Below are 72,089 nucleotides of genomic sequence, written 5' to 3'. Positions count from 1 at the left end.
TTAGCTTGTTTGCAGATGACGCTGTCATTTACCGTCTTGTAAAGTCATCAGATGATCAAAACAACTTGCAAAATGATTTAGATAAGATACCTGTATCGTGTGAAAAGTGGCAATTGACCATGAATAAAGAAAACTGTGAAGTTATTCACAGGAGTACTAAAAGAAATCCACTAAATTTCCATTACGCGATAGGTTACACGAATCTTAAGGCTGTAAATTCAACTAAATTCTTATGAATTACAATTACAAATAACCTAAATTGGAACGATAACATAGGGTTGTGTGTAGAGCAAACCAAAGACTGCGATTCATTGGTAGAACACTTACAAGGTGCAATAAGTCTACTAAAGAGACTGGTTACACCACACTTGTCCGCCCTATTCTGGAGTATTGCTGTGCGGTGTGGGATCCACATCAGGTGGGACTGACGGATGACATCGAAAAAGTTCAAAGAAGACCGGGTCATTTTGTACTATCACGAAATAGTGGAGATTGTGCCACAGACACGATACATGAATTGGAGTGGCAATCATTAAAACAAAGGCGTTTTTCGTTGCGACTAGAACTTCTTACGAAATTTCAATCACCAGTTTTCTCCTCCGATTGCGAAAACAATCCGTTGGAACCCACCTAAATAGAGAGAAATGATCATCACGATAAAATAAGAGAAATCAGTGCTCGCACAGAAAAATTTAAGTGCTCGTTTTTCCTGCGTGCCGTTAGAGAATGGAACGGTAGAGAGACAGCTTGAAGGTGGTTCATTGAACCCTCTGCCAGACAAGCTATTGTGAATAGCAGAGTAATCATGTAGATGTAGATGTAGATGAAAGCCATTGCTCTAGCTGGACTGGTGGTAACACTTCGGAGCCCACTTGTGATTCGTTCTGTTGATTTCAATGTTCGACGGTCCCTGTCCATCAGAACAAGATATCTGCCTTCTCTTAGTTTAGCAGTGGTTTATCTGTCGCGTTTCCACTTCACCATCACATCACCAACAATCGAATGGGGCAGCTTTAGAAGAGCTGAACTGTATGTGATGGATTTGTTACTTACGTGACGTCCAGTGAGTAGTCCGCATTCGTGACGGGCACATTCTGCTGTTACCGCTATCTCAGCTCACAACACAATTCTCCCGTTTCCTTTTACACTACCTGGTCTGCGTGTCCAGAAATCTAATGGTGAAGTCCGCATTACAAGGAGTGTTCGGATACTTTTGATCAGATAATGTATCGTTAAAGTATAAATTCATACGAAGGAGATGGTGTTACAGAAGGACGTTGAAAATTAGGTGGACTGATAAGGTGGTAAGGTGCCTCTAAAATATTAACCTCAATTGTCCTAAAACGCATAGAACAAAAAAATCGAAGCTACACTCTCCGAAGACCAGTTTGGATTCCGGAAAGATAGAGGAAGCAGAGAAGCAATATTTGCTCTAAAACTAATAATAGAGAAACGACTAGATAAGAACCTGACAACATACATAGCTTTCGTAGATGTATAGAAAGACTTTGATAATGTTAAATGGGATAAGATGTTTGAGGTACTCAAAAAAGTAGGAATAGACCATAAAGATAGATAAATGATATGGAACCTGTACAAAAACTAGACAGCAGTTATCCGTGGACGGACAGAACAAGAAGAGGTGCAGATACGGAAATGTGTCCGACAAGGTTGCGCACTATCCCCTGTTATCTTTAACGTATACATTGAAGAGGCGCTGAAAAAAGTAAGGGAAAATTCACAGACATGTGCAGTAATTCATGGCCAACGAATAGATATGATAAGATATGCCGATGATATAGCTCTTCTGGCTGAAAGTGAAGAAGATCTTGTAGTCCTACTGAATAGAATGGATAAAGTTATGGGGGAAAAATATAATATGAGAATTAATAAAGCAAGAACATAAGTAATGTCATGCGACAAAAAAGATCAAGTGAAAGTCCAAGTTCATGTAGGCAATGAACTGCTTGAACAAGTTGATAAATTTACTTATCCGGGCAGTAATATTACCAGGGATGGAAGGAGCAAGGCAGAAGTGAGAAGTAGAATTGCTCAAGCAAAGGCTGCTTTTAACAAGAAGAAAAACATCTTAACATCTAAGAGCATCAGTCTTGAAATCAGGAAAAGATTTTTGAAATCATATGTGTGGAGTGTGGCATGCTGTGGGGGTGAAGCATGGACTCTCGGGACAGAGGAAGACCAGAAGCTAAATTCTTTTGAAATGTGGTGCTATAGACGCATGCTCAAAATAAAATGTATCGACAAGGTCACAAACGAAGTGGTTCTGGAAAGAGCAGGTGAGAAGAGAAGCTTCTGGAGTTTCATTGTTAAAAGAAGAGTGCAATGTACAGGCCATCTATTAAGACATAAAGGACTCCGGAACACAATCATAGAGGGATATGTCGAGGGAAAAAGACCAAGAGGAAGACCACAACTGAGATACATGGATCAAATCGTGAAAGATGTGGGATGTAACACCTATACAGAAATGAAGAGAAAAGCTGAAAGACGCACAGAATGGAGGCAAGCTGCCACTGTAGCTGTTGCAAACCAATCCTTGGATTGACCACTACAGAAGAAGAAGATAAGGTGAGGAATGAGCAGGTTCTCTGCAGAAGCGGTGACGAAAGGCATATAAAGGAAACACTGGCAATAACAAGGGACAATGGTAGGACATGTGCGAAGGTACCAGGAAAAACTTTCCGTAGTATAAGAGGTAGCTGTAGAGAGCAGAAACTGTAGGGGAAGGCAGAGACTGAAGTACGTCGAGTAAATAATTGAGGAAGTAGGTTTCAAGCGCTACTTTGAGTTGGAAAGGTTGGCAAAGGAGAGGAATCTGTAGCGGACTGCATCAAGCCAGTCAGAAGACTGTCGTCTGTCTTCTACTTGGTTAAGATTATGTCGAGATTCCACCTTAAATCATTCCGGACTGGTACTGCAAGAAACGTGAAGGCTTCGGCTGATTCCAGTGATTTATTCACGAAAGATTAGTCAAACGATATCGGAAAATTTTGTCGTTTAGTCTATTTAAGCGCATTACATTACTTTTCTTTCTATCAGCTTCGAAGTTCTTCAACAGATAGTGACCATCTGCATGTCTCTCTGCTTCACACAAAATGTGTGTAACGATTTCTTCTCCCTCTACACCTTTGTGTCTCGTGCAGATTGCAGCTTGTCCAGTTATATGCCTCGTGAACTGAAGCGGTTCTAGCATATGATATGAAACGTCCATGAAGTATGCTGGAGGTTGCCTTCGCATCTGACGATGCCTCCTCATTAAGAACGACCGATTGACTTCTTGGTGTTGGGTAATCTTCCATCAAATCACGTATCTGTTCCAATGCTCCATATGAAAATATTATATATTAACAACAGAAAAACACAACTTGCTGTCTCATATGAATACACCCCTCTGTTTAATAATATAGATTAACAACGAGGGTAGTAATAAAGTCTCTTGTCACGAAGGCAAGCCCCCGAGTAAACGCTATAAAAGCGAGATAAGAGAAAAAAACACATTGCAGTTACTGACTCCACAAGACGTACCTCAAATCGTTAGAGAATTTATTTTTCACATCATTGCATTGGCTGGAATGCACTTTACCCACCATCGAAGGCGCAATCGATACAGGCTCCTCGCATCACCAAGATGACACAGGAAGCGGTGCCGAACGTTGGATGGGAGTCGTGAGAAGGCAGAAGGGCGAAGGGGACTGCAGGATGCTCTACGGTCCTTCAGGAGCAGCCTTTGTAAGGTGATAACGCTGGAGAAGCGTCTAGCTCGTGTAAATCTCTCTGTACCGCATTCCAAGTGTGCTTGCAGAATTCCGGTCAGATGCCGTCGGATCGCTGAGAGTTGGTGGACAGTGCGGCGCTGTTAGTGAACACGGCAGGTCAGCCAGAAGGGCCCTGCACAACTCAGCCTGCAGGGGTACCAGCGTTTCAGGTTGATCACTACTACGCGCCAGAACGCCGGTCTCATACCATCGGATCGTATCAAAGTGTCCTTATGTTCGCTGAGAGTTGGTCGCTTTGACAGCATTTCAGGTTAATCACGTTTACATGCGAGAACGCCGCGGCAAGCGTGAGTTGAAATACATACCTGTAAGGGTTAGGTACCAGACCGGTACGCACTTGTAATGCCACTCTGAAATCGTAAATCAGTACAGACATTGTTCTTGTTGTGGGCTGTAGCTCAGAGACTAATCTGATGCTATTCTCTATGCTAGTCTGTCCAGTGCTAGCCTCTTCATCTGTGCATAGCTACTGCAACCGATATCCACTTTAACCTGCTTACCATAGTCCTGTCCTGGCCTGCGTCGAGAAGTTTTATCCCTCCCCACCAACCCCGCCTCCCTCCTTAATCAAATTTACTATTCCTCTATAGAATGTACCTTTTCAAGCTATACCTTCTTAGTCAACTTACGCCATAAGTTTCCTTCTCTCTAGTTCGGCTCAGTACCACTTCATTAGTTATCCGAACCACACGACTTAGGCTTTACATGTGACGACACTGGTAGGCTACAACTGGAATAGCCACCGACGAGATCAGACAATTACTAAGTTCATGTGTGATGATAAACTTTACACACACACACACACACACACACACACACACACACAACTGGGCTAACTTGTTGTTGTGGTCTTCAGTCTAAAGACTAGTTTGATGTAGCTCTCCACCTACCATGTCCTGTGCAAAACTCTTAATCTCCGAGCAACTATTGGAACCTACATCCTTTTGAATCTGCTTACTGTATTCATCTCTTCGCCTCCCTCTCCTTTTGTTATCCCCCACGTTTCCCTGAAGTACTAAATTGGTGATCCCTTGATGACTTACAATGTGTCCTACAATTCTTCTAATCAGGTTTTGCCAAAAATTCCCCATTTCTATTTAATACCCCCTCATTAGTTACCTGATTTACCCATCTAATCTTAGGCATTATTCTGTAGCACCACATTTCGAAAGCTTCTATTCTGTTCTTGTCGCAAGTATTTTTCGTCCATGTTTCGCCTCCATACATGGCTACACGCCATACAAACAGCGGCGCCGACTTATAAAAAATATTGGGAGGCGGGGGGGGGGGGGGGGGGCATACTTGGGGTCTTGCCCCGGGAAATTTTCTAAATTTTGGATGAAAAACAGTGAGTTTTAAAGATTTCTAAAGCATTTTAGAGTCATGTGATCAACATTAGAACCTCGAAAACTGGACACTCTATAACTCGACACTCCGGGAAACTCGACAAGACTGACAATTTTTGGCTTTGAAAAAGGAAGCAAAACAAACACGCACGGTGTATTCTTAAAAAGCTATTTTTTATTTGCAGTAATAATCATGGTTATAGACTATTACGGAGCAGTGAATATATAGCTCTGAAAAGACTGAAATTATATTTAAATAAATCCTAAACTATCACTAAAAGATTAAAACATAAAATATTGCTGTCGCACAGTAATTGCACTTTGATTAATAAGTGAAATAGCTAATTTAAGCTTATTTTGAATAAGGCTCAGGGTTGATTAAATAAAAACAATATCTCAAAGATAATGCTTTAAAACAGTTAATGAAATTAATACAGTATTCCTAATACTTTCAGTCAAAAAGTATGTAAATAGCGGGTTTTAATTGGGTCTTACACCCTAAAAATATTGAAGTATTTGAAAATAGCTAATACAGTGCTATGGTAACGTAGTAATACAGTATTAAACCAGAATTAATATTTCGAAACTGAAAATTTAACATTATGTATGTATTTAATTCTCTATTTTATAAATATTTTTAATATTGCTCTAAATGCCATTATTAGGGCTAGAGTGTCGACCGTCTGACTCGATTACTGAATATGAAGTTGTTGATGACTGGTCGGATATCCAATTCATCCGAAAGATAAAGAAAAGCCAAGTAGTTCAATCGCTTCTGTCCCGTTGTTGATCAGAGATATGATTTCAGACGTCTAAGGGCGCAAAATGACCGTTCTGCTGTTGCTGTCGTGATTGGAACTACTTGAAGAAGCTTAATGCACTTCACTACTTCACATAGCATTTCTCCAACTGCAAGCTCTTGTGTAATGTACTTTCTTACATCACGCATGCTTCATAAGACCAGATGTTTTTTATTATCGATATCGGCTTACCTATTCAAGTGTAAGCGCAGTCTCTCAATGTCTAGGTCATTTTTGAAAAACTCATTTGATTTTTCCAAATTTTTTCCACCTCTGTTTACCAAAATCAAGCACTTCTGTTCAAATGAAATGACCTGTGTTAGTCCAGTTGAAAGAAATTGTTCAGGAATGCAAGATTGCACCGTTTCACAAACTTAAATGTAAACAGCTTTGTAGTATTCCTTTGTGGTTTTGGAAGTGTGCGGTGAGCTGGCTTCGTTGTTTTCATACTTCTTTGGTACACTTCGATTCCGAGGAAGCGAAGGATCATCATCAGGTTTTTCTCTTAAACGCAATTCCCAAAAGTGTTCAAACTATTACGCCTTCCATTCAATATACAAATCAAGCCCTCATATATTTTTTCCTGATCAGCAACGCTTAGACGGCGGCATTGAATTGTTTCATTGACATCCTCTACTGGGTTCATGGCAATAAAGACGTAAAACGAAATAAGTCTTGAATTGTAACATTGACTCAAGTTAGCTTGCACATTTGAAACCTGCGTCTGTGTTGTCCTCTGCAGAAAATGTTTCAAAAAACTCTAGAAGTTCTTCAAAGTTTTTCAATATTCTCAAGATACTAGAAGCTCGCATAATCCATCGAGTCGGGCAAATGGATCGTAGACCAGCTTGGTCGTAGACGCTCTCAACGCGTTGTTGTTTCCATGATTCAAGGTCAGTATGAAGTACCCTATAGGTTTCGATGAGTGAGTTTGCGAGTATCAAAATATGTAACAAAAAAGACTGTTTATTTTGGTTGTGACTTTGAAGCTTCACTATTTCACACCACAGATCTTAATATGTGACATAAATTTCAACTCGATACGTCTACCCGTTCCTGAGAAAACGGTTCTGAAAAGTCGGAAAGACCGACAGACACAGTCAAACGAACAGACCGACAACAAAGCGATCTTATAAAGAATCCGTTTTTACAGACTAAGGTAGGAACGCTAAAAACCTCTAAAGAGGCGTAGATTGGACACACAACACCAGAGGAGTTTTTTACTTGGTAAGTGGTTTAAGCAGTTTGTCATTATTATATATTATAAACGGATGGTTCATATTAAACAGATAAAACTGACACTGGTGAACATATGTCGTACCAGAAGGAAAAACGTTCTCTTAACAGAGATTCGCAAACTAGTTATTTACAAGACAGTTGTGAAATTGTGGTTAGGAGCCGCCATTGTCTTCAGTATCTATCCTCGTCTTACTTAGTGCAAAAATATTTGAAATGATAACTTTTCGATGAAGTCGCTTTCTAACTGATCTCAAATTTGACCTACGATCCGTGCTTGGAGAAAGCTGTAGATACATATTTGAGCCACGCAGAATTTTACCGTTGATGTAAAGGGTACACGTAATGCTGCTTATTTTAAGTCGAGAAGGGCCTTTCTTTTTCTTTGGTCTCCAAGATCAACTGTCATCTAGATTTTTCTGTGTGGTAATCACCTCAAAAGTGGAAGAGTGGGAGATGACAGCGCTCCTGTCGATACAGCTGAAGAATTTCTGTAGCGAACAGTACGGTTCTGCCAAGATTTACGTGGTGGCCTGCCGTTTTTTGAAACTAACTGGAGAGCTGTGTTGCATTTAAATGAGAGGGCGACTCGGTGAATAATTTCTTTAACAGGCACAAGTATGTAGTACGTATAACAAGCTGGAGTACACTGCATGTCTTGTTACGACAGGACGTGGGTGAAATTTGAGACCAGTTAGTTTGGGGAATTAATCGATAAGTTGACAATTGAATTATGTCTGCGCTAACTAGGGCTGAATTACGTCTGCACTAACTAGGGCTGAAGATAGTGACGCCTCATAGCCACACATTCGCAGCTATCTCGCAAATGGCTCTACTATCGAGTACTTTCATGGTTCAAATGGTTCTGAGCGCTATGGGACTCAAAATCTATGGTGATAAGTCCCCTAGAACTTAGAACTACTTAAACCTAACTAACGTAAGGACATCACACAACACCCAGTCATCACGAGGCAGAGAAAATCCCTGACTCCGCCGGGAAACGAATCCGGGAACCCGGACGGGGGAAGCGAGAACGCTACCGCACGACCACGAACTGCGGACGAGTACTTTCATCCGTATTACTTTTCTGTAATAATTATTATACACCGTGTGTTTAATGAACGAGTAAATGAGAGCCGTTAGTCATGATTAATAATGAATTAGCCATTTATTACGACGCTCTTGCCGTTCACAAAATAATGGTAATCGAAGAGGAAAATTAAGTTTTATATATTTTATTTCAGAGATTGAAGCAATATCAGAATTCCATGCTGGGATATTTATTGTTGTAGCTTCCATAGCAGCTAGTATCCGTGGTCTACGGGTCGAGTCTCTGATTAATAATCTAAACCTCCTCAGTTCCGGGTTCGAACCCCACCACCGTTTAACTTTCGAATAAAGATCATCAGCGATGGCTGCCGAAGACTTCCGGCGTAACAAGTTACTCTCGTTCTGCCAATGGCCTTGTAAAAGAGGGCGGAGGAGCGGACACGGGTTCAGGGAACTCTCTTGCCCTTGGGGTGGGAAACTGCCCCAAGAGGTGGAAGAACCAGCAATGATCAACGGCATGAGGACGCAGATGGCAATGGAAAGCGCTGCTTTAAAAACATATAATGTCAAAAGTTTGAAGATGACAGGAAGTTAGAAAATCTGAAAATGGCAATGGTAAGGTTCAGTCGAATGCTGCAGACGAATGTTGAAAATAAGGTGGACTGATAAGGTAAGGAATGAGGAGGTTCTACGCAGAATCGGCGAGGAAAGGAATATGTGGAAAACACTGATAAGGAGAAGGGACAGGATGTTAGGACATCTGGTAAGAAATGAGGGAATGACTTCCATGGTAATAGAGGGAGCTGCAGAGGGCCAAAAGTGCAGAGGAAGACAGAGATTGGAATACACTAAGCAAGTATTTGAGGGTGTGGGCTGCAAGTGCTACTCTGAGATGAAGAGGTTGGCGCAAGAGAGGAATTCATAGCGGGGCGCATCAAACCAGTCAGACTGACGACAAAAAAAAGGCTCAGTCTAGATATAGTGGGTTTAGTGAAGTGAAACGAAAAGAAGAAAAGAATTTATGGTCAGATGAGTACAGGCTAACATAAACAACAGCAGAAAATGGTATAACGGGAGTATCACTCTTTATAAATAGGAAGGTAAGGCGGAGAAAGAGTTACTGTGAACAGTTCAGTAATATGGTTGTTCTCATCCGATTCGACAGCAAACCAACACCGACATTTATATTTCAGGTGTACAAGCCAACGTCACACAGAAAGTATATGAGGACTGTGGTGTGCGTACTGTAAGACCTTCGGTACACACACCATCAGATTATTTGACTTGTCTCTCTAACGAAGTAGGCGAGTGTCAGCAATATGTCTCGTGGTCTTATCGTGGCGTGTTTATCTTCTGCCATTAGGTCAGACGATAGAAATGCCACTTGCATGCTTAGAGTAGCCGATTGACGGTGACCAACTTTAAACAGAACTTGATTAATTTTCACACACATTTATTAAAATAATAAAAAGCATAGACATTATGTAACTTGATTCTGGATGCTGTTTACAATTGACAATCTGAAGTTCCTTTGGTCTTGGTACGTTAATCTTCTTCTCACATATCTCTGATACTCGACAAAGTGTCTATACATTTCTCTTGGCTATGTGCAGGAATATGATAATATTATTAGGCGCAGACAGAAACTTGATAAACAGACTAATGCAGACTGACTAATCGGAGGTCTGTACACTCGTTATAATACCTCGAGCGTTCAGGTATCACTGCGCGAGTGTGATCCGCGAGGAGAAAAGGTTCTACGTTAGCAGCAATCTCATTGGCTGCGTGACATATTAATACGCGGATCGGCGGAAGCAGAATTTGGTCTGTCTCTAAGACAGCGCCATCTCGTAGTGCGGAGATGGACGAGCGCTGCGCCTGCGCTGTTGTGCTTAGCAGGGCGCTCTCTAGTGGGAAAGTTGTGTACGCGCTGACTACGCGGAACTATGTACACAACAAGGATATAGAACGGTAATTCATTACCTAAAAGGAGATGAAAATGTAATAGTGATGAGGGATTGGAATGAGGTTGTAGGGGAAGGAGCAGAAGAAATGGTTACGGCAGACTATGGGCTTGGTACTAGGAATGGGAGAGGAGAAAGACTAACTGAGTTCTGCAATCAATTTCAGCCAGTAATTGCGAATACTCTGCTCAAGAATTGCAAGAGGAGGAGGTGTACATCATAATGAGACAGAGATTCGAAATCAGATACTATACTGTAAGGCGCACCCAGGAGCAGGCATAGATCCAGATGACAGTTTAGTACTAATGAAGAGTAGAGTGAAGATTAAGAGACTTATCAGGAAGAAACAGTGCGCAAAGAAGTGCGATACGGAAGTACCAAGTAATGAGAAAGGGCAATCACAGAGCTTGGAAGGAAAGATAATCATAGGTACACACAAGGTAACTGCGAAGAAACCATGACACTAGGCCGTTCATCACCGGTCCATGCTTCCCAGTCACGACACGAGTCCGAACCCAGCGGTTTGCGCTTTGGTGGCAGCCTACCAAAGGGACGATGATTCCATACGCCGGCAGTTGTTGGTCTGCGACCAGTGATACAGGATAAAACAGAATGTAGCAGGGAGTCCACTAGTTGTCCTCGGACGACATTAGCAAATGTGAAGAGATAACGATAGTCTTGTTGCACAGTACGACGTTGCTCTCTTGTAGTGATCTGATGTGGTGCACCAGAACTTAAGGTACTGCCTTCACGTTTCCAAGCGGTCCAACATCGGGCCACTGTCACATCTGAATGCACCACAAACGGAAACACATGATGAGGCGTATTCCAAACTGACAATGCTGTCTCCTGCGAGTACGCAAAATCTCCGTGGCATTCACAGCAATCACTGAATAATTCACACTGTTCACGCTCGTTATACACCCTACCAGGCCTGGTAATAGCACTAAATATGAAGCACAGCAATGTAGTCTGTCACATAGAATTGTAACACTAATCATTTACATACCCTCCATAGACGTTTACGTGTACCAAGTTACATTGACATTCGACCATGTCCTCTGGGAGTTCAGTTTCTTTTTGTCAGACAGTGTATTTTAGATGGCTTACTGTGGGTCGAATAACTTCCTCCTGCTTCAACTCATTTTAGAACTATACTGTGCAAAGGGACGTGCGGTGCGGAATAACCTGGCACGTAACATGTTAGTTAAATATAGGAACTCACCTTCAATTACAATTTAGTCCGCAAAAATTGTTGTAAAATGTAAGTCAAGTATCACTGCTGTCAATTTGACATACAATAGTCATCCACACTTAACCTCCGAACAACTACTGGGCGCGTTAAAAACAGTACCACAAGTAGTACAGATGCTAAAATAAACACGAGACCGGTAAATCACAGCGTCGTGAGCTGCCAAGCAACTAGCGGCGGCGTCAGGAGTCACACACTCTCTATACAGACTCCGTAGTCCAGATCACTACCGGTGACAATTACTGTCAAATTAATGAAAGAAATTAGGGTTTAATGAGTGTCACTGCTCTGCAGTATATTACGATTTCGAAACAAAGGTATTGGGTCTGGATGGTGTCAGTTAGGGTAGTTAAGCACGCCGTCCACATGGTCACAAGTATTTATTACGCGATCTGCAGGAGGAAGCTATAATCGGACAAAACAATGGAACAGTTCTGTTATGTACCTTTGATTAAGGATCGTATTCTTCGTGGCACGAGGTGTCACAACGTGAACGACAACATGGAATGCAAAATGTGTGAGATGTTGGTTGAGCTGTTCAGCATACCCCTGACATGCTAGGGCAATCCCCGGTGTCCACAGGTAAGGGAAGTGCCCCACAAGGTAATGCTTACCACTCTTAAACGGTGTGAGTGTCGAAGACAGCGGCAGTAACTACTGGAAGTTGTGAGTCTGTCACAACTTATGTACTCTGCTCTAAGTTGGAGACATTCCTCTGTGCACTTGTCTGCAATGACTCATCGATCTCCTCGAAGAAAGTGCTTTGTTCTATCTCCCAGGAGCTAGGATGTAATCGATAGCGCCCCTAAGGCAAGCGTCTTCTTCAGTCTCTCGGCAGCAGGTGTGTACTTGACAGGCCCCATTGAAACACGTGTTCTCTTACTTTACTCTCTGACTCTTAGCTGTATCCGCCAACATTGGAATTTCCCTGCCTAATTGCAGCAGACCTTGCAGTTTCCAAAAAATAACAGTTAAACCTTACCGATTTAACCGTACAGTTTCATGAAGAGGTGTTCGAGTGGTCAACATAATCCCTGCCCACAGCATTAGGGATTCTCCTCGATATCAGTCCCTTTCCGTAATGGTTGGGTCCGGAAACCGCGTTTCACTTTCCCTCCAGATGCCAATCCGTCGAGAATCACTGTGCAGACCAAAACGGGACTCATCTGTGAAAAGGACATTGATGCACTTTTTGACCGATCAGGTGACATGATGGCGGATCCACTATGTACGCTCCCTTCTGTGAAAACGCGTCAGAGGTACACATGCAGCAGGTCTCCAACAATAAAGGCCACTCGGCCGAAGCCTTCTGTTGCTGTACGGTACTAAGCCTTACGCCCCGTGGTCTACGGATAGCATTTTTGACTAGTAATCAAAAAGTTCTTGGTCACTGGTTCCAATCCGGCCACTGCTTAAATTTTGATTAATAATCAGGATTGGCGGCCGAAGACATCCGGCATAAGGAGTCGCCCTCATTACACTGGCGGCCTAACGTGCAGACTCAGATGCAGGAACTAAGCCCCGACCGGGCGACCACTCGCTGTTCTCTTACTGGCGGAGTGGAAAGACTCTCATTTATCCGGCTGTAACGATTGATCTGAGCGAAAGACATACTAACACTCCGGACGACTGACAGACACTAACTGCCTCACAAATTCGGACGAGAGACAGACTAGCAAGTTGGGGACGATAGACTGACCCCAAACTCACCCAAGGCTCACCCAGACTGACCAACTGTCGATTTTTGTTTTTTTTTTCTTTATTGTGATTTCATTCCCCTGCCCCATATGGGCAGGGGAGGGCTGTCAGCGGCACAATCCGCCGCTCTTCAGCCGAGTGACATGACCTTAAAATAAGAATAAAATGGTACATACATAAGGCGATAAAGGGGAACTTAAAACAGAATAATGGGAGAAATAGGAGGCAAAAAATATAGACTAACACGAGACGTTCATGGAGGACAGTTGAAAAAAGTCACCTGAAAGTTGAAAAACACAGTTGGCGATTCTTCAAAACCCAGAGAAGACACTAAATGGACATGTACACATTAAAAGTTGGCCACAGTAGTAAAAACACTCCGGAACAACACACTTAAAACCCACTTGGAGCACACATGACGAAGAATAAAACTGCCAGGTGGGACCTGCTGAGGGAAAGGGCAGAGAGGATGGAAAAGGAGGGGAGAGCAAGAGGCAGCAGGGGAAGTGGCAGGATGAAGAGTGGAGGAGCATCAGTGAGTACACGAAGAGGCAGGAGACACGTGGGGTGGGAGACGAAGAGGGAAGACAAGGTAGGAGGTAGTGCAGAGACACTGAAGCACAAGAGAGGGAGGGGGACTAGAAGGGGAAAGCTGCTCAGGAGAAGGGAGGGGGAGGAGAGGGAGCCCTGAGGAGGAGGCAGGAAGATGGGGTTAGAGTTGGTAGGAAGGGTAGATGTCAGGGCGAAGCTCATCATCCGGGAGGGGTAAACGGTGGGAGTTGTGTTGGGAAAGAAGGTGGAGGGTGTGGAGATGAAGAGAGGGTGGGACAGAGCGGTAAAGGCGCGGTAATGGATTGGAGGTGGAGAGGAAGAGAGACATCAGGGGCTGGGGGGGATCAAGGCAGGGGGCAATATATAGTATGTGGATGTGTTCAAGGAAAAGGAGAAGGTGGGGGAAGGGGATAAGGTCGTAGAGGATGCACGTGGGGGACGGAAGGCGGATGCGGAAGGTGAGGCGGAGCGCATGGCGTTCGAGGATTTGGAGGGCGTTATAGAACCACGGACTGGCGGAAATCCAAGCTACGCTGGCATAACAGCGGATGGGGCGGATCAAGGATTTGTAGGTGTGAAGGATGGTGGAAGGATGCGGACCCCACATCTGGCTGGACAGTAGTTTCAGAAGGCGGAGGCGGTTGTGAGCTTTGTTTTGGATGGTAAGGAGAGATGCAGGCCAGGTGAGGTGGCGGTCAAGTGCGAGGCCAAGATATTTGAGGGTAGGAGTGAGGTGGATAGGATGGCCATAAATGGTGAGGTAGAAATCATGGAGGCGGAAGGAACGGGTGGTGTGGCCTATGATGATCGCCTGGGTCTTGGAGGGATTGACACGGAGGAACCACTGGTTGCACCAAGCGGTGAATTGGTCAAGGTGGGTTTGGAGGGTACGTTGGGACTGTTGAAGGGTAGGATAAAGGGCTAGGAAGGCGGTGTCATCAGCAGACTGGAGAAGATGAACAGGAGGGGGAGGTTCCCCACTGGTGAGCTCATAGCCCCCTTAAATGCACGTGAACAGGCAACCTTTCTCCTTTCCCACCAGAGGGAGACACCAAAGCTGCGATTGACACAGCGGCGCCACCGCCAGAAACGGAGGGCGACTGCTTCACACTAAGCGCTGCGGCGCGCACTTCAAAACAGCAATTTTTACCACGGCTCACGAAGTCCCTACGATATTTCTGGTAATATACGACACATCTACATCTACATCTACATTCATACTCCGGAAGCCACCCAACGGTGTGTGGCGGAGGGCACTTTACGTGCCACTGTCATTACCTCCCTTTCCTGTTCCAGTCGCGTATGGTTCGCGGGAAGAACGACTGTCTGAAAGCCTCCGTACGCGCTCTAATCCCTCTAATTTTACATTCGTGATCTCCTCGGGAGGTATATGTAGGGGGAAGCAATATATTCGATACCTCATCCAGAAACGCACCCTCTCGAAACCTGGCGAGCAAGCTACACCGCGATGCAGAGCGCCTCTCTTGCAGAGTCTGCCACTTGAGTTTATTAAACATCTCCGTAACGCTATCACGGTTACCAAATAACCCTTTGACGAAACGCGCCGCTCTTCTTTGGATCTTCTCTATCTCCTCCGTAAAAACCGATCTGGTACGGATCCCACACTGATGAGCAATACTCAAGTACAGGTCGAACGAGTGTTTTGTAAGCCACCTCCTTTGTTGATGGACTCCATTTTCTAAGCACTCTCCCAATGAATCTCAACCTGGTACCCGCCTTACCAACAATTAATTTTATATGATCATTCCACTTCAAATCGTTCCGCACGCATACTCCCAGATATTTTACAGAAGTAACTGCTACCAGTGTTTGTTCCGCTATCATATAATCATACAATAAAGGATCCTTCTTTCTAAAATGGTTCGGGTGCACCGCAGGTAGCTGTTCCACTGGCTACTTTTTCCCCCACGAAGTGACGGCCCGTCGCGGCCGTAGCGCGCCGCCTGCCTCGCCCGCCTGCGCGCCGCCGGAAACTCGGCCGCCGCGGCCGCGCATTGCCACGGCGTGTAACGAGGTGCCAGCTGATCCGAGGCTGACACATAATTTGCGGAGCACGCCGCGTAATTAGATTCTCTGGCCGGGCGCCGGCTTTTCAGCGGAGCTGCGTGTGGCGGCTCCACGTTACACGCGGCTCTGCTTTTGTGGCGCCGCTGGATTAACACCAAAGCATTCTGCGCTTCACGCGCCGCGTGTGTCTCTCTGTGGCGCTCGTAATCCTATTTTCCATGAATAACGCGCCGTAGTAACTGGGCGCTGCGAAGCTGAACTACTTACTAAACCCTTGAATAATGATAGAAAAAGCAGCGACTGTATTCGAATCTAACGTCGTTTATTGTTTTTAAAAGACCCTACCAGTTTCAACACCACATTGTGCCATCTTCAGGTCCCGAACGTAACCTGCCATCCACAACCGTTTTCATGTGCAATAAACAGAATCATATACAGAGGGCCAAAACCAAATCAGACGCAGAGGGGCTTGTTGCCACGGAAGGTACGGAATGCAGTTAATTTTGCTCTGCTGCATATGATTCTATTCATTGCACATGAAAACGGTTGCGGATGGCAGTTTATATTCGGCGCCTGAAGATGACACCAAGTGGTGGCGACACTGGAGCACATGTTTAACAAAATAATCGACGTTAGATTCAAATACAGCGGCTGGTTTTGTTATCCTTATTCAAGTACTACGTTCTCAGCAACAGTCCCACTTTCCTTAATGGCTTACCAGAGACTTCCTAAACCGGTAACAGTTTCTGCAATAGAAACACTGAACTACAGAAAATTAACAGTTATCGGTAGGACACACACATACACACACACACACACACACACACACACCTATACACACACACACACACACCACAAGGTACCCTTTGGATACTCGAAATTTGTTGTCAGTAAGATTTTATACAATTTCATATAACACTGGTGAGGTAATACCCTAGACGATTTTAAGAGTATCGTGGTGACGATTCCAAAGAACTACAAAGCAATTACTTGTGGAGACTAGGGGACTATGAGCATCACGACTCACATTTCTAAAATGTTAACAAGAACAGTGCACAGAAGCATTGAAAACAAAACCGAAGCCAGTTTAGTTGAAGACCCATTTCGCTTCTGAGAAGGCAGAGGCACAGGAGAAGCTGTTCCATGCTTACACAGTAGAATAGAACGATGCTTTAGAGTAAGTTGAAAAAAGTATAACTTTTATAGATGTCAGGGAACCATTCGACACTGCCACCTGGAAAAAACTAATGGAAATTCTAAAAAAAATGATTCGAATACGAGTACTTACTGAACTACACAAAGAACAAATAGCCGAAGTGGAGCTAAGAACAATACAAAAAGAAGCTACAATTCTTAAACAGACTAGGAAAGGAAGCAATCTATCCCCATCCTTACACAACACTTTCACAGAACGTGCAATAAAAGAGTGCAAAAGATTCTGTACTGTTACGAGAATAAATCGAGAGCGAATACAAACACTCACGTCAGCGGATGACGTTGCTGTGGTAGTTCCAGATGGAAGAAATCGCAAAGCATCTTGGAAGCTATGTTTACAGTACTAAGCGATAAGTACAAAATGGAATATAGCTGAAAAAGGCCAAAAATATTCCTGTGCTCCAAGGAAGAAACAAATGAACATTGAAATCAGAGGAAGTGATATAAAACAAATACTTTGATACATGAATTAAGGAAGCGAGTCAACTAAAAACAAAAGAAGTAATAAATAAATAAATAAATAAATAAAATAAAAATACAAAATATAAATAAACTAGTAAGTAAATAAGTAAAACCTACAGAAGCAAAACCAATGTTCATGGGTAAATGATTAGACACAGAGAGGCGCGGAAAAAGGTGATTAAGGGCTGCGAAACACGGTTAATAGGAAAAAATGAAACAAAAACCTTTTTAGCATTTAAGCTATAGTACTGTAGACGTACAACTATAATTCAGGTAAAAATCCTGACGTCGCAAGCAGAAGATGAACAGATAGAGAAAATATATGGGGATATTGAAAAGGTAATTCATGATGTAAAGGGAGTTGAAAATCTAATAGTCACGGGGAACTGGAATATGGTTGTAAGTGAAGGAATAGAAGAAAGTGTTACGGGAGATTATGGGATCGGTAGTAGAAAAGAGAGAGGAGAAAGACTAAGTTATGCAATAAATTTCAGCTAGTAATAGTGGATGCTCTGTTCAAGACCGTGAAAGGAAGAGGTACACTTGGAAAAATGCGGGAGATACTGGAGAATTTCAGTTAGATTACATCGTGGTCAGGAAGAGATTCAGAAATCAGATACTGTATTGTAAGGCGTATCCAGAGGCAGAAATTTTCTCAAAGCGGTACAGATGTTAATGGTGAGAGTCGGTAGTATTTGAAAGTTCCTGTCTGTTCCTCAACGTTTCTCGCTATCCGGATTCTTGGTTGCATGCGCCTTGCGTTACCTGTCCATAATTTTTGGTTGTAAAAGTTGTTAAATGTTTTTCTGATGTACTAGCTGCAATCACGATTGTGAGACTTGTGTGCCTGTGCAAGAATGTTCATGTCATGTTAAGTAGACAGTTACCACGATGTATGTGATTAGATTAGATTAATACTAGTTCCATGGATCATGAATACGATATTTCGTAATGATGTGGAACGAGCCAAATATTCCAATACATGACATAATTAAGGTAATTTAACAACATAATTAAGTTAACATAATAACATTTTTTAACTTTTTTAATAATTTTTTTGTTTTTTTCTTTTTTTTCTTAATTTATATCTAAAAATTGCTCTATGGAGTAGAAGGAGTTGTCATTCAGAAATTCTTTTAATTTCTTCTTAAATATGTGTTGGTTACTGTCAGACTTTTGATACAATTTTGTAAGTGACCAAAGACTTTAGTGGCAGTATAATTCACCCCTTTCTGTGCCAAAGTTAGATTTAATCTTGAATAGTGAAGATCATCCTTTCTCCTAGTATTGTAGTTATGCACACTGCTATTAATATTGAATTGGGTTGGTTGTTAATAACAAATTTCATAAGAGAGAATATATACTGAGAAGCTACTGTGAACATCCCTAGATCCTTAAATAAATGTTTGCAGGATGATCTTGGGTGGACTTCAGCTATTATTCTGATTACACGCTTTTGTGCAATAAATACTTTATTCCTCAGTGATGAATTACCCCAAAATATGATGCCATATGCAAGCAATGAGTGAAAATAGGCGTAGTAAGCTGTTCCTTGATGTCTGTTTATGTGATGGATCCAGCCGATAGCAACTTGTATTTAATTTCCTGTTCAAATCCTCTGTGAAGTGCACGATTCCCAGGATCATTATACCCTATGGTAGATCTGTAAAATGAAATTCGTATGGTCAGGGCCTCCCGGCGGGTAGACCTGATCGCCTGGTGCATGTCTTTTGAGGTAATGCCCCGAGTCCGGTTCATTCGTTTGCCCTTCTTTTACAGGCTCTTTAAGGTATGCTACACGCAAGCTTTTGTGAATGGCAAATGTGTTAATGAAGTTCATTGAGTTGCATGCAATACTTAGAATCACTATTGCGAGTGATTTGGTTAGTTGGCTGATTTGGGGAAAGGGACCAAACAGTGAGGTCATCGATGATTATGGAAGGATGGGCCCTTTCAAATGAACCATTCCGGCATTTTTCTGAAGAGGTTTAGGGAAATCACGGAAAACGTAAATCAGGATGGCCGGAAGTAGGTTTGAATTGTCGACCTCCCAAATGCGAGTCCAGCGTGAGTCGGTGCGAGTGATTTATACATCGTTTATATCCAGGTAGTAGTAACTATATTCACAGTCATTTTGATTACTTGAAGGAACTGGATCATTAGGCGTATTTATTAAGTGATTTGTGTAGATGGCCAGCTGAGTAAAATGACATGTCTCACTATAATTTGGTAAGTGATTGTTTTACTTTAGTCATTTTGTTTGAGTTGATAGTTGTGTTGTTAAATGACCATGTTTATCCGTTTTGTCTATTTTTGGGGTAAGATTTTAAGCATTCCCATTTGTAATATTCTGAACTTGCTCGCCGTTGAAACTGTGGCTTTAAAATTTTACTTGTCGATGGACTAGAAACGCTTGTGCGCGAGTAGTATTTAACTCTTTTATTAAATTGTTACGAAATGTTTCGCCTTAACTATGTCTAATTACGTTGTCAGTGTCTCACGAATTTTATTATTTATGGAAAGTTTTTTTTTTATTTATTGTTCTACAGCACTGCAATTTACTGCGAAAATTTTGGATTCAAATTGGCCTTTATTGATTTATTTTGTTTTTGCATCTCATCGTCGTCAATAAGTTGTTAATAACTTTAACTGCTGAATATAGTGGTGGTTAAATTGAAAATTATGCAGATGCGTAATCTGAAGGACTACGGGTAATACGAACGTCCAAGTAATCTATGTTGGGAGCTTTTCATTTTAATCTCGTCTTGCACGTTATATTTGGTACCTTGTACTTTACAGTTATAGCCAAACTTCAAAAGTGACAAACTGTAATCACTTTTGTCATAGCACCCTCGGTCCACACAAGTGGACCTTCGTTCATCATTTTTGTTCTTCATAAATACGAGTACGTGGATTTTAGAATTTGCCAAGTTAAGTTTGGACTTCTATAATGGAAACTGAAATAACGTTATCTCTACACTCTACAGCAATACATGATATATTAAATGATTAGCACTTAGAAGCCCTTCTTAACGACAGCGACGTGGAATTATCTGATTGGGAAGATGACGAATACTCGTTTTTGACTGAAGATTGTCCTGCTGTGCTTGAAGAAACTGAGTGGTAAACAATAATAACTGTAAGATGTCATGCCAGTTGTTAGGAGAAGAGGAAGTCCTTGTAAAATAAATTCCTCTACATTGATGAAAATGAGAATAAAAAGCCAAGGAGAGCTGGGTTGCAACCAGTTTCAGGAGTTAGATTTTACAAAGTTGGCCAATTACCAAAATTTGTTGAGGCAAGAAGGCCTCAAAATATAGAAAACCTGGCTGCAATTCCAGGATGATAGATATGTGCGTCAAATGTGGAACATAATTATGTATTGTGAAAAATAATTGTTTTAAGCCTATTATAAAAAGAAGCATAAAGATTCATTTACTGGCTGTAGCAAATTATTACTTGCCAGAAATTGTTGTCTGATTATTCTCTCTCATTGTTATCTACTTGGATTTATGAAATTGCTTTAGGAGATAAACAAAACCTTATATTGGAATCCCCTTTTTTTGTATATTAACAATACCATTTACTGTCTCATATATATATATATATATATATATATATATATATATATATATATATATATATATATATTTGAATAAAATGTGTGTGTTGAACAATGGGGAAGAAAATACATGGTAAAGATTAGTATGTTTTCACGATAAGGTCCATTAAAGCTTATGAATAATCGAAGAAGTATTTGATTTGCATTTGTATCATGCTTGTTTATTAATTTAATGGAAAATTTTGAAAGAAAAAATATCCTGTGAATTTTTTTTTTAATCCCAGGAGTGAAGAGGTTAAGTTATGCATTTGAAGGTTGATATGTTTGTCCAGTTGCTTTGTCATTTTCTGCATTATCACGTGTGCAAATTTATATAAAAATATATAAAATAATTAATTAAACAAACAGATTTTTTCGCACTTTTATCATTTTGATTCCATGTAGATTTTTAAGCGAATGCGTCTTTCACTATTAAATTACATCGATTCCTGTGTTCGCTTTGCTGTTGAGATTTACACAAGTTGGTTAAGTGGTTCTCCTTCCGCCATAATTAGTTCTCATTCTTGATCGTGTGTACAATTGTGACTTTTAATGGGACTTCCTCTTCTGATGTAGGCAGATACAGTGACATGACATTGGGATAATGTGGGGAAGAAAAGAAAACTTTCGTGATTTTGCACAAACGCTCAGACTTCATTTTTCATAAAATTATTATTCAGACACCATACTGTATCACAAGACGTACGTCTTCTCACCACGAGAACTAAAGACAGACACTCAATAATGTTGTTGTTGCTGTGGTATTCAGTCCTGAGACTGGTTTGATGCAGCTCTCCATGCTGCTCTATCCTGTGCGAGCTGCTTCATCTCCCAGTACCTACTGCAGCCCACATCCTCCTGAATCTGCTTGGTGTATTCATCTCTTGGTCTCCCTCTACGATTTTTCCCCTCCACGCTGCATTCGAATACTAAATTGGTGATCCCTTGATAACTCAGAACATGTCCTACCAACCGATCCCTTCTCTCAATAATAACTGTCACAAAAAAAATTACAAAATTTTCCATCATTTGTCCTTCACCTTCCGGCGTGGCAAAATATCTCTTTGCCGACGCTTACAGTAGCCGCGCTAGTATTTATCGCCATTAGTAATAACTTTTATCGTAGTGTGTTGGGGCTTTTCCTTATCTACCTATACACACTAAAGTGTCTATTCAGGGGTTGAGAGTATGTTAACATGTGTTCCTACGATTACTTGTCTATAAGTAATGATTATTAGCGCTACTGACCTGTAGTTGAGGGTCTTACTTGTTACCTGTATCGCATTTTTATTTCATGCTACTTACTGGATTGTTCTGTAATAAAGTTTGTTTGCTTAAAATTGTTTATATTATCTGGCCTCAGTTACTTATCACTCTCCTAACCCGCGCCTCCCTTTTCAAAGAACTCACGGCTATTCTTTAGTGTTAGAAAGTACCTAGCTGTCGCGGCGTGGCGTGCTTCACCAGCCTATAAATACCTCAGAGTAACATGTCGGCGTGATCGAAGACGTCGCACCGGGACCGCGTCCGGCGAAGATGCGTCTATCTTGCAGCGGCTGCAGTCATCCATCACCAAAACAAGGGTGTGGCACCCTAGAGGGAGCTGTAAGGCGGGGGACACGGGGCGGAGAGGCGGCCGAAGTTGGAACAGTTCTCCAGAGGCGTCAACAGCGCCGAGACTGATGGCTCCTCCTCCTCCCTTGTTCTTTGCCCTCCAGGCAGGGCGTCTGCAGAGGCTCGGGGCGAGCGGATGGATACGGCAACAGGCGCCCTGCACCGGGGTGTGTGCTCCGTGTTAATTGACTGCCAATCACGCACGTCGCTCTCCGATCTAGGAGGGGTGGAAGACGAGGTGAGAGAGAGAGGGATAGAGAGGGAGTTAAAAGGTTGTTTCATCAGTCCACTGGAGAAGCACGAGGTGGTGTATGGTGACTGCACGCTCTTTACACTGTTGTGTAAAAGCTTTGGATATAGCACAAGTAGATACATGGGTATGTGGTAACAAAGTAACATCTAAACACTAACCAAAATGGGAAGTGTTACACCATGAAGCACCAAATCGATGTTTATCAAATTTCGTTGAGTTGTTCGTAACATAATTAAAGTTCATCTCAATCGGAGCCGATGTCAGTCATCAATGTCAGCATAAATCGATTGTGGAATGGAGTAAGATACTCAGTTAGGGTTGATTGGTTTGGGGAAGGAGACCAGACAGCGAGGTCATCGGTCTCATCGGATTAGGGAAGGACGGGGAAGGAAGTCGGCCGTGCCCTTTGAAAGGAACCATCCCGCCATTTGCCTGGAGCGATTTAGGGAAACCACGGAAAACCTAAATCAGGAGGGCCGGACGCGGGATTGAACCGTCGTCCTCCCGAATGCGAGTCCAGTGTCTAACCACTGCGCCACCTCGCTCGGTCCACTCAGTTAGGGCTATGTATCTACAGTAACTGGACAATAGTTGCTGGACAAGGCCTAGCGTGCCAGAGTGACTCAGCTGCACGGCCTACACGCATGCAGCTGTCCATAAAAATGTAGAGTCTGTTGACTTTTGTCTCAGGATCCTCTGCCGAAGTTTATGATGATTTTGCTGGCGTTTCACCAGCATGAGTGGCTTAAGAAAACACGGTGTAAAGACTATGAACAAACCGACCATGATGATTAGATCTGCAGAGGACAAGACTAATCCACTGAGAGCCGGCCGGTGTGGCCGAGCGGTTCTAGGGGCTACAGTCTGGAACCGCGCGACATCTACGGTCGCGGGATCGAATCCTGCCTCGGGCATGGATATGTGTGAAGTTCTTAGGTTAGTTAGGTTTAAGTAGTTCTAAGTTCTAGGGGACTGATGACGTCAGATGTTAAGTTCCATAGTGCTTAGAGCCATTTAAACCATTTGAATCCACTTAGAATGCCAGGAAAGTTCCACATACCGCGTACATGTGGAAACCTATCTGTCGGAAAGGTCGGACGATCCATAAATACTAGGATGTACCAATGAAAGACGTAAAAACTGTAAAAGAGTCTGCGATCATGTTTGACTCTTTATTCATAAATCTCCGTTGGCCCATCGTGGATACGGGACAGATGCCGGTCACATACACTATGTGATAAAAAGTATCCGGACACCTGGCTGAAAATCACTTACAAGTTCATGGTGCCCTCCGTCGGTAATGCTGGAATTGAATATTGTGTTGGCCTACCTTTAGCCTTGATGACAGCTTACACTCTCGCACACATACGTTCAATCAGCTGCTGGAAGATTTCTTGGCGTGGGGCAGCCCGTCCTTCCCGGAGTGCTGCACTGAGGAGAGGTATCGATGTCGGTCGCTGAGGCCTGGCATGAAGTCGGCGTTCCAAAATATTCCAAAGGTGTTCTATAGGGTTCATGTCAGGACTCTGTGCAGGCCAGTCCATTACAGGGATGTTGTTGCTGTGTAACCACTCACCCACAGGCCGTGCATTATGAACAGGTGCTTGATCGTGTTGAATGATGCAATCGCCATCCCCGAATTGCTCTTCAACAGTGGGAAGCAAGAAGGTGCTTAAAACATCAATATAGGCCTGAGCTGTGATAGTTCCACGCAAAACAACAAGGGGTGCAAGCCCTCTCCATGAAGAACAAGACCACACCATAACACCACCGCCTCCGAATTTACTGTTGGTGCGCCGGCCGGGGTGGCCGAGCGGTCCTAGGCGCTATAGTCTGGAACCGCGCGACCACTACGGTCGCAGGTTCGAATGCTGCCTTGGGCGTGGATGTGTGTGATGTCCTTGCGTTAGTTATGTTTAAGTAGTTCTACGTTCTAGGGGACTGATTACCTCAGCGGTTAAATCCCATAGTGCTCAGAGCCACTTGAACCATTTTTTACTGTTGGTGCTACACACGCTGGCAGATGACGTTCACCCGGAATTCGCCATATCCACACCCTGCCATCGGATCGCCACATTGTGTACCGTGATTCGTCAATCTATACAACTGTTCAATCGTCCAATGTTTGCGCTCCTTACACCAAGCGAGGCGTCGCTTGGCATTTACGGGCGTGGTGTGTCGCTAATTAGCAGGCGCTCGACCATGAACTAGTTTTCTCACCTCCCGCCTAACTGTCATAGTACTTGCAGTGGATACTGATGCAATTACAATGAAATGAATACCCCTAGCAGTGTACAGGCTTTGATATAATTCAACGGGAACCGTTTAAAAGTGTGCCCCGACCGGCACTCGAACCCGAGATCTCCTGCGTAGATGGCAGACGCTCTGTCCATCTGAGCCACCGAGGGCACAGAGAATAGTGCGAGTGCTGGGACTTATCTCTGGCACGCCTTCTGTGAGACCCACATTCGCAACTTATTGTCTCGCACTATACTCATAGCGCCCCTGCCCATTATACTCATTACTCGCTGCTTTACTGCCGATTCCCGTAAGGTTTCTGGCATTGTTTGTGCATCCGCATAGAATAAGATGGTCAAATGGCCGGTGAGCCTTAACTCAACAGACGAGGTCGGCCTGTATGCTTTTGTGCTATACGTGTACCTTCACGTTTCCACTTCATTATCACATTGGAAACAGTGGATCTAGATATGTTTATGAGTGTGGTAATCTCGCATACTGACGTGTGACACAAGTGACACCCAATCACCTGACCACGTTCGAAGTCCGTGAGTTCTCGGAGCGCCCCATTGTGCTCTCTCACGATGTCTAATGACTACTGAGGTCGTTGATAAGGAGTACCTGGCAGTAGGCGGCATCACAATGCACCTAATATGAAAAAGTATGTTCTGGATGTGTCCGGATACTTTCGATCACATAGTATATTTACCAAAGAAAAATCGTCTAACAGTCGTATTTTATGTAGACGACCAGTTACGGCATCTAATTAATGCCATCTTCAGGCCCCATGTATAGATAATCAGATACATCGATGCATGCATAACTGGAGGCATCAATATATGAATTCCGTGAATTTTTTGTGGAATGTGTACTTCGAAGACTTGTCAAGTACACACGCCATAAAATACTCAGGGAATCCAGATATTGATGCCTCCAGTTATGTATGCATCTATGCATCTGATTGTCTATAGATGGAATGCATAGGACCCTGAAGATGGCATTATGATATGTCGAAACTGAAAGTTTAAATAAAACAGTTTCAGAAAATATGCGGCTCTTAGAAGATATTTCTTTGGGAAATTAATAATTAATCATAAATGTCCGCGTTGATCACGTATAACAATATGATTCACAATGATTTAGGCTTGCTGCCACTATCAGATAATTAAAAGTGTTCTTCAAATACGGGTCATTATTATATTGTTACATGTGATCTTCACGGACATTTATGAATAAAATTGCCATGACCATCGAACGTAAACGGTATTGCAGGTTGGGACAGATGGAAAAATCGGCTGTGGCGGTGCACGCACTGTGTGAGACAGTGAATGTTTACCGTCTACCCTCCTTGCCTAGGGACGCCAGATGAAAGTTCATGTCGTCAAGCCTTGAATGAAAATTGCGCAACGGATAACTGGGGAGGGGAGCTTGAGAGCGCTACCTAGACAGCGTGTCCTTTCTGTATGATACTAGGCAAGGGGCTGGGGGGCTCACACGCTGATGTGTGGGTCCCTGCATTCTATATCTTTTATTTTAAATGAATTCTTTTAACGTGATTTCTTTGTGATTTTTAAGGTATGTTAAAGATTGACGACAACTGATTACCTGTTTATTTTAAACATTATCACTCGATTTTACAGCGACTGCAGCAATTGTTCCAGTTTACAGATATCACAATTTTACAACTTATAGCTCGGGTATACTATATACTAATCTGCACGCATATTTCTACGTGAAAGACGGAATTGCGTTGGCCAAATGTATACCACCAAAGTCTCCCAATATTTTACATAGGACATCCACTACGTGAGGAGGATAACGGGCAAACTGGGGACCAGATAAATTAACACAGGGGGTCAAATTTCCGAAATTAAACGAGAACATTAATTTCCTTTCACAATCCGAAGCTGGAAATAAAAGAATTAGTACAAATATTCAAATACCTCTCTTCCATGCGTGAACATTGAGACAGACGCACTGAGGGCACTTCTGCTCACTTACCCGTCTTCTGTAACACTCCCTGAATATGGCGGGCACCCGGAGGTCTTCCTGGGCCCCGGTGGAGGGGGTGGTCGAACCACTTGGCCGTGACCAATCACTCCACCCCAAATCTTGTGACACTGGAACGTCTTTGACTTTTTCCTGCCTGTGATGTCTCTCTGATCCCATACCCAGGAGTGAGGTTGGCACTACTAAACTATAGAACTACTTCCCAACTAAGATTTGGCCACGCTTTACGGAAAGGTGCGAGGAGGATTAGGATAGTTCATGTGCATATTCACATTCACGTACAAGAAAAGCATAATACACGTCACATATAAATACGTATTATGAAGCCTGACACATTTCTTTCCACCCGTCCAAATGGGTTCTGCTGCACCCGCGGCCGGCCGAGTCGTGCAATAAGATTGGTGACAGAGCCACCTCTGTTTGTATTTCTCGGTGCTAGCGAGCAGCGAAACCTGCCGCTTATAGAGCGAAAACTACTGTACCATTTGAACAGACCATATAAAAAATCTCCACTGACATCTAAGTTCTCGCTGTAGAGAACTACCAAGCCCGATTGTTCAGGAAAGCCATAAAAATTCACAGACATTAGAAGAGTTTTTACAAGTAAGAAGAAAGCCTCAAGGTAAATATATTCTGGATTCCCATGCTACAGCGAATTACAGTTACGAGTAACAAGGGGGGGGGGGACAAGGGAAATGCCTTCAGACATAAGAGCGACAGATACACACAATTTGCAGCCGCGCGCTCTGATCGAGTCCGCCACTATAAATATTTGTCAATGTCAGCTATTCGTGGTGGTGAAACGTCAGAAAAATCATTATACAAACGTCGGCCTAAAATTCGAAGACAAAAGAGTACAGAATATATATTACCATAATTTAATGCTGTGCATGTAATACTACTGCAATAGGTCGCTCAGTTGTTAAAATGAATGCTTGATATCAGCTATAAATGCGATAAAGTGTGAGTGTTAGCTCTGACTGGCATCACTCCTGTTGACAAGATCTCAGCTTTATTTCAGCCATCTGTCTCTCTTTAGCGTAGCTGAGAGAAAACCATGTGTGTCTAGGGCCGTAAGGAGGGTGCTTCCGGAAGAGCGTGCAAAAATTTAACAGGACATAGAGGATGCTCCACTGAACAATTTGAGGTAGGGAACCTGGAGCCCGAGAAGCCAGCTTAAGGAGATAATAGGAATAAAATTTGTACAGAAAGCAGATGGCAGTTATAAGAGTCGAGGGGTACGAAAGGGAAGCAGTGGTTGAGAAGGGAGTGAGACAGGGTTGTAGCCTATCTCCAATGTTATTCAATATGTACATTGAGCAAGCAGTAAAGGAAAAAAAAGAAAAGTTCAGAGTAGGTATTAAAATCCATGGAGAAGAAATAAAAACTTTGAGGTTCGTCGATGACATTGTAATTCTGTCAGAGACAGCAAAGGACTTGGAAGAGCAATTGAACGGAATGGGTAGTGTCTTGAAAGGAGGGTATAAGGTGAACATCAACAAAAGCAAACGATGATAATGGAATGTAGTCGAATTAAGTCGGGTGATGCTGAGGGAATTAGATTAGGAACTGAGACAATTAAAGTAGTAAAGGAGTTTTGCTATTTGGGGAGCAAAATAACTGATGATGGTCGAAGTAGAGAGGATATAAAATGTAGACTGGCAATGGCCAGGAAAGCGTTTCTGAAGAAGAAAAATTTGTTAACATCGAGTATAGATTTAAATGTCAGGAAGTCCTTTCTGAAAGTATTTGTATGGTGTGTAGCCAGGTATGGAAGTGAAACGTGGACCATAAATAGTTTTGACAAGAAGAGAATTGAAGCTTTCGAAATGTGGTGCTACAGAAGAATGCTGAAGATTAGATGGGTAGATCACATAAGTAATGAAGAGGTATTGAATAGAACTGGGGAGAAGAGGAGCTTGTGGCACAACTTGACTAGAGGAAGGGATCGGTTGGTAGGACATATTCTGAGGCATCAAGGGATCACCAATTTAGTATTAGAGGGCAACGTGGAGGGTAAAAACCGTAGAGGGAGACCAAGAGATGAATACACTAAGCAGATTCAGAAGGATGTAGGCTGCAGTAGGTACTGGGAGATGAAGAAGATTGCACAGGATAGAGTAGCATGGAGAACTGCATCAAACCAGTCTCAGGACTGAAGACCACAACAACAACAGGAATAAAATCGCATTATTGTGTACATTTTTATTTATATTAGTTACATTTTGCTGCAAATACCATCACTGACACAACGAACATACTATTTGTACTGTATCTTACAAAATGTGCTGAAACTGGCAGCCATCAATCTCAATGCAAGCATGACATCGGCGAACAAGATTCTGACGCACCATGACCATTATCCCTGGTGTTTTCGAATCACATCACAGGCACATACAATTCTGGCAACTAATTCCACCTCCATATCCACTGGGGTCTCATACACAAGTGACTTTAGATATCCCCATAGCAAATAATGAAGGGGATTTTAGGTCAGGTGACCTAGCAGGCCATGGAATAGGACCTTCCCTTCCAATTCAGTGGCCAAGAAATACACCACTGATATGATTACGGACATTCACACTGAAGTGTGGCCGTGCACCGTCTAGTAAAGTAAACAAAACCTGCGTCATGACTTTCTAGTAATCGGGCTCGTCCTCTCCGTTTCATTGCGAGAAATGAAGAATCTAAATATAAATGAACATCACAGTACTTGTAAAGGCGTGCGCCTGTTAGCTGTAAATAAGCTGGAAAACAGTAATGTTAGACAAAGCGGTAGACAAATTTGTTTCCACATTTCCTTAAGCTGTCTTCTCTGATCTCAGGTTCCCTACCTTCGAAAAAAGTCCAGTGGAGGATTATCAATGTCGTGTTACATTTTCGCACTCTTCTTAAGCAAAAAGGAAAAACTCAGTATATGTTTACACTGCACCACCTATTTTTTCCGTCCCTCCCATTGTGATGTAACAGACTGTGAATCGCGAATCAGACGATTCACCTGTCTAGTACACAGCACGATACACTACAATTCCTTTATATACATTGTGGTCAGACCTTTATTTTAAACCAACATCAGTTACTGTTGAATGGATTTTAATGAAATATAGAGACACAACTTTAACAGAAATTCTCTACAAGCACATGCAAAAAGATAAAGACAATTGTTGATAAAAAGTAGGCATGTACTAATCAACAGTTTTAAATTGAGTAATTTATATACAATTATATGAACTGTCATATTGAGCTATCTGAATTATAAACAACGGAAAGATTGGCTTTATTCTGTTCGGAATTAATGTATTGCAGCGATAATTGTTAAAAATATAATATTTGGAACTGAATATATCTGTATTTGATAAAATTGATTATTAAACCTGTAGTTATATTTTCTATTATGCACAATGTTATTCGTATACAAATTTATATGTGCCATTCGTTATTGTAAACTAATTAAAATACTGTTTCTAATAATGTATAACGCTGATGACATTGTTAAAATTTTCGATGCGACCATAAGGGAGTAGTAGCGGCATTTGTATTACGGTAGTTGCATAATGGAAATAGTCTCTGTATTTCGGGACTGACGGCCGCACTGAAGCTTCGTTAAAGAGCAGTTCCGAAGTTGATTAAAATAAAATAATTTATTACACTGAATTCGACTTCTCATTTCAAAAGTTAACGTACTCGAATCGTAGGTCAGATGCCAGCACGTTCATATTATAAGGTCTCAAGAATGCTGCAGCGAACAGTTAGGAACATCAACATTTCTCGACGAACGAAATTATCAGTTAAGTCTGTATAATGAATGTGTAATGTAGATAATTAATAATATGAATTTGCAAATATGATTGTTCATAGCTGGGGCATTCACAGTCTGTGAAATGAAAATTTTCCTTTTTATAGATTTATTCTCAAGTCGTGCTTAAGAACAGGAAAGGTTAAACAGTCCTATAACACTCAACGTTGCGCATCTCTTGCCTTCTCTGTTTAGATATTTCAAGATGTAGTAATAACTCGCTGATAACATGATATGTATCAGTTACCTTCAATTTTGAATGACGGGAGCCCTTTAAAGGAGTTCAATCATCAGCGATTAAACATTTTATTAAACGTATTTGCATACAAAACTCAAATGCTCGGTTATTTTTTCTATATAAAATGCAAATACAAAATGGTTTTCATTAAAAGCATTTGAAAAAATGCAAAATACATATTTTCAAAATATCTGTATTCAGAAGCACCTTTAATCAGTGAACATCTTGTATTCCCTTTATTTCACTGATTTTAACAGCAATAATTACTCAAGTATTTTATCTTTGATATCCAACGCATGTGGCCTCATGATCATTTCAACTAGGGAAAATAGTTGTTCAACAGTAGCAGAACTTCAAAACAGAAGAAATGTTCCCCACTGCGCCGACATGGAACGCAACAAACTAGGGGCAGCGAGATTTCTTGTCGCTTGCGAACTGTAACAGACAGTAGCTGATGGTGCTGCAATACTGAGCTTCAAAAACTCATATGGTACGTTATGAAGTCCATAAAACTTAGACTCTGAGCAATGCCGGGGACCCCAGCTTGTGTAAATGAATAAGTTCTGAATACAATTTTAAACGCAACTGAAGGAAAATCTATATGTTGAAGTTTTATTTTAGATTAGATAGCCGATGTTTACTGAAAACCTTTTTATGCTAATCTAACAGACAAAAAGAAAAAACAGTTTTTGAAGTACTTCACAGCTGTAGACACTGTTCACGAAGATATAGCTGTCACCGCCGTATTGAATGCAGTCTTTTAGTGTTACCCGTGGGTACACTCACGACCTCACAAAAATGTTATATTGACCTCGCTCCCTAGTTCCCTTCACTTCCTCGTGAAATTAATAGGCATTATCAGATCATCTGGTGCATTTTCAATACGCAAATAACAATGGTAAACTGAAGTTTTACTGCTTTATCTAATAATTAGGGCATGATGACATTTACTTGACAAGTATCGGAATACCATCGCCGCTTGTCGCACCATCTGTATCCGTTGTGGAACTACTTTTGTTTAAACAAGTGGCTCATTAAATGAATGAAAATTACAATGTATGAAACAAAAAACTCAAGAGAAGCAGTTTGCATTTTACAAATACAAAATATCTATATTATAAATATTTAAAATAATATAGGAAATGCTTTTTGAAGAAACGTATTCCAAATGCAAAATAAAAATTGGTATTTTGTCTTTTGTATTTGCATTTCAAATACACGTATTTCGCATAATCCTCATTTCTAAGATGGCGGCCACTGAGTGACGCGCGTTTCTTTGGCTCGCGAGTTTTTCCGCTCATTGAAGGTGTTACAGAGAAGTGCGACAGTCCACAACGTGTACATCCGACTAAACAAGTGTTACTTGCCGTGGTGTGTTGTTCTCCGTTGATTACCACAAGTGATAAGTGATAAGTGAGTGAAAAATGGGAAGAGCACGAGTAAGCGGCAGCAGGCGAGGCTACAGGGGCGCAGGCAGCGCGGGCGCCCGCTCTCCGGCGGCAGGTGAGGCCTCGCTTCCCGACATCGGGGAGCTCGTCCGGTCCCAGGTGAGTGCGGCGCTGCACAGTAAAGACACGCTAGACGTAATAGTGCAATCCATCACGGACTCTGTGACGGCCGCGGTCATGGACAAACTGCAAGAGTCTGTCGGGCGCAACAGCACCGAAATCCAGTCTCTTAAAAAGTCCCTGGCCGCACAAGAGAAAAAAGCCGCCGACCTAGAAGCTAAACTGTCTGCGGCCACCGATGAAATTGAGCAGTATCAGCGAAGGAACAGCTTGCGCTTGTTCGGGGTAGCTGAAAACGATCGAGAAAACACCGACGACCTGGCCATTAGCCTCGTGCGTGAGAAACTTGGCGTGCAGATCGACGTGGCCGATATTGACAGAAGCCACCGTGTTGGGCGCAGGATACCAGGTGCGATGAAACCCAGGCCCATAATTATTAAATTTGTGTCATACCGGAAAAGAGCTGAAGTGTTTGCTCAGAAAAGAAAACTCGCCAAGAGTGGGGTTACCCTGAGGGAAGATCTGACGCGCGAAAGACTAAAAGTTTTGAACACTGCGATCACACAGTTCGGCCTTCAAAATGTATGGACCCAGGATGGCAGGATCGTAATCAAGACGGAAGGAGGGAGGAAAACGGTGACGAACATGTCCGAACTGAAAGACTGAGCGAAATCTCGCGAGACACAAAGTCTCATATTTTACTCTGTCTAAAATAAGTTAATTTTTATTCTTTCTTTTCATTTTTTTACGTAAATATTGCTTCGTTATTTCTATATGTACCATAAGTACTCTATTTAAAATCAGTCAATTGTTTCACATAAATATTGCTTCTTTAGTTGCCTATCATAAGTGCTCATTTATATTCATATTGTCAGTCAAACGGGAATTAACATTCTCCATTAACAGGAATCTCCTTAAAACCGCCTTTCTATATCTGTTATTTTCATTCTCGTCACTACCACTACTACTACTATTATCTTTATCGTAACCACTACTGCCACTTTCCATCTTTCTTTTCGCTCCCTTCTCCGATACCACCAGTCTGTCTTTCACCTTTAGCCCACAGACGCTTGAGTCAGTCACGACCTTGGACACACCTGTAAATATGTTTTCCCCCGCGAAATCCAGCTTTTGTCCCTCTTCCGGCCAGCAGGTAGACGGAGCGCGCTCGGTCCTACAGGCGGCCACAATGGGACGGACCGGTTCCGGCGGCGGGCTCTTTGTGGCCCACGCGAACGCTCAGTCGCTAACGGCTCACTTCGACGAGTTCTGTGACCTGTTCTGCCAATCGCTGTTCCATATTATCCTCGTCTCTGAAACTTGGTTGAAACCAAACATTTCTTCCGACGCTATCCGAATCACTGGTTACTCTCTCCTAAGGGCAGATCGTGAAACACGACGCGGGGGTGGTGTGGGTGCCTATATTCGCTCTGATCTGAGACCTACTATACTATGCACATCGGATGCAAAGGGCGAAGGAGAAGCAGAGTTCTTGTTTTTCGAAATAAATACATCAAATCAGAAACTGCTAATTGGAGTAATCTATAAACCTCCAAACGTCGGTGCTATGTCCTCCTTTCAGTCTGCCCTGTCCTCGCTCGTGACACTGTATGAACACATAATCATTATGGGCGACACAAACATCGACTTACAGTTAAAATCTCCCTCTGCAGAAAAACTTAGGAGACTGTTCCACTCCAATGATATGAGTTTAGCACCGCTGGACCCAACTCATCACACGCCACACAGCCATACACTCATAGATATAATAGCAACAAAGCGACCAGATAAAATAATTCGCGCCAATCAGACATCCGCTCCAGGACTCTCTGCTCATGACGTGATTTTCTTAAATTACTCAGTACATACTACCAAAGAAAAATCTCACCTGGTAACCTACAGAAACCTAAAAAATGTTAACCATGACGCTCTTCAAAAGGATTGCTCAGACATCCCTTGGCATGATATAAGCAATGAACCGACTTTAGACGGAAAAATTCGGGAATTATGTCGCAAAATTATTGCACTGTATGATAAACATGCTCCTCAACGCACTGTCAAGGTAAAGAGAGCTCCCGCTCCGTGGCTCACCACTGCATTACGCCAGTTAATGAATGAACGTGATGCTGCACATAGGGCCTTCAAGCGTAACCCAACTCCCGAGGCGTATGAAGCTTATAGGAAACTCCGAAATAGAACCAAGCAAAGCGTGAGGAATGCCAAAATCAGACATGCCCGCTCTGTCGTATGCGGCATATCAAAACCTGCTGCACTGTGGAAAAAGCTGCGCAGTTTCGGTATAGGGAAGCGAAGATCTGACGCTGTTTATCAAGCGTCTGCAGAAGAATTAAACGATTTCTTCTCAACAGCCGTAAACTGCCACGCAGCGACAAATTACCAGCCCCAAGATATCAATCTCTCGAGAGACAAGTTTTTCCTAAAACATGTCACTACCGGCACAGTACACAAGGCAATTATGAGAATCTCTTCCGAGGCAGTAGGAAATGATGGAGTGAGCATTGGCATGATTAAGAACGTCGTAAACACTATTACTCCAGTTATCACAGACATCTTCAACCTGTCTCTTGTCAGTAGTACATATCCTACTGAGTGGAAGCAAAGCTTAATTCAACCTATACCCAAGACTGACAACCCTAAGTCGCCAGGTGACTACAGGCCGATCAGCATACTTCCTGCAATATCTAAAGCCCTAGAACACATCGTCCATGAACAGCTGACAGATTACCTCAAAACTCATAACATCCACGACAAATATCAGTCAGGTTTTCGAAAGCACCATAGTACAGCAACTGCATTAATCAAAGTAACTGATGACATTAAACATGCTATGGACAGACGTGAAGCTACCATCCTAACACTGCTTGACTTTAGCAAGGCTTTTGATACAGTTGACTTTGATATATTACTAATTAAAATGAAGCAGCTGAATTTCTCCAACAGCGCAATACACTGGTTCGACAGCTACCTCAAAAACAGAAGTCAACAAGTCATTTGTGGGTCGGAAAAGTCATCATGGAAAAACGTGCGCTCTGGAGTTCCCCAAGGCTCCGTCCTTGGTCCATTACTCTTCTCACTGTACATTAATGATATTTCTTCAGTGATTCACTCCTGCAACTACCATCTATATGCCGACGACATCCAACTGTACATAAGTGCAAGCCCCAAGAACATTGCTGACGCAGTAGCGAGTATGAACGCAGATCTTTGCTCTGTTTCTCGATGGGCACAGAACCTAGGTCTGAAACTAAACCCCAAGAAATCCCAGGTCATACTTATATCTCATCCAAAGTTAATCAGTCGGTACTTTCGCGAAACAGTCCCTCAAATACTCCTCAGTGGTACCCAACTACCATACCAAAAAACAGTAAAAGACCTTGGAATAATCTTAGATGAACACCTAAACTGGGAAGAACAAACAGTCACAGCTTGCCGGAAATCGCTCTCCTCCCTACATGCAATTCAAAAATTTAGAAAAATATTTCCAACCCATGTTAAACAAAAATTAGTCCAAACACTAGTCTTGCCTAATCTTTACTACTGTGATGTAGTTCAACATGGCACAAATAATGAAAATTCGAGATGCCTCGAGCTAGTGATGAATGCTTGTGTTAGATACGTATGCAACATACGGTTGTATGATCATATCAGTCCTTCATACTCCCAGCTAGGTTGGATACGCCCACATAAGGCACGCGATCTCCACACGATGTGCTTACTTCATCGATTTCTTAGCCACTGGTGCCCCCAATACTTATCTTCTCACATTAAACACCTATCATCATTCCACAACCGCAATACCAGATCGGATATGTCTAGCATCTTGGCTGTACCTTTACATAACACAAAATCTTTCTCCGTGTCATTCTCCATCTCAGCCATACGACTATGGAACGCGCTCCCCTGTGATCTGCGTCTTATCCAAAACCACTCAACATTCAAGAGGGAACTTAAGACTTACATATTAGGGACGGTATAGCCACCATTGTTGTGCCCCCCCCCCCCCTCCCCCTCATCTTTTTCTTTCTCCTCTCCATCATAGCTTCGAATTTTACCATTCTATTTCTCTTCCTCTAACCTATCTACCTCTTCTATATCTCTTTCACCCCATCCCATCGTCTTATGTCTCTGCTTGATGAGAATAACTCACAAGCTGCAAGAATATAACGAGAAAATTCCCAACTAGCAATAGGACTGACACTCATATAAGAAAAATATGTTTACTTTCATATACATAGTCATTATTATTATTATCATTATTATTATTATTTTTATTATTCTTGATTGTTATAATTATTTTTTGATTGTTATAATTATCATTGTACTACTTTTATAATCTCTATTTTTTTTCTTTAACATTAATACTGTATAACATGTTATATGTCCTAATTTTCTGTAGACACTGAAATTTGTTGAATCTGAGTATGCCTGGTTAGGTGTAAGAGAGGGCCTGAAGGCCCTAATCTTGCCAGGTAAAATAAATGCATAAATAAATAAATAAATTTCTGCGATTCGTCGGCCACTCCCATCAGACCTTTTATGTTTACGCTGGGTTTTCCTCTAGTCACGCCTGTCGGGATTCTCGCTTAAATGAGCCTATCTCGGACTGACCTCGCAGCTTGAGTGTGATGGCGGTGAGTCGCTGATCCCTCCCAGGAGGGATTACGGCCCCGAGGAGGCGAGCTGCGCCAGGTTTGGAGCGCCGTAACCCGGGCTGCTGTGGGTGGAATTCCGGCGTGACGCGGCCGGCTGTCAGCCCGGACAGAAGGCTCGTCAAATCCGCGACGCGTGACTGGCGTGTGGCGGTGCCGGGTCTCTGTCTCCCTGACCGTGATTTATGACCGGTCGGTCAGAGGGACAGCTGTGTGAAGCGCTCATCATACGCGGAAACTATTCACGTGTCGAGCTGAAATTCGGGTCCTCAGTTCGCAGTACGTCTATATCTACGTCATTACTTTGCGTGCGGAGGGTGCCATTTGAGTGCACCACCTGTTAATGTTTATTGTCGTTATCACCGCTGGTGAGTAGGGAAAATGACTGCCTGTATGTCTCTGTCCACGCTGTTACTTGTTAAGTTTTATCTGGATCATCTCTGTCGGATAGATCCGTAGGGAATGAAGAATATTCGTAATTTCTGTCGTGAAAGACGAACCTCGAAGTTTTAGACGCATGGTCTCGCGAGCTATACGACACCTTTATACGAGTGTATCCCTATCAACATTTTGTAACATTTCTGTTGCAGGGTCTCCTGTCAAGAAGAAGACTGAGACAATTCACACCATCCTTCGTTGAGAACTGTAAATAGTTGTGATTCGGAGCCAGTTCTAAAAGTTTTCTTCAAAAATTGTCTTTAAGGACGTTTTTAACAAATTATGTGTTTATAAGCTAAACGTATGTATCATCTAGTAAATGTAGAATTCAGTTAGTGAAGTAAGTATTTCTTAAGGTCATGGTGTTGGCACAAAATCAACCCATAGCACGTATGCCTTCGTTACAGCGTCTAATATTTGGGGTTTCAACGCTAAAGAGTGTGGCCTAACTCTAACGCACGTACTACGTAGTTTTGTGCCGATACAATTATGTTGCATTTTGTTTTTCAAGTGTTGTTACGAAACTGGTTCGAAATTTCGTTCGACTCTGTTTGTTGTTGTTGTGGTCTTCAGTCCAGAGACTGGTCTGACGCAGCTCTCCATGCTACTCTATCCTGTGCAAGCTGCTTCATCTCCCAGTACCTACTGCAGCCTACATCCTTCTGAATCTTCTTAGTGTATTCTTCTCTTGGTCTCCCTCTACGATTTTTACCCTCCACGCTGCCCTCCAATACTAAATTGGTGATCCCTTGATGCCTCAGAATATGTCCTACCAACCGATCCCTTCCTCTAGTCAAGTTGTGCCACAAGCTCCTCTTCTCCCCAGTTCTATTCAATACCTCTTCATTAGTTATGTGATTTACCCATCTAATCTTCAGCATTCTTCTGTAGCACCACATTTCGAAAGCTTCTATTCTCTTCTTGTCTAAACTATTTATCGTCCACGTTTCACTTCCATACCTGGCTACACTCCATACAAATGCTTTCAGAAAGGACTTCCTGACATTTAAATCTATACTCGATGTTAACAAATTTCTCTTCTTCAGAAACGCTTTCCTTGCCATTGCCAGTCTACGTTTTATATCCTCTCTACTTCGACTGTGATTAGTTATTTTGCTCCCCAAATAGCAAAACTCCTTTACTACTTTAATTGTATCATTTCCTAATCTAATTCCCTCAGCATCACCCGACTTAATTCGACTACATTCCATTATCATCGTTTGCTTTTGTTGATGTTCATCTTATACCCTCCTTTCAAGACACTCTCCATTCCGTTCAACTGTTCTTCCAAGTCCTTTGCTGTCTCTGACAGAATTACAATGTCATCGGCGAAACTCAAAGTTTTTATTTCTTCTCCATGGATTTTAGTACCTACTCCGAACTTTTATTTCCTTTACGCTTGCTCAATATACATATTGAATAACATTGGAGATAGGCTACAACCCTGCCTCACTCCCTTCCCAACCACTGCTTCCCTGTCATGCCCCTCGACTCTTATAATTGACGCCTGGTTTCTGTACAAATTGTAAATAGCCTTTCGCTCCCTGTATTTTATCCCTGCCACCTTCATAATTTGAAAGAGAATATACCAGTCAACATTGTCAAAAGCTTTCTCTAGGTCTACAAATGCTAGAAACGTAGGTTTGCCTTTCCTTTTGACTCTACCCTTCTTTATATTTGGTGCGCTCTATATCCTATGGTAGATATACATATTACGAGTTCCGTAAACGGGCTGTGGACAAACAACAGTTCCCCAGTATCCTACGAATGAACAGTAGCCTCCTATTGCTCTCCCTACAACTTTGTCTAGATCTTCATATCTCTTCATACTCAAGAACACTATAGGAAAACTGAAAATGTTCTGTGTGAGGACCAAATATCAATGGTGTTCTGCAGCGTACACTTCTGCCGTTGTTCCACGTTCAGTAATCTAATTTCAGGCACATTTATATTTAATTCTTCGACTGTAAAGTTTAGAAGAGTATAAATAAAGAACCTTCAGTAGGAGGGAAGCAGGCAGCTAGTAGGAAATCCTCGTAAGTAGCGCCTGAGAGGAGCCATGCCCTTCAGCCGTGCCTCCAGCCACATACCCGAGGTATGCCATCTTCTTAAGTCACGAACCCTCTGTAGAAAACAGAGCAATCAGAGAGTTTCTAAGCCAACACACCTATTTTTAGATTTCCCAGTCACAGTGCAGTATTTTACCAGCCACTAAACTGAAACAGCCAATTAAATCCAAGTATTTTACTGACCATAAAGAAAAATAGACAACCCCCATGTTTCTTCTCTGCACCTCTCATTTGTCAACGACAATAGTTCGACCTTTACAACACACTTGGCAAAAAGTACAATGGACGCTGAAATTATATATTTTAAGTCTAAAATGTCTGTATTATTTATCAAAATACATGTGACACTGCTACTGATCTAACTTACAGAGTAAGCTGCAATTGTTGAGGAGCTTAATTTGATCGTTCGATCACATCTGGTGTAATGAACAAGTGAGTCTTAGATTAAATATTTCCACATCTGAATTATCTAACCACACACCAAACAGCTCGCTTATATGCACTAGTAATCTAACTTAAAGACTGAACTGCACTTGCCAGTGCCGGCCGGTGTGGCCGAGCGGTTCTAGGCGCTTCAGTCTGGAACCGCGCGGCCGCTACGGTCGCAGGTTCCAATCCTGCCTCGGGCATGGATATGTGTAACGTCCTTAGGTTAGTTAGATTTAAGTAGGTCTAAGTTCTAGGGGACTGATGGCCTCAGAAGCTAAGTTCCATAGTGCTCAGAGCCATTTGAACCATTTTTCGTACGATCGACTGAATGCCAGCCAGTGCGTGAATCGTCGCCCGTGGAGGCTACACGACGTACTTATATGGGTGTTTTAGCTTCGGTCGATACCTGGTACCTCAGGGCTGCTTCTGGTATTGATCTGTAAATGTAGTCAAAGCACAGCTGCAAGAGTAAATTCTCAGTGAATTGAATATTTCTAAAAGAGTGTACTAATTTTTTCCAGGCAGTGTATACATAAGCTCACACTCAGTGGTTATGGCAATGTTAATATCATGTCAAAAACATCTGTGTTATTGTCCTACGAAACTCAGATTAGCTAAAATAATTTGTCAATCAGTTGAAACTGCAACTTTTATGCCACTTACACTTGACACCTAAAACATCACTGCATAATCTCAAATTAAGTTAAACAATGATATCTACACATCTAAATTGTTATATAACATTACTACGCACATGTAGCTAAAATAATATGTTAAGCAAGGAATATAATAATATTTGAATGCTCCTCCTATGTCTAAATGATGCTCTGTACCGATATTATAAACTGAACTGACCAAACACGATGTTTGCTCGGAAAGAAATTAATACAACAAGAAAGGTATGAATAATGTTGTTACTCCCTAATATATCTTTGGACTTGACTCCCTGTGGTGGGATGTTTATTCACGAAGTGCACGTTTTCCAACACTCTAGTACTGCATTTTAGTGAGTTATTTAATGTTTTTCAACACTTGAACTGCATTTATTGGAAATACGGAAGTCTAACTTCGAAATGCACAAAATACTATGTGTAAACACAACGTCATTAGCCATTGATGGACAAAGTTCCAGAGAGAGGAAAGTTCGATCTCTCGAAAGTTAGATCTTTGCACCAAAATGAAATTATTTATCAAAATACATACAGATTTCTTCTATAACAGTAAAAAAAAACCATGTGTTATTGTAGTATCTTAGCATGAATTCTCCCCTCTACCACCCTCTTTTTTTGAGAGCAGCATTTGTACGCTACTTTCTCATTTATTTGAGGGATGCTTACGAACTTTTTCTGCACCTACATTATTTACCCTCTTCAGCTCCCTCTAGGGCCACTGAGGTTATTCCCTGACACCTTATCACATGTCTACAACCCTGTCCCTTCATCTTGCAATTTTTTTCATGTATTCCTTCCTTCACTGATTATGTGAAGAACTTCCTCATTCGTTATCAGACCACCAAAGTTTCAACAATCTTCTGAAACACTACATTTAAAACGTTATGATTCTCTTCTGTTCCGGTTTTCACACTGCCTATGATTCACTACCACAATATTGTTCTTCAAATGTGCATTGTTCCTTAAACTAAGCCCTATGTTTGATACCAGTAAGCTTCTATTGGCCAGGAATGCCTTATTTGCCTGTGCAAATCTGCTGCTTATGTCCTCCTCCTTTCATCAATCATAGGTTAATTTTGGTTCCAAGGTACGTGAATTTCTTAACTTCGTCTAATTTTGATGTTAAGTTTCTTGCTATTCTCATTTCTACATACTTCGCAGGGTGACGAAATGTTGCCTTGGCCTGCCTGATCTCCATATCTGTCTCCAATCGAGCACATACAGGACATTATCGGACAAAAACTCCAGCGTAATTCACAAACGGCATTAACTGTCCCTCTATTGACCAACAAGTGCGAAAGGCATGGAACTGTACCCCATAATCTGTCATCCGGAATCTGTACAACGCAATGCATGCATATTTGCATGCTTACATTTAATATTCTGGCAGCTACACCCGTTACTGATGTACCAGCATTTCAAATTTCCTTACATTAACTTATGATCTTACAATGTCAATCACTTAAATACGTTACCTAGGCAAATGTACTTCCAAAATTTCATTACCCTACATTACTTATTTTTTGATGTTGCGATTTTTCCCCCGTTCGTGTACATCCCCTCCATCTTTCTTTATGAGCGTGACGTCAAGGGGGACCGTGCTAGGATATATATGTATGCTTCATCGGCGAGCTCTCAGATGAGTCAAGGCCTGATCTAAATTTAGGAGGCGTAAGCAGAAATGATGACACCATGAGACATGCTAACATCTACAAATGCACATTAATGTAGCCATCAGGCATGTAATGTTCTAGTCAAGATAAATACTCAAGCAACTTCTCAGACAAGTCGAGATTTGTTGACATGTGGACATGCACATAGAAGGTGTTACAATTTCATATAGTCTAGAGTTTGATAAATAATGGAGATAATATTTGTTTTAAAAATCAGATTATGGCACATAGACTTTCAACCTCTGCTGTTACTATATAGTTTCACGATCCCATAGCTTCACTTACTGTCAGGTTATGACACATACACTGCCAGTTTCTGGTTAGAATACTATTTGAAATCCATTAGGTGATATAGACTGTCAAACCATTACCTTTTAATTCTTTCATAAAATCATGCATTTGGGGTAATGGTAGTCACCATGATATGGGTAGTGACAGTAACCATGTGAAAAGACCATCATAACATCAATAGTATTCATCACGTATTTGGAGCAGTGGTTGGAGCAGTAACATGGCAGTCACCACATCAACTGACAGTATGGCGAAGTGTCATGTAGTCTCCAATACGAAGTGGTGTAACTTAGCAGTATCAGCAGAAGATCGCAGCTTAACATTGCTGGCTAGAGTTAATACCATGGCTTGGAGTCAGTATAATGTTGGAGTGGATTTGAAAGATAATTGAAACGGGCTAGTTGAAAGCATCCCAAACCTCATTTTATACGTACATGTATGTATATTACTACTTCCAATATGTTGTTTCGTCGAAGAGTCATGTAGTTTCCACTGTGCGACAGGAAAAGTCAGTTCTCTCGAAGTGCACATTAAGCTGAAAGTTAGATCAGTACCATTATATGTGATTTGTTATTTTACAGAATAAATGTGTGTATGTATAATAGACACCATTTTTGGTTCCTTTAACGTGTGGTTCAAATTTCGAAATTTCTTCTAGGCAAGTGCACCTGATCAGTAGTGCAAATAGGCATGTGTATTTTTTACTGTTATAGAACAATTAGGTCACATGTGTTACGTACTGTTACGGAAAAAAACTCCACATGTTTTGATAAATAATAGACAAGATTTTATTTTCAGGAAGCCGTTGACATTTCTTTCATGATCAGAGAACCGTAATTACTCTTGCATATTATGATTAGCAACACGTGTATGTTTTGTGCTGTTATAGAAGAAATATTTATGTACTTTAATAAATGTCTTTATTTTGGTGCAAACACTGAAGTTTGAGAGACTGAACTTTCCTCTCTCGATCTTTGTCATTTATTGCCTTTAGCCAGGTTCTGTTTACATGTTATATTTGTCACACGTTAGAGCAGAGAAAACGCATATTTTTTGCTACTGAATGACTGAAACCTGGTTTTATTAAAAACATCTTGCCTTCCGTAATAGTATTTTATTGCAGTTTTGAAATCTACATACCTTAATTATGTTGAGATAATAATGTCACTGAGAAAGCATCGGTACAAAAATTTCGATCCTCTGTTGAAAGTTACACATGGCCCTCTCCATATTTTCATTTGGTACATCTTCAGTTTACTGACAAATGGAAATCATGAAGACATCGGTTGTGTGGAGCTTGTTCACGTTCGCCCTTGCTTTAAAATAGCCCCACGAAAGAAGTTACAGATCGACAAATCGGATGAGTGTGGAGGCCAAAGGAACATCAGCATATCATGAAAGACATGTCCTGGAAATATTTGTTGAACCACTTCAAAGAGCTGTGGCACCTGTTGGAACCACGTTTCTCTCACGTGTACTCGACGCCTTCCGAGTATTGGATGAGGAAAGCTGTTTAACGTTTCAAAAGAATGAGCAGATGTCACAGTAACTGCGATTTCCTCCATCTTCAAAAATTGAGGTCCTACAATCCTAGTCTTGGAGATACCGTACTACACTGTTATATTTGAGGTGTGAAGAGGTTTTTCATGTAATTCATGCGGGTCCTCCAACGTCCGATATCGACAGTTCTATACAATACCATAACGATCCAGATGGAAATGAGCTCCATTACTCATGAATAATAGGATATCTGCATCTTACAGAAGAATAGCAACCACTACGTCACAAAATTCTCTGTAATGCACAAAGTACGTTTCACGTAGCTGCTGGACAAGCGTTTTGTACGAGTGAAATTTGAGATAATCATGTAAGATGTGATGCAGTGCATGACTTGACATATCGTTTCTGACTAGTAAGAACTGCCATTGTCAATGTGTCTACGTTTTCCAAAGTTCGAACTGAACTGGGAAGACCAGGTGGTTTCTTTTCATCCAGTGCTTCTAAACGCTGAAACACAATGAGGTGTAGTGTTTCGATCTGGGGCTGCACGTAGAAGTCCAATATGAAACATTCGATTAGAAAGGGGTTGTTTCCAAAGAATTACTCCACCGCAAATACACGATGCTCTACGCTCCAACGCCCCATAGTGACCGAAACTGCGTTATTTGAGCTGGCTGCCAACTGTCACTAAAGGTCAACAACTCTACTCGCCGCCAAGCACTAGCGGTTTAAAAAAGATGTTTTTCCTCTGCATTATGAAAACATGAAACATGAGAAAAGTGCTTCGGAAGATCTTCGGTCCGGTTCTGGATGCAGATACAGGGGAATGGAGGATCAGATGCAACCAAGAGCTTGAGGAACTATACCAGCAGCCCAACATAGCAGGAACTGTCAAAGCCAAACGAATGCAGTGGGCCGGCCATGTGGCTCGGATGGAGGATGACAGATGGTCTCGGAAGCTCCTGGATTTCACACCTACAGGAAAGAGACCGCCAGGGAGACCCAAGAAGCGTTGGAGGGATGGACTCCATGAAGATTTAAAACAAATGTCAATAGATGTGGACGAATGGCGGATAGCAGCAATGGACAGAATACAGTGGAGGAGGAAACTTGTAGATGCGTGCGGTCCACTGGGCCTGATCACGTAGTAGTAGTAGTAGTAGTAGTATTATGAAAACATGCAGTTTAAGTGATAAAACACATTAATGGTCTCGTCAAAACGCACCATTTCTGGTACAGTTTGTTGTACCAAAATGTTAGGTATGATGTATCAATGAATAAACATACTAAGTTCAAATTCAGAAGATATAGTAAACAGTCAGTAACATCAATTATGTTTTCCTTTATACATTATTTTCTTCCTTCCTACCCACCCTTAAAATTGTGCTTGACCAGCGTTTCTACACTACCAGTGACTTAGTCTCACTTATGCCTAGGAAGAGCTGCCACATAACTACTGCACTGCTTGTTTAAAATGTTATTCATAGGCATAAGTAGTTTGTACTGTTATAGAACAACTTACACATGGAAATACCATACTAGTATTTAATTTGAAAGTGCACAGTGATGTTTCAGGTGCCATGTGTAAGCGTCACAATAATTGCACTCTACGAATAGGTGAGATATTATTCCTTTTAAGTGTGGTAATAGTATTTACATAAGTACTGTGCGTATGTATTTCTGATAATTAGTACACAGGTGGACATACTGTGAGTTACACCCTTTACGCACTTTAGACAGACATTTTGGGCATGTAAATAACGTGTGTGTGTGTACTTATGTTTCTTAGACAGACATTTTAGACTAGGAAACTCTTTAAATATTGTCAACACCATTAGGTATTGCTAACAGATATTAAGATTTGGTAATAATACGATGAGACCGATGACCTCGCTGTTTGGTCTCTTCAATCAAATCAATCCAATCCAATCGGAGCAGCCCCTCGACGCTACATTAATTATTCGTTGTATCCGTTCCAGCTGCTGTCTTCTCTATAGTATAGTTCCACTAGTACCAAGGAAGCTATATCATAACGTCTATTCCATAATGTCTTAACAGGTATCCTATCATCCAGTCCCTTCCTCATCTGAATGTTTCCTTTTGTTTCTTCCTTCGCCAGTTGAGTTGAGAACCTCATTCGTTGTCTTATGAGCCCACCTAATATTCAACATACTTCTGCAGTACCACTTCTAAAACTCTTTGGTTTTATGTCCTATTTGTTTCCTCCACCGTACGTTCTTTTTTCCGATTTATCAGATTTTTTTAACTTTGTCTACTTTGTCGAGCCGGCCAGTGTGGCCGAGCCGCTCTAGGCGCTTCAGCCTGGAACCGCGCAACCACTACGGTCGAGGGTTCGAATCCTGCGTCGGGCATGGACGTGTGTGATGTCCTTAGGTTACTTAGGCTTAAGTAGGTCTAAGATCTATGGGACTGATGACCTCAGATGTAAGGTCTCATAATGCTCAGAGCCATTTAGCCTACTTCGTTGTCCCTAAAGTTGATAAGTTTGCAGCTGAAGTCATTCCTGATACTCCTCATTACTTTCTTAGGTTAACTCTCAACCCATATTCCGTAGATCAGAGGCAGCCACGGGGTGCAAAACTATATGGGTGCATGATGTGCAGACCACGTGCGGGTAAGGCTCGGTACGTCCCTGATTTGTCGGTTCTTCTCAAAAATTGCTTGTGGTTTAAGCGAAGTGTAAAAGAACAGTGGTTGTTGGAATGGCACATACACTCAATAAAAGGCAGTGCAGCGACGCATTGTCACGACCATTCAAATATCAGTGGGAATTAAAGCAGTTTTTCGACGAGAAGAAGGAAAATTTTCAGTGTATATTATGCACTCGCATAATCGCCGGGCACCACAAATATGCTATAGAGCGGCGTTACACCACAACGCACAAGGAATTTAATGAATTTGTCGACGATGAAAGGGAAAACCCCGTTGAGGGACCTGAAAAGGTGTTGCGGTGTACATCAAGGCGATCTCAGCGTATGTATTCCATGAAAACCATTGTATTTGTGCTATTTGTACCTAGTCGTGCATATCTGCTTATAAAAGTCCAGTGTGTTTACAGTCTGTTCTATTGTTTTTTATTTTTAGCCAGTAACCAACGGTAGAGGACCGTTATTAAAAGCAAGCTACAAAATAGCGTCCAAAATAGCCAGATGCATTTCAGCGGTGGCGAGTTCATTAAAAAGTGCATTGTTTAGGCACTGCAATTCGTCACACCATTGGGAGTACGAAAGTTTGCCAAAATTAATGTTTCAAGACAAACGATAAGTCGCCGCATAGCTGACAGAGATTGTCTACTGGCAGTAAACTGACAAGTCACATATGTTATTACATCGTCAGTGTCAACATTTTTTGATCGAACTGCAGCAACAGTATGGAGACGTGACTTACTACTGGGAAGTACGTTAGGTTAAGCTGAGGGGCATGCCTGGAACAATTTTTCGAGCTAAGAAAATGGTTCAAATGGCTCTGAGCACTATGGGACTTAACTTCTGAGGTCATCAGTCTCCTAGAACTTAGATATAGTTAAACCTAACTAGCCTAAGGACATCACACATCCATGCCCGAGGCAGGATTCGAACCTGCAACCGTAGCGGTCGCGTGCTTCCAGACTGTAGCGCCTAGAACCGCTCGGCCACTTCGACCAGCCAAGCTAAGACCTGCTATTGTTCAGTTTACGAAGGAAAAAGGAAAACAGGAATCAACATTAAAGAATGCGGAATTGATTACCGACCTCGCACTTTTAGATGACTTAACTACTCAGTTAAACATCCCCATTAAGACGTTGCAAGGTTCAAAATGGTTCAAATGGCTCTGAGCACTATGGGACTCAACTGCTGTGGTCATTAGTCCCCTAGAACTTAGAACTAGTTAAACCTAACTAACCTAAGGACATCACAAACATCCATGCCCGAGGCAGGATTCGAACCTGCGACCGTAGCGGTCTTGCGGTTCCAGACTGCAGCGCCTTTAACCGCACGGCCACTTCGGCCGGCTCGTTGCAAGGTGAGAAGCAGTTAATACCTGATTTAATGGTAGAGGTGGATGCATTTAAAATAAAAATCTCATTTCCCTAAGCTCTCTGGTGTTAAGGAAAATGAATTTTGAATAATTTATTTCGGTGTTGGAAAAAAACACAGGAACAGTTTTCAGATAGTTTTCAGGACACTTCCAAACTTGCATCCATTTGTCGTATCATTTTAAAGGGCCCCAATTCATTTGCAGATGGAACTGATCGAGCTACAGTGTAACCCCAGATTAAAAGATACTGTCTGTCCAAGAGTTCTACCAAGTTTTTCCACGGGAAGAGTTTCCACCTCTGCACAACAAGGCTGCAAAAGTGAATTCATACTTGGATCAACTTATGTTTGTGAAAGATTGTTTCTGATAATGAAACTAAAGAAGTCACGATTACAAGTCAGCCTCAGTGACGACAGTCTGATAAAACGCTTCCGCCTGTCAGTGTGCCGACAGTTTGAACCAGATATCAACTTTATATCTTCAGTGAACCAAACGTTATTATACAGGGTTATTACAAATGATTGAAGCGATTTCACAGCTCTACAATAACTTTATTATTTGAGATATTTTCACAACGCTTTGCACACACATACAAAAACTCAAAAAGTTTTTTTAGGCATTCACAAATGTTCGATATGTGCCCCTTTAGTGATTCGGCAGACATCAAGCCGATAATCAAGTTCCTCCCACACTCGGCGCAGCATGTCTCCATCAATGAGTTCGAAAGCATCGTTGATTGGAGCTCGCAGTTCTGGCACGTTTCTTGGTAGAGGAGGTTTAAACACTGAATCTTTCACATAACCCCACAGAAAGAAATCGCATGGGGTTAAGTCGGGAGAGCGTGGAGGCCATGACATGAATTGTTGATCATGATCTCCACCACGACCGATCCATCGGTTTTCCAATCTCCTGTTTAAGAAATGCTTCTGCTTTAGCCTTTTCCGTAAGATTTTCCAAACCGTCGGCTGTGGTACGTTTAGCTCCCTGCTTGCTTTATTCGACTTCCACGGGCTACGCATGAAACTTGCCCACACGCGTTCAACCGTTTCTTCGCTCACTGCAGGCCGACCCGTTGATTTCCCCTTACAGAGGCATCCAGAAGCTTTAAACTGCGCATACCATCGCCGAATGGAGTTAGCAGTTGGTGGATCTTTGTTGAACTTGGTCCTGAAGTGTCGTTGCACTGTTATGACTGACTGATGTGAGTGCATATCAAGCACGACATACGCTTTCTCGGCTCCTGTCGCCATTTTGTCTCACTGCGCTCTCGAGCGCTCTGGCGGCAGAAACCTGAAGTGCGGCTTCAGCCGAACAAAACTTTATGAGTTTTTCTACGTATCTGTAGTGTGTCGTGACCATATGTCAATGAATGGAGCTACAGTGAATTTATGAAATCGCTTCAATCATTTGTAATAGCCCTGTATAATAATGAAACTGTTTTGTTTGTGACACATTTTCTTAAGAATTGTAGCCATGGCGCTGTCAGTAGAGAAGTGCAAGATAATAATTTTTTTTTTCCTTTTACGTGAAGCTATGACAATTTACTCCATTCTCAATGGCCTGCTGTGGAGACTTTATGCTTTTGCCTCTTTTTCTATACCTCAGATAAAACAATGTAACAATTTTACGTGGAACAATGTTGCTGGCCTAATATTACTGGTGTAATGGAGCTACAAACTCAACCCTATTTTATTTGTATTTTTTATTGTCTCTTATACGAACAGTCAGTTACATTACAAACCGTTCCTCACTCTACAAAGTTTGTTTTTCGAATTTCCTAATATAACACAGTATGAAACGAAGACGCACGTAAGCTGGTCTGTGTCCCGTGAGGGACTGCGCTGCCCCAACTGAGCAGCACCTTTGCAGTTCCCGCTCAGACAGCATCGTGGGGTGGTGGGGGAAGTGTGCACTGAGACGAGAGAGAGCCGCTCGCGTGCTGAGTTTCTGGCCAGCCGTAGACATTAGGCTTTTCATTCCTAAGGATAGCAACGTCATGAGCGAATCTTGTCACTGATAACTTTCGCCCTCGATTTTAAATTCTCTCTTGAACCTTCCTTTTATTTCTATTGTTGCTTCTTCCATGTACAGATTGAACAATGAGGGCAACAGGTTACATTTCTGTCTTACACTCTTTTTACTTCCGATCACTTCCTTCTCGGTCTCCATTCTCATTCTTTCCTGTTAGTTCTTGTATATAGTCTATATTATCGGTATTTCCCTAGAGCCTTCTGCTATTTTGATCAGCATTTCGAACATTTTACGTCGAACGCCTCTTCGAGGTCGACAAATTCCATAAATGTGTGATGGTTTTTCTTAAGTGTTGCTTCCACTACAGCTCCAGAACTGCTTCTATTGGGCCCTTGCGTTTCCGAACGCCAAACAAATCGTCATCCAGCATATACTTAGTTTTCTTTCTCATTCGAGACACGTTCCGCTGTAATATTTTGTGGTCACGACCTGTGTGAGCACGTTGGTTCTGGTCTGGTCCAGTAATAAGCAAGTATGTTACTTCTCATTAAATTTTTATACAGTTCCGCCTCACATTTGGCAGTGGGTTGCCTTGTCAATGTAAATGCAGTAGGGTGGCAGGTGGACATTGTCCAGGTGTAAACTACTTTATTTGTTTTAATGGATAAGAAATAACAGCCAACTAGTTGCAAGGTACAGGTTTATTAAAACTTGCCCACGGTTTCGAATGCTTTAAAACCATCTTCTTTGCAAAATATTGTAGGCAAAAGAACATTACCTTCAGACAACGTGGAAGACGTTGACTCTGTCTAGTAGATGTCATCCACTGAACCACCATTTGAAACAGAATATATAAAGGCAGTAGCCGTCCACTGTAGGGCTTCAAAATCTTGTATTTTATTTGTGTTTAGGTATATATGAAATTGCACGAAATAGGTGACACAGATATACTGCTCACGTTTATTATTGCTTAATTTTGTCTTTTTCTGTCCCGTTTCGCCATTAACTGGTATTTATGTTTTGGTTCTTGAGGCCTCCTAAGCTGTTGGCCGTTTGGTGGTTGCTTGTTGGTGCATTCTTTATTTTTTTTTGTTTTACTCACTAAACACTAAATATTTGAACTGCTTTGTGCTTGTCGTATTAGTATCGAAAACTGGAACACTTCTAGTGTGTTTCAGGCAGCCCTTACTGTTTATGGACCTTGACATCTTATAGATTTTAAAATATTAAAGGACAGCCCAATGGAGGGCCTCACTTCCTAAAAGTTTCTATTCACGAGCTGCTTCATATGCTTTGGTAGGTCAACTGAACGACAATTTTCCACCTGATGTAGATAGTTAAATTCTGATGTTCTTTGTTCTGGTGATTTAATCTGACTGCTGTAACGGCTAGTTGTGAATGCTATTTTTTTTAAATTTTGCTTATCTTGTTTGCCGACTTAGGCAAGCTGTTAACTGAGATTGTTATAAAATTGCATTTAGGCACATTGGTCACCTTGAAGGTTCTTAGTTAATTAATGTCTTTCTTTATTCCTTTGCCTTTAAACGCGGATAATAGTTGCAATTTTTTTATATTTTATTGCTTGTGCTCTCATTATTCTGAGCGCAAAAGTTAGCAGGGTGAAAACTGATTTTCTAAAGTGTTCGACTTTGCTAAAAATTTTTGTTGTTTCTGATATTTGATTTCATTGCTATTTATATTAATTGAAATTGCATCAGTTAATTGATTCAGATCATAATATCTCAACAAGTGGCTCCCTACTATTACAGAATCTTACTTCTGTTATGCCATTTTCTGCTGCTGTTGATATTATCCACTATTCGTCCCATCAGAAATCATTATCTTCTTTCCATTTCATTTCATTGACTCCGCTATATCCAGACTGAGGCGTTGTATTTCCTTTTTTAAATTTTCTAGCTTGCCTTCCACGTTTTAGCACATGTTATACTCCAATCTCCAACTCGGATGTTATCCTTTCGTTGATTATACTTTTCCTCATGGTCATATTTTTCTTACAGTCTCGTTCCAGGTATCAGAATAGGGGACTAATGCAGAATCTTTTTCCTATGGGGGGATCCTCATAACATATTTTCATATACATGTTGTGAATATACACATTACGTTTCATTCATCGAGTGATTTCCATTCCTTTCTGAATCCTCATGGCTCTGATCTTTGCCGATTATTTCACTTCTTAGTAGCAGTTTCCCATTCAAAGGACAAAAGGTTGCCCTCAACTTTATCCACACGTCCGATTTCTTTGACAATGTCGTTGGCAGGCTCAGGGTGACTTCTTATACCGAGATTCATCAGCCAACAACGCTGGTGAATTATTATTTAAAATTTAAGCAGCAGATGGATTCTATCCTGGAACCTAGGACATTTTGATTATCTGTCAGAGACGCTACTGGTGGACAACGGGTCTACTGTGTACTGTTACACAACAAAAATGCAGTTTAACTTTTGGCTCCAGTCTGTCTTACACCAAGGGTGGTACAAAGGTCGAACTAAGCTTGTCGACAAGTGCAGTTTAACCTGTGAGTTAGACCATCGGAAGTGTCATGTGTGCCTTGATAAATAAGAGAGAAAGTTTAGACGTATGAGTATTTAATAGCATCCATTGCACCTTGCACCAAATGTGGTGCAAAGAGCAGACTCGTTGACAAGTGGTACAGAGAACAAAGACGGGGATTGGCTGTTTCCTTTTAGTGGCTGGCAGAACATTGGGATGTGGTTGATTGTTTTGCGAGCAGTTGCTGATGCGGGGGCCTCAGTCTGTTGCTACCTGTGGTTTTATATGTATGGGCAGCCCATAGTGGCTCGCCTTCATGTATTCTTTTTTTAAATTTTTGTGACTAAAGCCTTTCTCGGTTGGTATTTATCTTCTACGTGACATGTAAATACTGTACCTTTCCTGTACTGTTAGTCAGTACTTACACTTCTATATAAAAAAAATTCCCACAACTTTTGTATTTATATTGTAGGCCAATTTGAATATATAATTTCTGATTAAGGCACTGATAGAAGTGTCGAAACCTGGTCAAAAGACTTAAATTTTGTTAGCGAGGGCAGTAATTGCTTTAACTTTAATTTATAAACGGTCGCTGACTACGCAGCCATGTTTAAAATTTTATGAAAACACGTAGATGAATAGTGGTAGAAAATGGTTCTGACAGAGGTGTAGTACATACTATTCATGCAACGACAGGACATGGGAACCGACACAACGAGATATATCTGCAGAGATATAGTGTCGTCCATTTTGAGCAATTATTTCATATAAAATGACAAGCTTATTTAACAGCAGAGAAGTAAAAGATGCCCTCTGGAAAGAAAACAAAGAAAAACTGAAACATAAGCTCAGGTAATAACTAAATGGGAAAAGCGAAAGTATATGAAATGAAATGTCAAGGTCGTGAGATGAATTGCGTGGGTCAGACAGGAAGACACTTTAAAATAACGCTCAAAGAAGTAATAGTGAAAATATAGCAGCACTCGATAGGGGTCATCGTGGACAACTTGAATATATTGCATTTAGAGGAAAAATATTAGTTGCTGGCAAGTTGAGAGGAAATGTAAATATTTTGCGGTTTAAGAAATGAACTTGTCGCCTGTTAAACGGAAAGACCTAAGTTCCAATGGGTTTTTCAGGGCCTGTTTTAGCGATATTCTTGTGGAAAGGCAGCCATCAACCTAACCTCCTACTAACTATTACGTTTTAATGATTTTAATATGTAATTTATAATGCATGTAGTAAGCACATATTTTTTGGTTTTGAATCAAACGTTAGTCACAAGGTTTCGATTGGTCGCCAAGTATTGTCTCTATGGAACGATATACGTAAAACGGAAAGCGAAAACCGACTTCTTATCATAGAAGTAAATATTCAGTAGAAGCAAAATGTTTGAAATAACCGTTTTCGATTTTTTTGTGTATTATAATAATTTACTTCATTTTGTGGAAGCTTGTGTCAATTTAACAGTTGTTTGAATCCAACAGGAGTCAATAACACCGTTAAAAGCAATCCATGTCAACCTTCTAAAAACGGAACTCTTGTCGTTACGGCGAAAAACATAGGCACCATAAGAGGTAGTTTATCAAAATTTCGAAGTTGTGTATGCAGTACTTTACAGAATAGTGTCTCCTATATTTTAGATGCTTTTAAGGAGATACGAGTGGTTTCGTAGTGAAGGCGAACATTTTTTGATTACAATAACCCCAAACAAGAAAAGTGGTCCCTTTTACATTAGAGTTACAAATGCCTACAGATATTGTCAGTTTGCAGTTGCCATTAACATAGAGTACTGTGCCAATGGAAAGCAGCACAGGATTCACTAATTTCGCTCCATCTGGCGCCAATTTAGGAGTACCTGGTTTTTACATTTATTTACACTTCAATGTACTATATGTCCGTACTTTATATATACATAATATGTAATGTTAACTTAACAAACTACGTACCATTTAAAAAAAGACATTTTAAGTGGAATATGTGTGCAAAATCTGTTTCTCAAGTATGTCCAGTTAAACAATGGTAATAAAGTGAAACTTTAAAACACATTAAATACCTATTTTTCATCACAAATATTCAACCTCGTATAACTCACTCAGATTTAGAGATGGAAATCTATTTCTTTTTAAAATTGTTCAGAAAATAATGCTGGACGTAAAATTGTAATGCCTCAAAATCCGAAACTTTCGGGAAGAGGTCCCTTTTCACTTTCTGTCTTACATATCAATGAATACTATCTTTTCTCAATTCACAATAAATGCATGGATTACTTTTAGGATTTGCTACGACATGACGCATAAACTTTCGAATATTTTTGTGTCGTCTGGAGCATCATTAGTGGCACTGACATACACTTAAAAAGACAGCTGACTTTCGTTAGAGCTCGTTGTGTTTTATGCACCATCAGTAATTACGTACGTTATACCGTGATATGTATAAGGAACAGACTTATATGTCTGATAATGTATATTTGCTGCTTAGTTGTTATTTCTCACTGCGTCTAAAGGCATGTTAATTTTAAGGTACGTAATGCTGCGGGGCAGTATAAGCAGATTTCCATTACATGGATGTTAGTATATGTATCTATTGTATGTGCTATATTATTCAAGCTGTACATTGAAGGATTAATAAAGGAAATAAAAGAAAGATCGAGGAATATGATTAAAATTCAGAGTGAAAGTCCGTCACTAATAGGATTCTATGATAATATTGCTCGAGTTAATGAAACTGAAGAAGCACTGGAAATGTTCAATGGCCCATTTAATAAGCACGGAACATGGCCTGAGAATAGCTAAAAAAAGACGAAAACAATGAGAAGTAGCAGCAATGAACGATAAAGTTATTAAATCTGAGTATTACGTTGCAGGCAAAGTGAAGGCTTTCACCTACCATGAAAACAAAATACTACATGATGGACGAAGGAGGGAAGACTTAAGAAGCAGTCTAGCACAAGCTAAGAGAGAATTAGCCAGCAGAAGGAGGTCTAAACTATCAAACGTCGGCTTATTTGGGGAAAAAACTAAGAAGCAAGGTCTGTAGCAGAGAACTGTGTAAATGTCTATCATGGATACCGAGAAAACTGGAATAGAACGGAATTAAAGCGTCTGCGTGTGGTGTTACAGATATAGGCTACAAGTAAGATGAAATGAGGTTTGCCACATAGTCTGTGAGAGAAAGAATATGTGGAAAACATCAACTGAAATAAGGGATAAGACGATGAAACATTTACTTAGATGTAATGGAATGAATTCCATGATAATAGAGTGAGCTGTAAAGTGTAGAAACAGATCGGTGCAGAATGACTACTTGGATGACAACCAGTAGTTGAGGCAGTTTACTGTGTGTGCTATTCTGAGACAAAGAGGTAACGATAGCAGATAAAATCGTGGCAGATGCATTACAATATAATATTGATGAAAAAAGTATGCAAGAGTTTAGGACTCTGGATTATAAAATTTAAAGATGGGCCTTATCAATAATTCACTTAACGATAGTCGAAAAGTTAAGTGTACATTCCACAGAGAGTATCCAATAGTTTTGTTTCTTTTCACTGGAAAGGACAGCCGGAAGTTGTACTTTATTCTGTCCGGTAAGGTCGTCTCATTAGAAATAGGTTCACCAAAAGCATCAGCCTCCATATATTGTACACCATTCGCGCTCTAAAATGATCGATACAAGGAGATGCCGGGATCGAAGGGAGAGAGGAAAACAATGCAAGAAGAGTAACGGAGTCCCTACGATAAATGCTTACCAATGGGACTGTTATTATTGTTTTCCTGAAATATAGCTCATAAAAGGATCCTGCGGCGGACCATTAAGTGCCGTTTCTATTAGGCTCGAATTATGGGACTGGCCGGTATAACGGGCTGCGGGAGCGAATAATTCAACAGTGTAAGCAGGAGCAATGGAGGTACGCCGTCACAAAGCAGGAACGGTTTGGCCCGGATGCAGGGGTGCGATGCAACACTGCGGTGCACATCGTAAGTCCTACTGCGTTGTTTGACGGATGGCTACACCCTAGTATCACACGTGAAACTCCATCATACGAATTGTGAACACTCTGCGAGTTGGACATTCTACAGCATGGAATTCCTCTTAGATCACTAAGCGTGATAGTGTTTAACATTCTGTGTATCAACTGCGTTAATTTTTGGAACTTGTTATATAATACGTAACTGTACTGTTTTTCATAGTAACAACTGAAATCAGTCTCTGCTCGGACCTTCTTATCTCAAGCATATTGACAATACTGTACAAAGCGCCCCATAGAAACAACTTATAATATACGTACCCTTGTAGTTCTCAGCTGTTCATCCAATAAATAAATCCTTCTCACAAATCTGAAATGTTTCATTGCTGTAAAATCTGTGGAAAATTTAATCGTTCAACAGTTTTCACGACTCGATCTGCAACATGAGTGATATTATGCCATGTGGCCAACTATCCAAATACTCCACGCCACAGGCCACAGACATTCCATACGTTTTAAATACAACACATTTCAACTAGTAGTAAGTCAAAAATGTCAAATCCCTTTGTATGTGTCGATATTAAAATCTATGGCGTCAAACATATTGTCACGTTACAACCACACTGAAGTGCAAATACGAAGGCACAGTGATCAATGAAGTACAACACTTAGAACTGAAAGCACATTCATTATGAACACTAACTTACTGCCACAACAGAACAAACTCCAGCATGGAGAGGTCAGCTATTTATAGAAACATCGAATACTCTAGAATATACGAACATTGTAAACGTAACATACTTCAAGAACCTTCCATAAGTGATAAATACGAAATATTAATTAATTGCTGGTGGTCTCGTTTGAACCGCCGACGCGCAGTACGCCAACCGGCGACGCTATCCAATACGCCACGCTTCAGACACGAAAATTCGCGGCATTGCTTCTTTTTTGAAGAAATACCCACTCGCTGTTTTAAAATTTCTCCTAGGGGCCAACTGCAGCATCTAGATTTAGACTTTGTCAATTCCCCATATGGCGGTGATGACGAATCCTGACTTTATGGTGGTTTTGTTTCATCCTCTTCACCATGATGATCATCGAAGATATCTCCTCCAGTTGAAGCTTCGCTACTGTCGACTGGGTCTTCAGTTTCCTTCAACCTCCCATCGTCGATCAGCGCGTCTGGATTGTAGTAGGGTTTCATGTGAAGGTCATGGACGACGTCTCTCCGCTCTTGCCTTCTTCATGTAATAATAATGGCGCTCGACTTCATATGTGACATCCAACACGTGAAAAAGTAGAACTTTGGTGCATTTCCGACTGAGCCACATTCCATACAGACGTAAAAAACTACATTAAGTCTCATAGGCCCTGTCTCACTGGCCGGTGCCTGATGTCATAGAGTTTCTGGTCTTTCTCCTGGGAGTCCAGTTTTCCTGCTTCTTCACTCCTGGTGACGGGATGTCTCACATAGTCATTCTGAATATCTTCCGGTTGAAATGGGAGTGTACCCATTGTCGGTCCGGCCTCGATACAGTGTAGCAGAAAGAACGGTGTTACGCCAGTAGTGTCTTGCATCGCTGTCTTGTGTGCGAATATCACGATGGGCTGTCTTGTATACTCATCTCTCTGTTCATAACACCGAACCATTCACATATATTCTATTCCAAAAAAGTTTCGTTTCATTACATACAAATAGAATACGGAATATTATAACGTACAACCCATGTGGTGTGTCTAATTAGTCAAAGATAATTACTGGGTTGGTGAATAAGTTCGTAGCTCTTTCCATAAATTTAACAAACATAACTGATACACATAAGAGAGACTTTAGCTATCGATAATATATTCTCCTTCACTATTTACAACAGTCTGCCGTTGCTGGGGCAACTTACCTATTCCGCAACAGTAGAAATCACGTGGTTTTGAGGGGTAAGAACTCGTAGAGCCATGTTTGAGACGCATTTTCATCCGGAGAGGAAGTGCCTTGAAGGCTGTTCGATATAGACGGAAGGGTGAAAAACTGAGGGCGCAAGATCACATGAATAAGGTAGGTGCGGAACAACTTCACAAACTAACTCCTGTATAGAGTTTTTGTCAGTCTAGCAGAATGCGGGCGAGCATTATCGTACAGCAGCATTACTTCACGCAGTCTTCCTACAAGACGTCTCAGTTGTTGACAATAAGTGACAACATTGATGGGGCCACCTGGGGGAAGCAATTCATTGATACCGCACTGTAACTGTTCCACCAGACGCATAACATTGTCTTCTGTGGATACGCGCAGGTCTTTGTAGAGGGAGTTGGTTCTTTGTTTGGGCTAAATCATTTCATTCATTCCCTTAAGTTAGCTAAAGACGCAATTTCTCGTCACCAGTAGCAATAAAGAGTGAGGATGGACGGTGTAGGTCACAGGTCAATTATAGACCCCGCAGAGATGCACATATGGCCAGCCGCTAATTTTTGTGAATTTAGATAGGAGCATGCGGTGCCAATACACCCGATTTTTGAACCTTCCGCAGCACCTGAAAATGCCGCGCGATGGTAGAATGAACATACACTTCTGGAAATTGAAATAAGAACACCGTGAATTCATTGTCCCAGGAAGGGGAAACTTTATTGACACATTCCTGGGGTCAGATACATCACATGATCACACTGACAGAACCACAGGCACATAGACACAGGCAACAGAGCATGCACAATGTCGGCACTAGTACAGTGTATATCCACCTTTCGCAGCAATGCAGGCTGCTATTCTCCCATGGAGACGATCGTAGAGATGCTGGATGTAGTCCTGTGGAACGGCTTGCCATGCCATTTCCACCTGGCGCCTCAGTTGGACCAGCGTTCGTGCTGGACGTGCAGACCGCGTGAGACGACGCTTCATCCAGTCCCAAACATGCTCAATGGGGGACAGATCCAGAGATCTTGCTGGCCAGGGTAGTTGACTTACACCTTCTAGAGCACGTTGGGTGGCACGGGATACATGCGGACGTGCATTGTCCTGTTGGAGCAGCAAGTTCCCTTGCCGGTCTAGGAATGGTAGAACGATGGGTTCTATGACGGTTTGGATGTACCGTGCACTATTCAGTGTCCCCTCGACGATCACCAGTGGTGTACGGCCAGTGTAGGAGATCGCTCCCCACACCATGATGCCGGGTGTTGGCCCTGTGTGCCTCGGTCGTATGCAGTCCTGATTGCGGCGCTCACCTGCACGGCGCCAAACACGCATACGACCATCATTGGCACCAAGGCAGAAGCGACTCTCATCGCTGAAGACGACACGTCTCCATTCGTCCCTCCATTCACGCCTGTCGCGACACCACTGGAGGCGGGCTGCACGATGTTGCGGGGTGAGCGGAAGACGGCCTAACGGTGTGCGGGACCGTAGCCCAGCTTCATGGAGACGGTTGCGAATGGTCCTCGCCGATACCCCAGGAGCAACAGTGTCCCTAATTTGCTGGGAAGTGGCGGTGCGGTCCCCTACGGCACTGCGTAGGATCCTACGGTCTTGGCGTGCATCCGTGCGTCGCTGCGGTCCGGTCCCAGGTCGACGGGCACGTGCACCTTCCGCCGACCACTGGCGACAACATCGATGTACTGTGGAGACCTCACGCCCCACGTGTTGAGCAATTCGGCGGTACGTCCACCCGGCCTCCCGCATGCCCACTATACGCCCTCGCTCAAAGTCCGTCAACTGCACATACGGTTCACGTCCACGCTGTCGCGGCATGCTACCAGTGTTAAAGACTGCGATGGAGCTCCGTATGCCACGGCAAACTGGCTGACACTGACGGCGGCGGTGCACAAATGCTGCGCAGCTAGCGCCATTCGACGGCCAACACCGCGGTTCCTGGTGTGTCCGCAGTGCCGTGCGTGTGATCATTGCTTGTACAGCCCTCTCGCAGTGTCCGGAGCAAGTATGGTGGGTCTGACACACCGGTGTCAATGTGTTCTTTTTTCCATTTCCAGGAGTGTAGTTCATCAAGTTTGTCAGCTTTCGAGTAAACTGACACGGATCATTGTGGAATAATGCGTTTAAACCGAAGATCTTCCGGAACGTGGAGAGTCACTAACGACAAAACGGTCCTCCTTAAAATGCGGGAACCATTTACCTGCTACACTCTTTTTAGTGGCATTATCCCTATACACGGCCTAAATGTTTGTGGTTGCCTCCGCTGGTTGCCTCTATTGAACTCTGAAGAATATGACAAAATAACAACATGTAAAATCAAATAGCAGCAGTGAACTAAAAAATTAAAACATGACACTCGATAAAAAAATCCATAGCAGGCAGAATACCGACATGCAAACAAAACAGCTCCGAACTAATGCACCGACCTAATATTCATCGTTCACAATAAAAAAGTCTCTATAAAGAGAAAACGACTGAAGAGTAAAGATACAGCCCCCAATTTATTTGATATATTTAGTCCTGTTTTCAAAACTCTGATTCCAATTAGTTTGCAATACGTGTGTACTTCCAGTCATAAGTTACAGCAGTCAGGTAAGGACTTCAATGAGGAAACCTTTCAAAAACCTATGGTGATTCAGCAAGCAACAGAGAGGTAATTCTTCGTAGTACCTAAAAGAGAAAATAACACAAGGAAATGGGTCACGGAACAGCCTCACGAGGAAGACATGACTACGACAGCAATGAAAATGAAATGAAGGTCGACAGGCAAATGGATATATGAGGGACCGCCATTATTCTCTTATATTGTGGATGATACATATGCTCTTATTCGCTGATAAGAAGGAAACGTCATTCCAATGAAGCTACAGACCGTCTAGGTTATAAGCACTGGTTCCTGATATTACGCCACCCATCCGTCAGCAAATGTGACTTTGTACACTGATGGACCACAGGTGGAACATTTTCCAATGTTGTTTCCTATTCGATCACGACTGACTGCCACGATCGCCATTGGAGGAAAGGAACTAGCTGCTGTGTGGAAATGCCTAGTCTCCTATGAGTGTAATACTCTGTTAACTCAGTAGATTACGGTTTTAGACACAGGCTTCCACCCACAGTGTTTTTTTTCTCCCGGAACCCTGTAAAATCACGAATACTTTTTGGTACACAGGAGAAAAATAACCTGAAATAGAAACAAATGTCGAAAACCATCAGACACTCAGGCAACAGAGTATTTTGCAATCACAGGAGTCAAGGTCTTTCCACCTCAGCAGCTAGCTCCATCTTCTCCACTGACGGTTAAGGCAATAGATTGTGATCAATGAATAACAAACAACGTTGCGAGAAGTTCCACCTATGGGACGCCAGAGTACAGTCACGTTTGCTGCCGAAGGGGTGCCTAGTGACGGGCGATGACGCCCATAACTTCAACGCTCTGTAGCGTCACTGAACGACATTTCTGGACATGGGTTCCTGTCCTTGATTTGTACTTCAAGACGCCCTCCACAACACCTCGAAATCTGTCGCAAGATATCTGGGACACCCTATACAATGAATGTAGTAGCATGCATATTGATGTTTATACCCACTTTTTTTTCGTTGATCTAGTTGGATCATCATCCTTATCAGTGATATCATCAGTGATGTCACTGCTACTTTCAGTGATGTCATCGTTCTTATCAGTGGGCTGCCAAACCCCCTCCTTGTCTCCCGCCATTCATATTGCAGTATTAATCCTAATCAGTAGGAAGCCCAAGCCCCTCCTTATTGTGATGTCGTCAGTCATACGACCACACCGCCGCCTGAGAGATCGATCCGCCGGATGCGATTCTCTCGATAAATGGAACAGAAGAACGGCTGTGTTAGCCAAAGAGTACACAGCCAGGCGCAGTACTTACGCTCCCCGCGAGGCGCCGCTAGGCCACTTCATGTACAGCCGGAGAATAGTGCAGTTGTCCCAGTCTACAGTTTGTAGCCGCGCTCAGTGGACAGCAAGCGCCCATGTTAGTCATCGTCTGTAGCTGTCATTGCCGCCATCAATTCTTTGTAGCATCGTTCCAAGTTAGTCCTCAAATTCAGCGGATTTGACGTTCAAGATTACGTCACTGCAAGATTTGTGACTTGTAAATTATGTCATTCTACAGACGCTTGCCGGCCGAAGTGGCCGTGCGGTTAAAGGCGCTGCAGTCTGAACCGCAAGACCGCTACGGTCGCAGGTTCGAATCCTGCCTCGGGCATGGATGTTTGTGATGTCCTTAGGTTAGTTAGGTTTAACTAGTTCTAAGCTCTAGGGGACTAATGACCTCAGCAGTTGAGTCCCATAGTGCTCAGAGCCATTTGAACCATTTTTTTTTTACAGACGCTTAGTCTAGTCGCGTCTTCTATAATTGTCAACCAACTGATCATGGACTACAGCAAAGTTAAGTAGTAAGTATTTTCTTATTTTGTACTCCTGCTAATTAATTCTGTTTTCCTTTTGTAGCTACCAAGCATTCTTGGCATAGTAGAACACACGCTTCCACCTCCTTGGCTACCTCATATTTGCCACCTCATGTTGATGGACTCGATTATGTTAAAATTCAAGAGAGGAGATAGTCCAATTGCATTCGTGGAAAATTAAAAGAAACTTCCCCCTTTCCTCTATCTCCAACCAATCACGCAGTGCTGTTTACCTTATCCCCTACAAATTATAGCACAGTATTAAAAAATTCAAGATGGTGGAGGTAGTCCAATTATGTTAGTGGAAATAATTACAAAAAAACCTTTCCTCTGTCTCCAACATGTTACATAATACAGTATTATTGTCTTCAACGAATCGTAGTGCAGTATTAAAAAGAAATATGAGATACAGGAAGTAGGGCACTTAAAGTTTTAGAAAACATTCTTTCAAAGGAGCAATTGACGTAAAATATTAAAATTCGGTAAAACAATCTCCATCACAACAAACGTTTATTATAGTTCGCAACCAGTTCCGGTATCTAATTTACATTATCTTCAAGCCATAACCACCATGATGGCGGCTGGATGTGGTGCATAAAATAAGATACATATGAACAAAGAACACGAATGACAACTGTTGATATCGTCCATGTTCTTGTGGTTCTTGCTGCATCCAGCACGACCACCAGCCATCACGGCGCTTATGGCTTGAAAATGATTTAAATCACAGACTGAAACCAGTTGTCAACCATAATAACCATATGTTGCGATCGAAACGTTTTGCTGAATTTTAATAAGGGAATAGGGCAATTGTATTAGTGTAAAAAATTATAAAAGCCCTCTTCTCTCCACATCTCCAACAAATCACACAGCGCAGTACTCCTTATCTCCAGCCAGTCTTGGTGCAGTGTTAAAAATGGAAGTAGACATATTGCTTGTTAAAACCCTCCCCCCCCACCCTTCTTATTTACAATCATTCACAGAGCAGTTCTTAAACAACATACGCTCACATCACTTCTGAGGTACAGTGCCGTACCTCGAACTAAAGAGGGTGCAGTATTAAAAACACTATCAAATATGCAGTAAAAATTACATAACCCTTTCATTAAGGTCAAAGATTTTCGTTATTTCTGAAAGATATAAAAATGTCAAATTATGTTATCAATGTACGTATATATACCTCTCACATAGCTCAATCTAGGATGTTCTCTAAAATATCAAAATAATTATCAAACAATATAATTAACTATGTGAATTGCGCAAAACGCCGAAAATGTTATCAACATGTTTGCATTTCTTACTTCCAAAATATAGTTTATGGACTGTCTCACCATTAAATTTCATTCGAAGTTCCAGTATATATCATCCACTAAGGAATGTTGAATCATATATCTATAAATCATCAAATTTTCTCATGATATATGACTAACGAATTAGGAAAACATAGTAGTTGAACATGAGTTTTAACTGAAATACAGTTCTGTAAACCCTGAAAACTCGAAGTATAAGTAACTCCTGTCTCACATCCCAATTGCTTGCTGTCACCAACAGATGCCATTGCTTACTGTCACCAACAGATACGTCCACTGTTAAAAAGCGACAAAATTTGGTATGTGTACCACGAAGTATTCTCTCTGTTACGAGCAGGTGTCTGAACTTGATAAAAAATTCATATTTCGATCCAGGAACCACACTTCGTTTAGACATATCACAGTCAGAATTATTTTACGCGTCTATGATGAAACAAAATCCTAAAGTTTTGGCAAAATATGTTGGTACTGCAAAAAGTGCTTTCTTTACATAGATTATTTGGGAATGTAGTTGAATTTAAGTGCAAGAAAAAAAGGCTATAAAGCTCAAATGAATTACTTTATCACAGCCATGACGTTATAATATATTTTAAATTGTAGCAGAAGGTGCAATGTAGACGTTGCAACACTATCTAAATAGTAACAAGTATTCAGTCCGGTAATTTGTGTGTATTATCATAATCAAACATTTCCTCCTTCCATCACCTGTTTTGGAGAGAGAGTGAAGATAATGCACCACAGTAAAAATGCGATAATAAACATCACCAACATCTAATAAAACGTACCATCAAAACGCTACATGATTTTTTGCAGTGAAGGAAGGAATAAGATGTTAGATTTTAGGAAGTAATGAAGTATTTTATTGTGCTATTTCTTTTAAACTTTAGAATGACCACGCACTCACAACAAAGACGACCAAAGCCAGTAACAGTCAGATATCTGACATCTCCAAAGGCAGTGCCACAATCGATATTTCGGAAATAAATAAAATTATTTCCTGTTTATTGTGAGATTTCTGAAATTTAGCAAGCACAATGTAGCTTCAAATTGCTGTATTACTCATTACAATAAATGCAGCTTGCATATTGACAATACAACACAAATGGGCAACAATTGCAGGCTCTATGGACCTTTTCGCGGCTAGCTCAGTCGGTAGAGCATGAGACTCTCAATCTCAGGGTCGTGGGTTCGAGCCCCACGTTGGGCACCAGTTTCGCGTTTTTTAATATCGCATATACGAAAAGAGCCGCGAAATATCTGTTAGTAATGCCATGCTTTGAATTTCTTTATCATCATTACCTTTTAACAAAGCAAAATATATATATTGAGATCTTATTGTTCTGTATCTGGCCTACAATTAAAGGAACGTTTTTCGTGACTGTAACTCATTCTAAAAATCAACATATCTTCCCTACTTTATAGTTATTGAAAATTGAAATTACTTGGATATGAACACTGATGTTACAGTTCGTATGATCGTTCAACAACAAAATTTTGCAGTGGATTTTGTTTCTCGGTAAAACACCATTCAATACCACGACTAGCACAAGAACATGAGACTCTTATAAAAAAATACGTTTTCACTATAAAGTTTGCCAGACCAGAACGGAGCACAGCAAGATTCCTATTAGATTTTGACGGTACATTAACTTATTTGTACTGTGAGTTATATACTATCAGCAGCCCGCGTCAACCTGCAACACATCATAAAATCTGCTGATCTGCACTGCAAGTCTGGAAGCTAAAAGAAATAATATTATTTTACTGTTACTTTACCGCTTCCTTGCGGTGTGATAGACTATATTGGAAGTCGTTTGAATACGCCGCGGCAGCGGCTCTTTCGTTCGCCACGCAGCTCAGCACCACAGATAATATTTATATAACTGAAAAATGTCTCAACAGGATGGGATAATAGGCAAGCAAACTTTAACAATTAATAATGCAAGTTTTCATTTACATAACTCTATTAAAACATTTAAATATTTCAATTGTTACACACCTTTATGAATTCACACGTAATGGCGTACATCTCTTAGTCTCGACAAAAGAATGCTACACTAGCGTTCGCTACTACGACACAGGATATCTTACTCGCTCGACTCCCAGATGAAGAAGACAAAGAAATTGCTATTCGTCACGTATTATATACTAGTTACTTATTTTAATCTTTGTTCGACATTTATCGTCTGTGGCTGTTTCATTACTCGCCGACGCAGATATTCTCAAAAATAAATAATAAAAAAAATACATAATTTTATACAATAACACAATATGATACATATAATTTTCTCGTTACTACATAATATGTTATTTTTGTTTCTTACTAGACGTTACAACCTTCAAACTAAAAGCTTCTCCGCTTGTCTATGTAACTTGTTACAATATACACAGCTTGAATGCTTATCATAATATGACAGACCTCTACCAAAATTGGAGCAAAACTGAAGTTGTTTGATATGAAAGATTTCTTACTCTTTGTAGGCGCAATGAGGCCTCCAGTATACCTAACGCCTAATAGCTAAGGGCCTAATACCTAAACGTTCATGGCTGACTGCTGATGCTTAATGTCTAATGCCTAATGTGGAAAGTGTATAATGGCTAATGCCTAATACTTAACACCCAACGCCTAACTCCTAATGCCTGACACATAATAGAAATGTGTAAGTCGTAAAGCAGTATGGCTAATATCTGACACCTAATGGCTGATACCTACTCCTGAACGCCTAATGACTATTGCCTTAAGGCTAATGGCTAATACATGATTGACAACTGACCATCATTGATTGATGACTGTTATTGGCCACTGACCACCGCTGATCAGTAAACATCAGTTGTCTCTATTCAGATTTTCACGCATGGTCTAGGGGTAGCGTCTTTGATTCGTAATTGAAACGTCCACGGTCCCGAGTTTGAAACCTGCTACTGCTTAATTTTGATTAATAATCAACATAGGCTGCCGAAGACTTCCGGCATAAGAAGTCACCCTCATTCTGTCGACGGCCTTCTCAAAGAGGGCGGAGGAGCGAGAAGAGCGTCAGGGCACTCTCTTGTCCTTAGGGTGGGAAACTGCCCCTAAAGGTGGAAGAATCAGCAATGATCAACGGCATGAGGACGCAGAAAGCATTGGAAACCACTGCATTAAAAACACGTAATATGTTTCCACAAGATATGTGGCGTCTAACTGAAAAAGTGTCGTGATGATCTCTAAATTGCCAAAACATTCTGGAATAGTCCCCCATTCTTATCTCCAGCAGGGGACTGCCAAGGGGGAGGTCATTATGAGAAGAAGACTGAATACCCAACGAAAGAATAAGGTTCTACGAGTCCGGGTATGGAATGTGAGAAACTTGAACATGGTACGAAAGCTATAAAATCTTAAAAGTGAAATGGAAAGGCTAAATCTAGATATAGTACGGGTTAGTGAAGTGAAATGGAAAGAATCCTAGGATTTCTGGTCAGATGACTACAGGGTAATATCAATAGCAGCAGAAAATGGTAGAACGGGACTGGGATGAACAGGAATCTAGGACAGAGAGCGTGTCACTGTGAACAGTTCAGTGATAGAGTTGCTCTTATCAGAATCGACAGCAAACCAACACCGACATCACAAGCTGAAGATGAAGAGATAGAGAAAGTATATGAGGTTATTGAAAGGGTAATACCGTACCAAAGTGAGACGAAAATCTAACAGCCATGGGGTACTGGAATGCAGTTGTAGGGGAAGGAGTAGAAGAAACGTTTACGGGAGATTATGGGATATGGACAAGGAATGATAGTGGAGGAAGACTCATTGAATTCTGTAATAAATTTCAGCTGGTAACAGCAAATACCCTGTTCAAGAATCACAGGAGGCGGGGAGGGGGTATATGTGGGACGTACTGGGTGATGCAGGAAGATTTCAGTTAGATTATATCATAGTCAGAGATTCCGAAATCAGATACTGGATTGTAAGGTGTACCCAGTAGCAGATATAGACTCTGATCAAAATGTACTGGTGGTGAAGCGTAGGCTGAACTTTAAGAGACTAGTAAGGAAGAATCAATATGCAAATTAGTGGAATACAGAAATGATAAGGAATGATGAGAGACCCTTAAAGTTCTCTAAGGCTATAGATACAGCAATAAGGAGTAGCTCAGTAGGCTGTACAGTTGAAGAGGAATGGAAATTTCTAAAAAGAACAATCATGGAAATAGGAAAGAAGAATATAGGTACAAAGAAGGTAACAGCCAAGAAATTATGGGTAACAGAGCAAATACTTCAATAGACTGATGAAAGAAGGAAGTACAAAAATGTTCAGGGAATCTCAGGAACTCAGAAATACAAATCGCTGTGTAATGAGATAAATAGGTAGTGCGGGAAGCTAAGGCGAAATGACTGCATGAAAAAATGTGAAAAAATCGGAAAAGAGATGTATGTCAGAAGTGCGGACTCAGCATTTAGGAAAGTCAAAACGACATCTAGTGAAGTTAAGAACAAGGATGGTAACATCAAAATTGCAATGGGTATTCCACCGTTAAGTGCAGACGAGAGAGCCGATAGATGGTACTGAGTACCTCTATTAGGGGGAAGATATGTCTGACGTGACAGAAGAAGACACAGGAGTCGATTTAGAGGAGGTAAGGGATCCAGTATTAGAATTTAAGAAAGCGTTGAAGGACTTAAGGCCAAATAACGGAGAAGGGATACATAACATCAGAATTCCTAAAATCATTGGGGGAAGTGATAACAAAAACGACTATTCATGTTGGTGTGTACAATGTGTCTGGCGACATATCATCTGACTTCCGGAGAAATATCATCCACACAATTCCGAAGATTGCAAAGGCTGTCAAGCGTGAGAATGATGGCACGGTCAGCTTAACAGCTCATGCATCCAAGTTGCTAACAAGAATGATATACAGAAGAATGGAAAAGGAAACCGAGTACATGTTAGTTGACGATCTGTTTGGTTGTAGGAAAGGAAATGGCAGCAGAGTGGCAATTCTGTTGTTGCGGCTGCTAATGGAAGCAAGACTAAAGAAAAATCAAAACACATTCATAGGATTTACAGACCCAGAAAACGTGTCCGACAATGTAAAATGGTGCAAGATGTTCGAAGTTCCGAGGAAAATAGGGGCAGGCTATAGGGTGAGATTGGCAATATACATATGTACAAGGGGCAAGATGGAATTATAAGAGTGGAGGACCAAGAACTGTAACACCTTGATACAAAATTGCATCAAATACCATTAAAACTGTGTTAACTTGATCTATAATTTCTGTTGCATCTTCACGGCTGTTAACATTGCTAGTGCCTGTGCATACAAACTCAGGACCTCACTACACTGGGCTACCAAGTTGCACGTCTCTCTAGTGCTAATAACCAACCTACATCTACATCTACATCTACATCTATACTCCGCGAGCCACCTTACGGTGTGTGGCGGAGGGTACTTATTGTACCACTATCTGATCCCCCCTTCCCTGTTCCATTCACGAATTGTGCGTGGAAAGAACGACTGTTTGTAAGTCTCCGTATTTGCTCTAATTTCTCGGATCTTTTCGTTGTGATCATTACGCGAGATATATGTGGGCGGTAGTAATATGTTGCCCATCTCTTCCCGGAATGTGCTCTCTCGTAATTTCGATAATAAACCTCTCCGTATTGCGTAACGCCTTTCTTGAAGTGTCCGCCACTGGAGCTTGTTCAGCATCTCCGTAACGCTCTCGCGCTGACTAAATGTCCCCATGACGAATCGCGCTGCTTTTCGCTGGATCATGTCTATCTCTTCTATTAATCCAACCTGGTAAGGGTCCCATACTGATGAGCAATACTCAAGAATCGGACGAACAAGCGTTTTGTAAGCTACTTCTTTCGTCGATGAGTCACATTTTCTTAGAATTCTTCCTATGAATCTCAACCTGGCGCCTGCTTTTCCCACTATTTGTTTTATGTGATCATTCCACTTCAGATCGCTCCGGATAGTAACTCCTAAGTATTTTACGGTCGTTACCGCTTCCAATGATTTACCACCTATGGCATAATCGTACTGGAATGGATTTCTGCCCCTATGTATGCGCATTATATTACATTTATCTACGTTTAGGGAAAGCTGCCAGCTGTCGCACCATGCATTAATCCTCTGCAGGTCCTCCTGGAGTACGTACGAGTCTTCTGATGTTGCTACTTTCTTGTAGACAACCGTGTCATCTGCAAATAGCCTCACGGAGCTACCGATGTTGTCAACTAAGTCATTTATGTATATTGTAAACAATAAAGGTCCTATCACGCTTCCCTGCGGTACTCCCGAAATTACCTCTACATCTGCAGATTTTGAACCGTTAAGAATGGCATGTTGTGTTCTTTCTTCTAGGAAATCCTGAATCCAATCACAAACTTGGTCCGATATTCCGTAAGCTCGTATTTTTTTCACTAAACGTAAGTGCGGAACCGTATCAAATGCCTTCCTGAAGTCCAGGAATACGGCATCAATCTGCTCGCCAGTGTCTACGGCACTGTGAATTTCTTGGGCAAATAGGGCGAGCTGAGTTTCACATGATCTCTGTTTGCGGAATCCATGTTGGTTATGATGAAGGAGATTTGTATTATCTAAGAACGTCATAATACGAGAACACAAAACATGTTCCATTATTCTACAACAGATTGACGTAAGCGAAATAGGCCTATAATTATTCGCATCTGATTTATGACCCTTCTTGAAAATGGGAACGACCTGCGCTTTCTTCCAGTCGCTAGGTACTTTACGTTCTTCCAGCGATCTACGATAAATTGCTGATAGAAAGGGGGCAAGTTCTTTAGCATAATCACTGTAGAATCTTAAGGGTATCTCGTCTGGTCCGGATGCTTTTCCGCTACTAAGTGATAGCAGTTGTTTTTCAATTCCGATATCGTTTATTTCAATATTTTCCATTTTGGCGTCCGTGCGACGGCTGAAGTCAGGGACCGTGTTACGATTTTCCGCAGTGAAACAGTTTCGGAACACTGAATTCAGTATTTCTGCCTTTCTTCGGTCGTCCTCTGTTTCGGTTCCATCGTGGTCAACGAGTGACTGAATAGGGGATTTAGATCCGCTTACCGATTTTACATATGACCAAAACTTTTTAGGGTTCTTGTTTAGATTGTTTGCCAATGTTTTATGTTCGAATTCGTTGAATGCTTCTCTCATTGCTCTCTTTACGCTCTTTTTCGCTTCGTTCAGCTTTTCCTTATCAGCTATGATTCGACTACTCTTAAACCTATGATGAAGCTTTCTTTGTTTCCGTAGTACCTTTCGTACATGATTGTTATACCACGGTGGATCTTTCCCCTCGCTTTGGACCTGTGAGTATTTCATGATTGCTAAAAGCGAGAGAAATCTCACAGTAAAAGATAAATAATATTATTTATTTTCTGGCTATCGACTCTCACATTGTGTTTAGAGATGTCACATTTCTCGCTCTTATTATCTCCGGTCATCTGAGTCATGATTGTGACTATAAACAGCCCGTATCGCTATACAGTTCAAGTTATATATCGTGATAAAACACCCGA

At 41.6% G+C, this 72,089-nt stretch overlaps 1 non-coding gene across 1 annotated transcript; it reads left to right on the top strand.

Moving 5' to 3' along the window:
- Positions 1-65,692: 65,692 nt before the first annotated feature.
- Trnae-cuc lies at positions 65,693-65,765 on the top strand. Its single transcript has one exon. It is a non-coding gene; the product is annotated as a tRNA-Glu (tRNA).
- Positions 65,766-72,089: the final 6,324 nt, after the last annotated feature.

The sequence above is a fragment of the Schistocerca americana genome, chromosome 1, assembly GCF_021461395.2.
Source record: "Schistocerca americana isolate TAMUIC-IGC-003095 chromosome 1, iqSchAmer2.1, whole genome shotgun sequence".
NCBI classification, from domain to species: domain Eukaryota; kingdom Metazoa; phylum Arthropoda; class Insecta; order Orthoptera; family Acrididae; genus Schistocerca; species Schistocerca americana.
The sequence above is the reverse complement of the archived record's forward strand: the minus strand, read 5'-3'. Positions and strand labels throughout refer to the sequence as shown.